Below are 64,746 nucleotides of genomic sequence, written 5' to 3'. Positions count from 1 at the left end.
ACATCGGGTTACTAAGCGCAGGGCCGGAAAGCAGAGCGGTGACGTCACCGCTGTGCTGTGTTTTCCGGCTGGCCGGCGCTCACAGTGCAGAGAAGCACAGCGCCGGGGGACAGACAGCGGAAGGTAAGTATGTAGTGTTTGTTTTTTTTTACTTTTACGCTGGTAACCAGGGTAAACATCGGGTTACTAAGCGCGGCCCTGCGCTTAGTAACCCGATGTTTACCCTGGTTACCAGCGAAGACATCGCTGAATCCGTGTCACACACACCGATTCAGCGATGTCAGCGGGACCTCAACGACCAAAAAAAGGTCCAGGCCATTCCGACACGACCAGCGATCTCACAGCAGGGGCCTGGTCGCTGGTACGTGTCACACATAGCGAGATCGCTACTGAGGTCGCTGTTGCGTCACAAAACTTGTGACTCAGCAGCGATCTCGCTAGCGATCTCGCTATGTGAGACGGGGGCTTAAGTTCGGCCATATCCACCTCTGATAACAACACCTCGTTAAGTGATGGACAAAACACCACTGGGGAGACTTCCAGGACAGACAGAAGATTGCCAGACATCTTTACAAGGTCTAAAGGTACCTTCACACGAAGCGACGCTGCAGCGATAGCGACAACGATGCCGATCGCTGCAGCGTCGCTGTTTGATCGCTGGAGAGCTGTCACACAGACCGCTCTCCAGCGACCAACCATGCCGAGGTCCCCGGGTAACCAGGGTAAACATCGGGTTGCTAAGCGCAGGGCCGCGCTTAGTAACCCGATGTTTACCCTGGTTACCAGCGTAAAAGTAAAAAAAACAAACAGTACATGCTCACCTGCGCGTCCCCCAGCGTCTGCTTCCTGACACTGACTGAGCTCCGGCCCTAACAGCAGAGCGGTGACGTCACCGCTGTGCTTTCACTTTAGGGCCGGAGCTCAGTCAGTGTCAGGAAGCAGACGCTGGGGGACGCGCAGGTGAGCATGTACTGTTTGTTTTTTTTACTTTTACGCTGGTAACCAGGGTAAACATCGGGTTACTAAGCGCGGCCCTGCGCTTAGCAACCCGATGTTTACCCTGGTTACCAGTGTAAAACATCGCTGGTATCGTTGCTTTTGCTTTCAAACACAACGATACACGGCGATCGGACGACCAAATAAAGTTCTGGACTTTATTCAGCGACCAGCGACATCACAGCAGGATCCTGATCGCTGCTGCGTGTCAAACGAAACGATATCGCTAGCGAGGACGCTGCAACGTCACGGATCGCTAGCGATATTGTTTCGTGTGAAGGTACCTTAAAGCTCTCCGTACTCAGGGAGACCAATTGAAGGTAATCAACTTATCTAGACATGAGTTATCCATGGCCGAAGTGAGACTCCTGGAGAGAGGCTTGACCTCACCCACATGTTAGTTGGATACCTTCACTGCGGTGAGGGACCTACACCTCTTCTCCAGGAAGCTCATTCTTAAAAAACTCCACTATAAAAATGACATGAGCGATACCTTTTCCACAGTGGAAGAAAGGGAAACGGTAAGAGATTTGGAGGAACTCTTACAGGAGAATGCACCATCTCAGGTAAGTAATTTCCCACACAAACTGTTCAATAAATCTCGAAAATTTCCTCCCATAAATACATGTTCAGCTATTGAGGTCTTTACCAAAGTCCTTACTACTGAAATTGAAGCCCTAGCCCAAAAACCATCTTGGACTTCCAATTTGAAAAAAGAGGAGAAACAAGCCTTGATTCACTTACAATCCTTCAAAGATGTGGTTTTTAAGCCGGCTGACAAGGGGAGCAATTTGGTAATATGGTCTGTTAAAATGTGCGAAATACAAGCATATAAACTCCTCAATGCCCCCTATTGTTACAAGAAACTATCGTACAAGCCCCTTTCCAAATACCAAGCTGAACTTTTAGATATAATAGAAAAAGCATTTGAAAAGGGAATTATCACTAAATAAATGGTAGAAACAATTCAAAATCTCCATCCAAAACTACCAACTCTATATTTGATCCCGAAACTTCACAAGGATCCATTAGATCCTCCAGGAAGACCAATAATTTCTGGTAACAGTGGCTTATGTGAAGTTATCTCAGATTTCATTGATTTCTACCTAAAGCCCATAGTATCAACTTTGCCATCTTATATCCAGGAAACTACATCGGCCCTCCAAAAACTCAATAACCTTTACTTAGAGGACCATATACTGATGGTAACTGCAGATGTAGAGGCCTTATACACTTCCATCAGACACAACGATGGCCTCAAGGCAGTTGCATGGCATCTTCAAACCATTAATTTGGATCCAGAGATGATCAATCTAATCCTTACCCTCTTTGAGTTTGTCCTGACCCACAACATCTTCACCTTCAATAAACATACCTACCTACAGACACAAGGTACCGCTATGGGGGCCTCTTGTGCCCCCTCGTACGCTAATCTTTTTTGGAGGGCAAGGGAGAGGGAAATTTTTCAGGGGGACACCATCCCGGAAATACAAGGGGTGCAGGGTTGGATGAGATAGATCGATGATGTATGGTTTGTATGGGAGGGAACAGTGGATGATCTCCATAGATTAATGGCTAAATTAAATAACAACCTCAACATTTTTCTGACGTATAAATGTGGAAGAGAATTAGAATTTCCTTGATATTAAAATAAATGTCTCCACTGATGGCATAATTAGCACTAATCTGTACAGAAAGCCCACAGCCACTAATTCTCTACTACACGCCACTTCCTCTCACCCACCAGCGACTATTAAGGGCATACCAGTAGGTCAATTTCTAAGGGCAAAGCGAATTTGCTCTGAAAATTAAAACTTTGAGGATCAAGCAGCTGATCTCACAAAAAGATTTCTAAATCGTGGATACAGTAAACGGAGCATAACAAAATGGTTATAGGAGGGCCAAAAATATCCCCAGGGAACAACTTCTTTATTCCTCTTCCAAAAAAACACAAGGAAGCAATGATCAGGCGAGATTTATCTGTACATACAATTATCATTGCAATGATATAAAATCAATTTTTTTTAAAACATTGGAATATTCTCATGACTGACCCTGTACTACAGAAAACCCTCCTCTCTCCATCTATGGTAGCAAGAAGAAGCCATAATTTACTAGAGTACATAGCCATTATGACCCGATTCCAAAATCTATACATAAGCCTCTACAACATGGTTTTTTCCCCTGCGGGATCTGTAAAGCATGCTTAAATATGAGATAAGCATACTCCTTCACTAATTCTGAGGGATCTAGGAATTTTGACATCAGAAAAAATCTCACCTGTTCTTCACATGTTCATGTAATCTAATATATATTGGACTGACTACCCGAGAAGTAAAAATCCGAGTACGTGAACACATCCACGACATTGAGAAAGCTAAAACAATCAATGACCTTTCCCTTTTAAAAACAATACCACGCCATTTTAAAATCCACCATGACTGTAATCCTAAAGGCCATCTTTTCAAAGCAATTGATCAAATCGATCTAGGCACACGTGGAGGTGATTTGGCAAAATCTTCAGCTCAACTTGAAAGAAAATGGATATATCGTCTATGTGCAATCACCCACGTGGCCTTAATGAAAGTTTCGGCTTAAATTCCTTTCTGTAATTGCATTTCCTCTATCTCGGACTTGATTTTAAGGCTGATTTTAATTATTCAATTTTTTGCCTCATTTTTAATTTCTTTCCTGGTCCCTTTATTCCCTTCATTCTTAATGATACATATGACATATATCAAGATATAAAAATCATCTTCTTTCTACTTCAGGCTTACTTACGATTTGGTGCTGTCTTCCGGTGTCGGATATCTTTGCGGCGCTGCCTTTGCTCTCTGGATGTCCTCCTGGTGATGCCTTTATGATGTTTTCATGGCTCCCTTGCGGTTGGTGGAGTCGGCTTTCCATGGACGTATGGTCTTTGCTACTAATGGAGAGTAAGAAGTAAGAAGTCATCGCACTCAATATCATCAAATGTATGGGGGGCGGCTGGAGAGAGAAAAAAAGAAAAAGGATAAAAGATAGTTCGCTATCTGTATGTACCACCTCTATAACCAGTTCACTTGCCTTTTATTTTTTGCACTCATGTCTCATTATGCCTGTAATCATATCAAGGGTACTTAATAAGATTAGTTTAATGTTTACATGTCTTTACTTCACATAGCTTTATAGAGACATTTTTGTATTGCCCCCTTCACCTCCTTTTCCTCTCTTTCTTCCCTCCACCTAGGCCCAGTTTAACGGTCCGTTATACACCCCAACCCAATCACTTATCACCTTATTTATTTATCCCCAACCCAATTACTAATCACTTTATTTATTTATCCCTTAGCAACTAATATGTCCTTACTGCACATAGTCCCAACAGGAACATATTGAATATCTTGATTGTCCCCTTTACCTTCCCCCCCCCCCCCCTTTTTGTTTCTTTCATTATAAAAAAAAGGTTACTCTATCCCAGTTTAAGGTCTGTATATTCCTCAATCTATTCATTTTTCACCTTTTTATTTATTCACCATATTGGGATATTCTACTCTCCAGTATATCTTCTTGTATTCTTATATAATCCTGGGACTCATTTGTCCCTTTCCTCACCTTTAAGGCTCCCTTAATATTGGCATCACTTATCTAATGCCTAAGGACCCTTTGGTCTGCCACACGCTATAACATCTATATTACTACTCGTTGGTTTCATACGTTCCCTCTTTTTCCACCCCAGCCATTGTCTACTGCAATTCCTTTTTAACCTTGTATATTCCCCCACTGGTATTGATTTTCAGAGTGTGTTTTGGATGGGGGGGGGGTAATGTATCTACCATACCAAATTTCATCGATTATATCAATTCGAATGATTATGGTATTAGATTTACCTTTAAACACAATAAACATCAAGTATCATTTTTAGATTTAGAGCTGATCGGGGCTGAGAGCCAAACAATAATTAGCAAAACGCATGTGAAACCTATCAGTGGAAATACTGATCTACATGCTAAAAGCAGTCATCCAACACACACTCTAAAATCAATACCAGTGGGGGAATATACAAGGTGTAAAAGGAACTGCAGTAGACAAGTTGACATGAATAGAGAGTTTATTGAATTACAAAAGAAACTAGGGAAAGTGTAAATATCCAAATCGGTCCTTAAAAAGAGCACAATAAATAGTGGACAACAATCTGTTGGGGCCAAGTTTAATGGAAAAACAAAGAAAAGAAAAAAGAAAGAATAAACCCTTAGTATGCTTACAATTTAGTCCACAATTCAATCATATAAAAAATATAATTCAGAAAAGACTGTCCATACTGTATGAAGATAATACTCTGTCAGATATATTAAAGGATGGCATAAACGTAGTTGCCAGGAAAGCACCAACTATCGGGAGTAAAATTTCTCCTGGTTTATTTGTGTCTAGACCCACATCAAAAACTTGGTTAGATGTCAAAAGACACCTCCTCACGAGGGAGGCGTTTTGGATATATAATCTGCAAACCAGACATCCAAATGGCCTCAATAAGAAAAACAAGATAAAGTATCATTATTGTTAAATAACTTTTGTAACATCACGGTTGCTATTATTACATTTTTAGATTACATCAGTAACAGCCTGCTAGTACAGTTCGTATAAGGTCAGATTTCGTTCAGGACCTTTGAGTCTAATCAGGTGATTAACTAAGCTGAAGTGATAGGCTATTGCAAACTACAAAAAGGGCGTCATGGTGAACTTTGAGCCAAGCTATGATTAAGATCCTTTTAGATCAAAATGCATCGCTTTACCCTGTTTGTCCTGTATGTTCACATCCTGTATGTGCAAGGATTCATGACAATGAAGAAGTTTTATATCGATTAATAAAGAGTTTTGAGTTTTAAGGAGCTGGAGCACAATTTTTTTCAACTTTCATTACCACTTGTCCCAGCGAAGACGGAGTTCCGTGCACCTGCGGTTGTCGGTGAGCTGGCTGAGGCTCTTGTAGCCTAACATTTTTTCATTACATTGCTTTGTAATATGCACTAATCCTGTATTATGACTTCATACACAGCGCCATTCGCCAGCACACAAATTGACTAGGAATCCATAGTACAGAATTTGGCTAGACTTTATTTCTTCTCTAGTGACACTGCAGAGGAAATGAATAGTGTTTTCTAGATTTATAAATATAAAACACATACAGTGGCTTGCGGAAGTATTCACCCCCTTTGGCTTTTTACCTATTTTGTTACATTACAAGCTGTGTTTAAATATTATTGTAATCCGATTTATGTGTGATGTATCAGCACTAAATAGTCTAATAGCGAAGTGTGAAAAAATATAGGCATAAATTACATTTATAGGATCAAATAGCTAAAAATTGGCATGTGCAGATGTATTCACCCCTTTTGCTATGAAGCTCTTAAAAAATTCTGGTGCAAGCAATTATCTTCATAAGTCACATGCTTAGTGACAGGAAATCCACTTTACTTTCTCTGAAAGGTCACAGAGGCTGCTACACCTTTAACAAAAGGCACCACTAACCAAACACCATGAACAGGAGGCACCACTAACCAAACACCATGAACAAGAGTCACCACTAACCAAACACCATGAACAGGAGGCACCACTAACCAAACACCATGAATAGGAGTCACCACTAACCAAACACGATGAACAAGAGGCACTACTAACCAAATACCATGAACAGGAGGCACCACTAACTAAACTACATGAACAAGACGCACCACTAACCAAACACCATGAACAAGAGTCACCACTAACCAAACACCATGAATAAGAGGTACCACTAACCAAACACCATGAACAAGAGGCACCACTAACCAAACACCATGAACAAGAGGCACCACTAACCAAACACCATGAATAAGAGGCACCACTAACCAAGCACCATGAACAAGAGGCACTACTAACCAAATACCATGAACAGGAGGCACCACTAACTAAACTACATGAACAAGACGCACCACTAACCAAACACCATGAACAAGAGTCACCACTAACCAAACACCATGAATAAGAGGTACCACTAACCAAACACCATGAACAAGAGGCACCACTAACCAAACACCATGAACAAGAGGCACCACTAACCAAACACCATGAATAAGAGGCACCACTAACCAAGCACCATGAACAAGAGGCATTACTAACCAAATACCATGAACAGGAGGCACCACTAACCAAACTACATGAACAAGACACACCACTAACCAAACACCATGAACAAGAGTCACCACTAACCAAACACCATGAATAAGAGGTACCACTAACCAAACACCATGAACAAGAGGCACCACTAACCAAACACCATGAACAAGAGGCACCACTAACCAAACACCATGAATAAGAGGCACCACTAAGCAAACACCATGAAGACCAAGGAGATCTCTAAACAAGTCAAGTTGTTGAGAAGTACAAGTCAGTGTTGGGTTATAATTAGTGATGAGCGAGTGTGCTCGTTACTTGAGATCTCCAAGCATTATTATGTTTGTGTCCCCGCAGCTGCATGATTTGTGGCTGTAAGACAACCTGAACACATGCAGGGATTGCCTGTTTATTAGAGAATCCCCACATGTATTCAGGCTTTCTTGCAGCTGCAAATCATGCAGCTGCGGGTACATAAACATAATCTACGAGCACATCCAAAATACTCGGACAACAACCGAGCATGCTCGCTCATCACTAGTTATAATAAAATATCCCAATCTCTGATGATCCCCAGAGCACCATCAAATGGACAGAAAATGGTACCACAACAAACCTGCCAAGAAATGGCCGCCCACTAAAACTGTCAGCCCAGGCAAGAAGGGCATTAATCAGAGAAGTAGCACAGAGACTAAAGGTAACCCTGAAGGAGCAGCAGAGTTCTGAATCAGAGACTGGAGGATCTGTCCGTATGACCACAATAAGCTGTACACTTCAGAAAGGTGGCCGTTATGGAAAAGTGGGCAGAAAAAAGCCTTTACTTACACACAAAAATTGTAAGGCTCGTTTTGAGCTTGCCAAAAGACGTTTGAGACTTAAATGAATGGATGAAGGTGCTGTGGTCAGATGAGACCAAAATTTAACTTTTTGGCCAGCAAGGTAAACGCTATGTCTGGCGCCAAACTAATACAGCTCATCGCCCCAAGAACACCATCCCCACAGTGAAATATGGTGGTGTTTTACGGCAGCATAGACAGGGAAAATGATCCGAGGGGATGATGGATGGCATGAAATTGAGGGATATTTTTGAGCAAAACCTGTTTGTCAGTGATTTGAGGCTGGCATAGAGGTTCACCTTCCAACAAGACAATGACCTAAAGCATACTGCTAAAGCAACAATCGAGTGGTTTAAGGGGAAACGTATAAATGTTTTGGAGTGGTCTAGTCAAAGCCCAGACCTGAATCCAATTGAGAATCTGTGGTCTGACTTGAAGATTATTGTTCACCAGAGGAAACCATCTAACTTGAAGGAGCTGGAGCAGTCTTGCCTTGAGGAATGGGCAAAAATCTCAATTGCCAGATGTGGAAAGCTCATAGAGACTTATCCAAAGCGACTTGCAGCTGTAATTACCACCAAAGGAGGCTCTACAAAGTACTGACTTTAGGGCGATGCATAGTTATGCACACTGAAGTTTTCAGTTATTTTGTCCTAGTGGTTATTTGCCTTAGAAAAAAAAAAACAAATGTTCACAGTTGTAGGAATATTCTTTACATGAACTGATGCAAACCCTCAAGAAAAAACAGTGAAATTACATGTTGTGAGGTAGCAAAATACGAAAAATTGCAAGGGGGGAGGTGAACACTTTTGCAAGCCAAAGTGTGTGAGTATATATATATATATATATATATATATATATATATATATATATATATATATATATATACAATATATATATATTTATGTGTGTGTGTATGTATGTATATATATATATATATATATATATATATATATACTGTATATGTATATACAGTACAGCCCAAAAGTTTGGACATTTGGACAAACCTTCTCATTCAATTGTACATTCACACTGAAGGCATCAAAACTATGAATTAACACATGTGGAATTATATACTTAACAAAAAAGTGTGAAACAACTGAAAATATGTCTTATATTCTAGGTTCTTCAAAGTAGCCACCTTTTGCTTTGATGACTGCTTTGCACACTCTTGGCATTCTCTTGATGAGCTTCAAGAGGTAGTCACCGGAAATGGTCTTCCAACAATCTTGAAGGAGTTCCCAGAGATGCTTAGCACTTGTTGGCCCTTTTGCCTTCACTCTGCAGTCCAGCTCACCCCAAACCATCTCGATTGGGTTCAGGTCTGGTGACTGTGGAGGCCAGGTCATCTGGCGTAGCTCCCCATCACTCTCCTTCTTGGTCAAATAGCCCTTACACAGCCTGGAGGTGTGTTTGGGGTCATTGTCCTGTTGAAAAATAAATGATGGTTTATTTGATGATTTCCGGTGACTACCTCTTGAAGCTCATCAAGAGAATGCGAAGAGTGTGCAAAGCAGTCATCAAATCAAAAGGTGGCTACTTTGAAGAACCTAGAATATAAGACATATTTTCAGTTGTTTCACACTTTTTGTTAAGTACGGTATATAATTCCACATGTGTTAATTCATAGTTTTGATTCCTTCAGTGTGAATGTACAATTTTCATGGTCATGAAAATACAGAAAAATCTTTGAATGAGGTGTGTCCAAACTTTTGGTCTGTACTGTATGTATATATTTATTTATTTCTTGTTTTTTGTTTTAAATGAGTCAGAAATAGTAATGTTTACAACAAACTAATATACTTCTTTTACTATAGTTGCCCAGATCTGCAGATATCGTCCGTTTTGCCAACTCCTCTTCTATCCTTGTGCTCAACAATGAACAGTGTTTCCTGTGTCAGAAAGTAAGTGGTTCTGTTTGTGAAGAGGCTGGCTGCCTGCTCATTTCGAGGGCTAATCCAGCTCCCTTTATGTGTATGCACTGGCCTCGAGAAGGGGGCTGGCTTAGGCTAGTTTCACATTTGCGTTTAAATCCGCAGCGTTTAAAACGCATACGCAAGTGGTGGAAAAAACATATAAACGCGTACAAACGCGGCGTTTTTTAGACGCATGTGGTGTCGCATGCGGATAAAAAAACGCCGCGTTTTTCCTGCGTTTGCGTTTTTGTTACGCATGAAGAGAAATTTCACAAGAGAAAAATCAAGATAACCAGACAACCGCCAATGGGACTACAGAGGGCGTGTACTATGACGAAACGCGGAACGGTATAAATGGCCCCCCAAAAGAAATTCATGAATAGCTGTTTTTTGTTCATTCTGCTTCACAAAAATCGGAATAAAAAGCGATCAAAAATGTCACGTGCCCGAAAATGTTACCAATAAAAATGTCAACTCGTCCCGCAAAAAAACAGACCCCATATGACTCTGTGGACAAAATATGGAAAAATTGTAGCTCTCAAAATGTGGTAACGTAAAAAATATTTTTTGGCATAAAAAGCGTCTTTAGTGTGTGACAGCTGCCAATCATAAAAGTCCACTAGAAAACCAACTATAAATAGAAATCAAACCCCTTTCATCAACTCCTTAGTTAGGGAAAAATAAAAAAAATGTATTTATTTCCATTTTCCCATTAGGGCTAGGGTTAGGGTTAGGGCTAGGGTTAGGGTTAGGGCTTGGATTAGGGTTAGGGTTAGGGCTAGGGTTAGGGTTAGGGCTAGGGCTAGGGTTAGGATTAGGGCTAGGGTTAGGGTTAGGGCTAGGGTTAGGGCTAGGGTTAGGGCTAGGGTTAGGGTTAGGGCTAGGGTTAGGGCTAGGGTTAGGGCTAGGGTTAGGGTTAGGGTTAAGGCTAGGGCTAGGGTTAGATCTAGGGTTAGGGTTAGGGTTTGGATCCCTTTATCACCTTGATGGTGGGGGGGGTGGCTTATCAGTGTCTAAACTTGTTTTTCTCTATTGAAACGCATGCGTTCAAAAACGCAACCAAACGCATGTGCTTAAAAACGCATGCGTTTACATAGACAGCAATGCGTTTTTTGTCGCAATCGACCGCATGCATTTCCTGGCGGCAAATAGACGCCTCTAGAAATTACTACATGTTGCATTTCCGCGCCAAGCCGCAAACGACGAAAAAACGCATGCGGCGTCAAATGCGGCAAAACGCGAGAAAACAAAAACGCATGCGTTTTAATGTTAAATATAGGAAAACAAAACGCATGCGTTTATATGCAGTACAAACGCTTCGGCAACAACCGCAAATGTGAAACCTGCCTTAGCTGTTCAAGTTCTTACCATTTCCCTGCTGTCTTTTTTTGTCAACGACAGATTCAGATTATTTTTATTTTCTGCACCATTCTCTTATTTTTTTGTAACTATTTTGTATGGAAAACCTAGAAAATGTGAACTTTTGGAATCCTGGACACATTTTTTTTAATCCTTTAGTGACTAGGTCACATTTTTTCAAACCTGACATGTGTCAGGATCATATATCTAAATGGTTAATGAATATGTAGCTAGTAAATGTAGCGTTTCTCCATTGGTTGCTCTGGCATTTCAATTACATGCTATTATCACTAGTTTATTAACTTTTGTGGACTTCCAACCAATGGAGAAACGCTACTTTTACTAGCTACATAATCATTAACCATTTAGACAAATGATCTCTGCTGGTCTAGTATGTATTCTTATTTGTGCTCATCTTGTTAACTTATATACAATTATTTTTACAATCGTCTCCATTCCTTGCATAGCCTTTATTTACTGTATTTTGCTCATCATCTGTATAACACAACAGTATCAATTAGTAATAACTCCAGAATGTTTCTTCATATCCCAGTATATTTGAGATTGTTATTTCATGACTCATTATATTTTGATGATAGTGGTAAATTTAGTTCTATATGTTTTGCGTTTATTTATAAAAAATTTCAGAAATTTGATTTTATGCAGATCGTCATACCGCACAAAGTAGTTAATAACATTTTCCTCATGTCCGCTTAACATTGGCACTATTTGTGAAATGTTCTTTTATTTTGTTAGGATGTTAGAAGCTTTAAAATTGTAGCGGTCATTTTTCATTTGTTCAAGGAAATTTGCAAAATTTGCTTTTTTAGGGACCTATTCAGTTTTGGGGACCTATATATTGAAAAAAACAAACAAAAGTGTTACCATTTTAAAATGGCACCGCTCAACATATTCAGAACTGCTATGATGTTTAGTGACATGACGGGAAAGAAAAATCTATATATATAATTGTCTAAGGTCCATTTCCGTCTGTTTGTCTGTAACGGAAATCCCGCGTCGCTAATTGGTCTCGCCCGGCCGGCCGAGACCAATCAGTGATATTGGGGCAGGATTTAAACACCGCTTCACTTTTTACTATTGATGCTGCCTATGCAGCATCAATAGTAAAAAGATATAATGTTAAAAATAATAATTAAAAAAAATTGTTGATAGTCTCACCTTCCGGCATTTCCGGCAGTCTCACGAGACCACTACATCATCACGGGTTATTGCCGCAAAGCATCACTGAGAACGAACCTGGCGGGAGCATCGCTAAAGGCCTGGGCTGGATTCGGGGGCCGCCGGAAGGTGAGTATATAACTATTTTTTATTTTAATTCTTTTTTTAACAGCGATATGGTGCCCACACTGCTATATACTACATGGCTGTGTTATATACTACGTGAGCTGTGTTATTTACTGCGTGGGCTGTGCTATATACTACGTGGGCTGTGCTATATACTACGTGGGCTGTGCTATATGCTGTGTGGACTGTGCTATATACTACGTGGGCTGTGCTATATACTACGTGAGCTGTGTTATATACTACTTGAGCTGTGTTATATACTACGTGGGCTGTGTTATATACTACGTAGCTGTGCAATATACTATGTGGCTGTGCTATTTACTACGTGGCTGTGTTATATACTACGTGGCTGTGCTATATACTACGTGGCTGTGCTATATACTACGTCGCTGTGCTATATACTACGTGGGCTGTGTTATATAGTACGTGGCTGTGTTATATGCTACGTGGCTGTGCTATATGCTATGTGGGCTGTGTTATATACTAAGTGAGCTGTGTTGTATGCTACGTGGCTGTGCTATATGCTACGTGGGCTGTTATATACTACATAGGCTGTGTTATATGCTATGTGGCTGTGCTATATTTCTCTGCTGTATCTGTGCATCATGAATCGTGGTATGTGTTAAAGGGGGGGCCCACTGAGACTCTTTCGCCCAGGGCCCTAAAAACCTGGAGCCGGCCCTGGCTTCACTGATTGGTCGCGCCCGGCCGAGCACGACCAATCAGCGACAGGCTCAGTTCGGCCGTGAATTGGCGCGGGATTTGAACCACACTGTGCTGATTGGTCGCGCCCGGCAGGCCGCGACCAATCAGGGATATTGGCATGGGATTTAAACACCGCTTCACTGATTGGTCGCGCCCAGCCGCCCTGCGACCAATCAGCGACAGGCGCAGTCTGGCCGAGAATTGGCGCGGGATTTGAACCACACTTCGCTAATTGGTCGCGCCCGGCCAGCCGAATCCTGTGTATTCATTGCATTATTCTTAAATCTTCATAAATAAACTACATACATATTCTAGAATACCCGATGCGCTAGAATCGGGTCACCATCTAGTGTTATTATCATCACCTAAATGTTGCTAACTTCTGAACCAGCCACTATGGCCGGCAGACTCTAAGGCCATTTCTTGGCCATGAATTACCATGGCAATCATCAAGACTACACAATCATGATCTGAGGATGTCGATGGGGTTAAAGAGGGAGCCCCACACTGTTAATGATCTAGATGCCGTAGTCATTATTGACAGCAACATCTAAGGGGCCATGTTACACTATTGGGCTGTGCAGCCGTCCGATTTTTTTTTTCCTTTGACTGAATTGTTCTGGGAAAAAAAATCTCAGCATGCATGATTTGCCTCCAAGTATCGGATGGCACTCGCCCATTCAACTCTATGGGTCTGTGAAAAACATTGGACCACACTCGGATAACAATTTTCCCAGACATATAATATAGAGAAGGTTGAGAAACGTTTTTTTTTCTCCACTTCTTAGAAGACAAGATCACACTCTGATCAGCATAATGAGACCGATTTTGTCAAATTAGAAAAAAATGGTGATGTGACCCTAGCCTTAATGTGCCTGTACATGCTACTCACGGTGGGATCACATATTTTTTGCTGAAGAGATCTCTGCACCTTTGTTTTCCAGATCAGCAAGTCCCAATGGTTAGACCCTTGTCAATCATAATGTTATGGCATAATTTTTAACTCCATCACGACCTTAGACGTATCCAGGTTGGGAAGTACTTCCCGACCTTGAATGTATGGATAAGTCATGGCAATTTTACGCCAGGAGCTGTCCGCTCTATTTCCACCGGGTGTTCAGCTGACATGACAACTGACACCCGGCACTCACTGCCAGGACCGGTGCCCACACTGATCCCAGCAGTTTATCCCCGATATCGATAGCAGCATTTAGAAGAGAGGGAGAGGACTCCCTCTCTCAGATTGGCGGCTTTGCGATGTCATAGCAAGGGACCTATTGTTACCATGATGACCCAATGTCATCATGACAACATCCGGATCACCAAGGCTTGCAAGCCAGTTAGATCATGGGCAGTGCATGGTCTCACTAGCTGATATAAGTGCAGCACTGACAGGTATAAAGCATAGCAATATGCTTATAATAAAAATGTCATTTATTCTTTCTTCACCTCTCAGTGGTATAAAACTCAGAGGCACATGTGGTGTCAATATGATCACTGCACCCCTAGATGAATTCAATGGGGGATGTAGTTTGTAAAATTAATTCACATATAGAGGGTTTCTGTTGTTCTGGCACCTCAGGGCCTCTGCCAATGTAGCGCCCCCCCTGTAGGGCAGCGGGGTACTCGGTACCGGGTCCTTCGATATTCTGCGGGGATGTCACGGTGGCTGACCCGGTCCGTGGCCCTAGGGGAAACGTCCGTGATAATTGGGGAAAGGTCTTTAAAGGGATAGTGTTCGTGATGCCACCTCTGGTATTCGGTCAGGGTGACCGACGCTGCTTAGGGGTCCGCTGGGGTGATGTTATGGCAGCTAGATGGTATACCTTCCCACAGGTGAAGGATATCCCCAGGGCTTCCCAGAGTGTAGATGGCGGATGGTGTGAGGTGCAGTGAATAACGAGGACATGAGGTTGCAGTCTCTTTACCTTTACTGAAGGCTTCAGTGTCCACAGTCCAGGGTACGGACCACAGGGTAGGCAGAGTCCGGCCGGTCTGAAGGCAAATCCAGAGAGTCCCCTTATCCAGGTGTAATTCAATAACCTTCCTTTAGCGCAGAGGTCCCCAACGTTTCTGACCTTGAGAGCCACATCCAGCTATGAAAGAGGGTCGTGAGCCACAACCAGCTCCTTCCTCACTCACAGTAGTGATACCGAGAGCCTCCATTACTGGTATAATGACAACCAAAGCTTTTCCACTGAAATGACACCAAGGTAGTATGCCAAGCTCCACGGTTTCCTATCTCGCCTCCATTCAGATCTGCTCTTCTGCACAGGGCTACACATAAAAGTCACCATTTAGAGATCTGCTCTTAATAGTTATTTACAACTGGTGCTAATGCACCAAGCTGGCAAGCAGCCGCGAGCCACACATCACGGGCTCGTGAGCCACATGTGGCTCCTGAGCTACAGGTTGGGGACCCCTGCTCTAGCGCCTGGGTGTTGTAGTACCTCCTTGCTGAGCTTCTCGGTAAGGTCCTCACAACTATTGGAGATGTTAAGTCTCTTTCTCTCTGTCCCCCTGATGGATAGGATAGGACAAACCCGTATGACTGATGGCCTGAGGCTTTTTACAGGGACCCTACGACGCCCCGGCCTCTACAAGTTGCCACCGTGCCTCCTGGATATAAGGTCGGGCAGCTAACGTGGAATTAACTGTCCTGCCAGTCTCTGAAGTAAAGTGTAGAGATCCTTACTCCCTCAGTATTCTGGCCACCGGGATCCTGCGCTTCAGAAGGAGGCAGCCTTTCACAGGGCAGAATTCCTTCTGGTTTCCTCTCCTTTTGCTATGACTTCGTTTCTCACTCACTGCAATACACTTCTCTTCAATGTCTTTTTCTTAGGATGCTGCCGCACGTGGGGCAGGCGCAGCTCCGTGGACCCTCGTCCTCCTCACACCGCAGTCTGGATCTGGCTGGAGCTCACTCCAGCCAGCTTCTGCCAAACTCCGTCGGGGTCTAACTGGGTGAAGCCCAGTCAACTTCTGACTCACTTCCTAACCAAACCACCAGTTTTACCTAACTGTGAGGAGTGCCCTAATAGATAGAAGCATAGCTCCCCCTGGCGGCCTGGAGTGTGAAGTGTGTTGTGTGGTTTGTGATACCTGGTAAAGAGGTCTCCTTTATTGCCTTCAGACGTAATATCACTCCCCCTGGTGGAAGAAAGACATTACTGCAGCGACCAGGACTCTGGGGCGCTGCACCAATGTGACATGGCACCCTCAAACCATTCCAGCAAAATCTGAACTCCAATATGGCACTTCTTCCCTTCTGAGCTGTGCTCTGTGCCTCAAAAGTACTTTTCTGCCACATATGGGTTATTGATGTACTCAGGAGAAATTGTACAACAAATTGTATGAAAATCCAAAATTTGGGGCTAAAAAACATTTTTATGGGGTAAATGTGATTTTCTTTTTTATTTTCACTGCTCAACGTTATAAACTTCTGCGAACACCTGGGGGTTCAAAGTGTTCACTACACATCTAAATATGTTCCTTGAGGGGTCTAGTTTCCAAAATGGCATCACTTGTGGAGGGTTTTCACGGTTTAGGCACATCAGGGGCTCTCCAAACGTGACATAGTGTTCACTAATAGTTCCAAAAAATTTTGCATTCAAAAACTCAAATGACGCTCCCTCTTTTCCGAGCACTTTCTAAGGTGGGTTTTAGAGAAGATCTGCCTGAAGCAGACATCGTGTGAGTATAACTTATTTTTTTACACTTTTATCCCTCAACAAATTTGTTTAGTTCATGATGCATAATTTAGCCGTTAGGTTGTTAGGAGCCTAGAACAGTTGGGTGAAAATCCCTTGGAAACTATAGCAGACAAAGATAGTGGTGGCCCCCTGTGAAGCGGCAATATCCAGAGCTCCATAGAGCCCATGTCCAGAGGTGCAATTTGAAGCTCCTGGACCCCAATTCCAAATCTCCAACAGTGCCCCCAACTATCATGGGCCTCTAATACTGCGGGTATTCTTATATGGACCCAATGAACCACTTGGCCCAAAAGTCGGTTGCGAATGCAGCCCCTGTCCCTTTGCAGATGCACAGGGTGCACATATTGTTTGGAGGCTATAGTGGCCATGTCGCCTCTTGTACATAGGCCGGCAGCGTGCTCAACCACAGAACACTCAAAGCTCTCACATTTCCTGCAGCTCACAGTTCTCTTTCGATATGTGTAGCACATTTCATGACGTCACAATGACAAGTGCATAACCCTGCCTTATCGTGACTTCATGTGCTGGAGGAGGAGACCAGCCCCACGGAAGGAAACAACATGTAAGTAATCAGAGAGGGGGAAATGTTACATGGAGGGCGAGCAGGCGGCCTGTCAGTGTATGGATAGACAGGGGCATGCAGCTGCTGCTCCACATATAGGCAGGATGGGAGGGAGGCAAGCTGCCTGGGTAACAATAGGAAGGCTGGGGCTGAATGCAGGTTACTGGGGATCTGCAGAAATGGAGAGGGTTGCAGATTTCTGGGATCCGGCTATACAGTAATGGTATGGATGTTCTGGGCATAGGAAGGCAGACACTGAGTTTGCTGGTCAATAAATGCAAGCATTTAGGCCGGCCAGACGTTATATAAGGGGATGTGGTACACTGGAGTACGGAGATGGAGAATTCATGGCCGCCAGCATGCTTAATAAGGCCTCATTCAGACGTCCGTGTTGTATCGGTATTTTGGTATTTTTCATGGATAGAACACGTAGCCATTAAACTCCATTCACGTGCATGAGTGTCCACGCAAAGAAAAATACAACAAAGGTCTAATTTTGATCCGAGTCATGGTCAAACTCGCTAATGAAAGTCTGCAGATCTGTTGAAAAACTGGGACAGGACACTGATCGCATCCTTCTTGCATCCGAGTGCTGTCCATTTTTCACTGACTGCTAGATTGAAAAACAGGGGTCCTCTCTCCTTCTGTATCAGTCGAGACTTTTATTGATAAGATTACTGTACTCGTTTTTTATTATGTACACCTCTCCTCACATGTAAGCGCCATGGAATAAATGGCGTTATAATTATGAATAATAATAATAGTTGTTGGAAGTAGAGGAAAAAGTTGGTGCGCACTCTTGGGTCCGTTTAAAATCCTTGCTTTATTGGAACATCAATGAAAAGACAAACAGGCGGGAGACTACGTGCGGGATGAACAGGACTACAGCCGTTTCACGCAATACTGCGCTTCTACAGGTCCCAATGGTGGACGGAAATAGGGGGGTGTGTTTTATAGTATATCTTTGGCATTATTACCTGCCCCTTTTCCGTGCGTCATGGGCGATACAGAACTCCCTATTTGTAACATTACACAGATAAAATATAAAATATAAAACATACATGGGTGCTCAATTAAAAATACGTGGTATGTATAAACCTTTTTTCAATAAAGAGCGCAAGAGCAAAAGTTAAATGCAGCCGAGAAACATTTTACATCATTATTAAGAGATCCACTTACAAGAAAACCGACATGTCAATGCGTTCATTTAGTCCCATCGGACCTGTAGCGCTCGTGCGCATTATCCACTGTGCTTCACTTCTCAGAAGGAGCCGATTTACATCGCCTCCCTGTGTTGGTGAGTGAACCCTTTGTATGCCCGCAAAGCGGAATGTCTGAACATTACCTGAGTGAAATTGGCGTACATGATTTATCAGGCGAGGGACGCCTTTTCCTGTCCGAACTGATGCAAAATGTTCTTTTATTCGGATATATAATGGGCGAATAGTTTTACCTATGTAGTAAAAGCCGCACGAACAGAATAAAACATAGACTACATAGTTGGTTTTACAAGAGATAAAATCTCTTATTTGTTGGTTGATTGGTCCTATTTGGACAGTATTTCCTGTCATATGTTGTGGGCACAGGCTACAGTGTCCACATTTGAAATTCCCTTTCGGGGTATCTTTATTAAGCCAATTGGAACGATCGGTAGTGATACGGTTCCGTACCAACATGTCTCTTATGTTTTTGCTGCGGCGGCTAGCGAAAAGGGGTCCTTCCTGTAGTCTGCTGGTAAGTTCTCCATCTTTTCCCAGGATATGCCATTTTTTTCTGATTATGGATCTGATGTGAGTATCCATTGGACCATATTTGAAACTAAAAATGAACTGCTTTTCTTTATTTGTTTGTCCTTTTTTGTTACGAACAGATTTAGCATTAGAGTCCTCCTTAGTGGCTTTATCCAAAGCTTCATCAAGCAGAGAGTTTGGATATCCGCGATTTTGAAAACGCTTATATAAATCATGTGATTGTCTTATAAAACCACTGGGGCTGCTGTTAATTCTTTTAACTCTTAAAAACTGACTGAATGGTAGGGCTTGTTTAGTGTAAAAGGGGTGGGCACTTTGAAAATGCAAGAGCGCATTTGAAGCAGTGGGCTTGCGGTAAACCTCAGTATTAATTCTACCCTCATTTATATTTATTTTTACATCTAGGAACTCTAAATTTTGGTTGCCATAGTGAGAGGTAAATTTCATGTTTAGACAATTACTGTCTGATAGAAAATTAACAAAATTACTGAAGTCCTCTGCTGTCCCATCCCAGATGACTAGGACATCATCCACGTATCTTATAAAGAGTTTTATATATCGAAGAAAGGGATTAGTGCTGGAATATACGTATTTGTCCTCAAAATATGCTAAAAAGAGGTTTGCCAGGGTACATGCGACTGATGTGCCCATGGCTGTACCTTCACGCTGTATATACCAGCGTGCGTCAAATTGGAAGGCATTATGTTTGAGGACAAATGCTAGGCTTTCGCAGATAAAATTGATGGTTTGAGAGTCCGTGGGGGTTTTTTGTAAGATTTCTCTTATTACTTTTACCCCTAGGTCCTGAGGTATCCTAGTGTACAAGCTTTCCACGTCTATTGACCCCAAGCTGAAAGTTTCTTGCCATGTAAAATCACCTATTGTTCGTAGGAGGTGGTTTGTATCTTTTATGTACGATGGTATATCTTGTAAAAGTGGGCGTAATAACCAATCAAGGTATCTAGATAGTGGCTCTGTTAAGGAGCCCACTCCCGATACAATAGGACGACCTGGCGGATTATTTAAAGATTTATGGACCTTGGGCACGTGGTACCAATGAGGTTTATTTGGTGAATCTGGGATCAATTTCTCTGCCTGTTTTTTAGACAATATACCCCTTTCTACGTATATTCTCAATAGTGTTCTTAACTCACTCTGATGTTTGAGTGTAGGATCATTTTTTATCCTCTCATAGGTGGAACTATCTGTGAGCTGTCTCTGCGCCTCAGCCAAATAATAATTTTTTGTTAATAAGACTATATTTCCCCCTTTATCTGATGCCCGTACTACTATATCTTGCCAGCCCTGGATTTCTTTGAGCGCTTTATTTTCCATATTGGTTAAATTAGAAGGCATTGTTTTGCAACTTTCACGATCCCTCCCTTTAGAAGACGCACACGACGTGGAGGTCGACGGCACCGCAGCAAAAATGCAAAGAAAAGGGAAAAGGAAGCAGGTGTCATGGAGACCAGCAACATAGAGCTCCAGTCACCGAATACAGTAATTAATTTGACTGATCACGACCTCAACACGTCCCACTATTCAGTCTTATCAAAAGGTCTTAATTTCTGTATACCTGAGCCCTTCGATGTGGTGGAGTTCAAAATTGATTTATATAAAGCAGTACGTAAAATACATTTGTTTAAGATGTTTAAAACCACTAATAAAAACACAGGCGCCGTTCCGACAGGAGAGGTACCTTGCCAGGTGGGTCCTCTTGGTTTCATGGTTTCGGGAAACCAAGATGACACACAAAATGATGCCCTCACATTGTTGAAATTAACTGACCCCGAGGTGAAATTAACCGATACACGAGATATTCCAACACAACCGTTTCTGGGAGGGGTTAAATCCACTTTCATGCCCCCAATTTCCCCGGGTAACCCTATCGATATTTTTGAAGCGCAGGTCAATAAAGACATAGAAGCATTACTATATAAAACAATGCCTTCTAATTTAACCAATATGGAAAATAAAGCGCTCAAAGAAATCCAGGGCTGGCAAGATATAGTAGTACGGGCATCAGATAAAGGGGGAAATATAGTCTTATTAACAAAAAATTATTATTTGGCTGAGGCGCAGAGACAGCTCACAGATAGTTCCACCTATGAGAGGATAAAAAATGATCCTACACTCAAACATCAGAGTGAGTTAAGAACACTATTGAGAATATACGTAGAAAGGGGTATATTGTCTAAAAAACAGGCAGAGAAATTGATCCCAGATTCACCAAATAAACCTCATTGGTACCACGTGCCCAAGGTCCATAAATCTTTAAATAATCCGCCAGGTCGTCCTATTGTATCGGGAGTGGGCTCCTTAACAGAGCCACTATCTAGATACCTTGATTGGTTATTACGCCCACTTTTACAAGATATACCATCGTACATAAAAGATACAAACCACCTCCTACGAACAATAGGTGATTTTACATGGCAAGAAACTTTCAGCTTGGGGTCAATAGACGTGGAAAGCTTGTACACTAGGATACCTCAGGACCTAGGGGTAAAAGTAATAAGAGAAATCTTACAAAAAACCCCCACGGACTCTCAAACCATCAATTTTATCTGCGAAAGCCTAGCATTTGTCCTCAAACATAATGCCTTCCAATTTGACGCACGCTGGTATATACAGCGTGAAGGTACAGCCATGGGCACATCAGTCGCATGTACCCTGGCAAACCTCTTTTTAGCATATTTTGAGGACAAATACGTATATTCCAGCACTAATCTCTTTCTTCGATATATAAAACTCTTTATAAGATACGTGGATGATGTCCTAGTCATCTGGGATGGGACAGCAGAGGACTTCAGTAATTTTGTTAATTTTCTATCAGACAGTAATTGTCTAAACATGAAATTTACCTCTCACTATGGCAACCAAAATTTAGAGTTCCTAGATGTAAAAATAAATATAAATGAGGGTAGAATTAATACTGAGGTTTACCGCAAGCCCACTGCTTCAAATGCGCTCTTGCATTTTCAAAGTGCCCACCCCTTTTACACTAAACAAGCCCTACCATTCAGTCAGTTTTTAAGAGTTAAAAGAATTAACAGCAGCCCCAGTGGTTTTATAAGACAATCACATGATTTATATAAGCGTTTTCAAAATCGCGGATATCCAAACTCTCTGCTTGATGAAGCTTTGGATAAAGCCACTAAGGAGGACTCTAATGCTAAATCTGTTCGTAACAAAAAAGGACAAACAAATAAAGAAAAGCAGTTCATTTTTAGTTTCAAATATGGTCCAATGGATACTCACATCAGATCCATAATCAGAAAAAACTGGCATATCCTGGGAAAAGATGGAGAACTTACCAGCAGACTACAGGAAGGACCCCTTTTCGCTAGCCGCCGCAGCAAAAACATAAGAGACATGTTGGTACGGAACCGTATCACTACCGATCGTTCCAATTGGCTTAATAAAGATACCCCGAAAGGGAATTTCAAATGTGGACACTGTAGCCTGTGCCCACAACATATGACAGGAAATACTGTCCAAATAGGACCAATCAACCAACAAATAAGAGATTTTATCTCTTGTAAAACCAACTATGTAGTCTATGTTTTATTCTGTTCGTGCGGCTTTTACTACATAGGTAAAACTATTCGCCCATTATATATCCGAATAAAAGAACATTTCGCATCAGTTCGGACAGGAAAAGGCGTCCCTCGCCTGATAAATCATGTACGCCAATTTCACTCAGGTAATGTTCAGACATTCCGCTTTGCGGGCATACAAAGGGTTCACTCACCAACACAGGGAGGCGATGTAAATCGGCTCCTTCTGAGAAGTGAAGCACAGTGGATAATGCGCACGAGCGCTACAGGTCCGATGGGACTAAATGAACGCATTGACATGTCGGTTTTCTTGTAAGTGGATCTCTTAATAATGATGTAAAATGTTTCTCGGCTGCATTTAACTTTTGCTCTTGCGCTCTTTATTGAAAAAAGGTTTATACATACCACGTATTTTTAATTGAGCACCCATGTATGTTTTATATTTTATATTTTATCTGTGTAATGTTACAAATAGGGAGTTCTGTATCGCCCATGACGCACGGAAAAGGGGCAGGTAATAATGCCAAAGATATACTATAAAACACACCCCCCTATTTCCGTCCACCATTGGGACCTGTAGAAGCGCAGTATTGCGTGAAACGGCTGTAGTCCTGTTCATCCCGCACGTAGTCTCCCGCCTGTTTGTCTTTTCATTGATGTTCCAATAAAGCAAGGATTTTAAACGGACCCAAGAGTGCGCACCAACTTTTTCCTCTACTTCACACATTGATTGATTTCTTCTGGATGACGCACCTATAGAGGCCGTTATATGAGAATTAAGGAGTCTCACAGCAAGGATATCTCCCACCCCACGGGGTAAGTGCACTTCAGCGGTGCGGTTTCTTTTTTCTTTTTTTTTTTCTTCTTTTGCTCTCAACATAATAGTTGTTGGGTTCGGGGTTTTGTTGCATACAAGGAAAACCAAACTTAGGTGACCGCGACAAACAAGTTGCAAAAAGTTCAGAAGCATTTGGATTTTTTGCAACTTGCTCGTTGTGGTTGCAGCACCGTCTCATAGCAAGCTATGGCCACATGACTTGTGTCACACGCAAAAGTTGTCATCGTCAAGCCCCGGAGCTAATGAGACAAGGGGCAAAGAAGGTAAATAGGTGTCCAAGTAAGATTCTGTTCCGTAATGCCGGAAATGTAGAACTTGGAACTCAGAAGGATAATGGATTTTGTCTTTATTTGTGATTGCAATCCAAAATCTAAAATTTTGGTCCAAACAATAGACCTTCATCACGAACACAGATTGTGGGAAACAAATGTAAAGACACTCGGCGCAATGGCATAGACGTGGTATCCACCACTGTAGGACGCAGAAAAGCATTTAATTTTGGACTACAGTCACAAATAATGATATAATCAATTATCCTTCTGAGTGCCAAGTTCTACACTTGTTACAGTCTTCAGGGTCTGATGGAGAAAAACGTTTCAAATTCATCAGGTGTTGTGCACCTTCTAAAAATTTGGTGCATTTTTCAGCTCCCAGTTGCGCAGAAATTCTCAACTTTTCTACTCCAGTTTTCTCTCAAAAAGGACTTGATGAATTCTCCATTTCAGACGATTTGTTCAAGTGCAGTTATGGCGAGATACAGTTTAATGACTTACCCACTTTTCATAGGAAGCAGAATAAAGCCACCAAGAAAATACTAATGTAATATAATTAAAGTAATGATGAAATGCTTGGATGTGTTTCCTAGGCCTCATGAGACTAGACTGTATGAGGACATCCCTGCAAGTCTCTGGCCGATTGTATATTCTACCGATTATAATATCACATTTATGGGACTGGAGAAGCTTCATCCGTTTGACTTCGGCAGATGGGGAAGAATCATCAACTTTCTCAGGGGTAATTATTTAGTTTACTGCGAGCAATCTCGGTTCATGGTCCAGGTCTGTGCTGTGTAAAAACGTAACGGATCTGCAATGTACGGCTGCATTCAGTGTGCCGGGCGCTGCAGAACAACTTGCTGTGCATCAGTACTAGGCAGCGGCTGCTACACACTGAATAAAGCTGCTCCGTGCACAGTCAGTTGGTGGGAATGCCAAGTGTCATATCCCCACCAATCTCATGTTTCTGACATATCCTACTATTACCGTTTTTCATCAATATGTTGTGACCGGGTGACCCCCTTTAATGTTGGATCTGTGTAGGTCTAAACTGACTCACCTGTATTGGATGGTAATAGGGGCAGAGTGTGTAAAACTAATTTCCAAAAATGATTTTTAGCCTCAAAATAAATAGATTAAAGTTAAAAAAAATGTTGTTCCCAAAGGAGGACAACACCTTTAATTTTTTGTAATTGTTTCCCTTTTAGATGAAAAGTTAATCACAGATGACACTATTGTAACTGCAAAGGAGGCAACAGAAGATGACTTACTGGTGGTACATACGAGAAGCTACTTAAATACATTAAAGGTAGTGTATTTTTTTTTAACTTAAAACACAAACATAATCTCTGATTCATCATTTGTGGAATTTTCTAGTGAGTTTTCATTTTTGTCTTGTGGTCTTTGTTGCCGGCTTTTATGACAAATTCTTCAAAATAACATATGCGGCTGAAGACAAAAAAAAAAAAAATCCTCTGCGGAAAATGTTCTTCATTTTTGTTTTTAACCTTTTTTTATTACTTTTTTAACTTCCATGAAATAACTCCAGTAGGAAATGGAGAACATTTGGGCAAAAAATTTAGTAGCTTTTCAAAAAGTCGCAAATGGAGAATACAGCTAAAACATCTGGAATCCTGTCCATAATGAACTAAAAAAACAAACAGAAAACCAAAAACAGAATCGACCCTATATTTCTTATGTTTTTGCTTTTGCTATGGGTGCTAATACAAGTGCCTCAACCATTATATCTAAAGGTACCTTCACACGAAGCGACGCTGCAGCGATAGCGACAACGATGCCGATCGCTGCAGCGTCGCTGTTTGATCGCTGGGGAGCTGTCACACAGACCGCTCTCCAGCGACCAACGATGCCGAGGTCCCCGGGTAACCAGGGTAAACATCGGGTTGCTAAGCGCAGGGCCGCGCTTAGTAACCCGATGTTTACCCTGGTTACCAGCGTAAAAGTAAAAAAAACAAACAGTACATACTCACCTGCGCGTCCCCCAGCGTCTGCTTCCTGACACTGACTGAGCTCCGGCCCTAACAGCACAGCGGTGACGTCACCGCTGTGCTTTCACTTTCACTTTAGGGCCGGCGCTCAGTAAGTGTCAGGAAGCAGACGCTGGGGGACGCGCAGGTGAGTATGTACTGTTTGTTTTTTTTACTTTTACGCTGGTAACCAGGGTAAACATCGGGTTACTAAGCGCGGCCCTGCGCTTGGTAACCCGATGTTTACCCTGGTTACCAGTGTAAAATATCGCTGGTATCGTTGCTTTTGGTGTCAAACACGATGATACACGGCGATCGGACGACCAAATAAAGTTCTGAACTTTATTCAGCGACCAGCGACATCACAGCAGGATCCTGATCGCTGCTGCGTGTCAAACTAAACGATATCGCTAGCGAGGACGCTGCAACGTCACGGATCGCTAGCGATATCGTTACAAAGTCGTTTCGTGTGAAGGTACCTTTAGGGCTCCTACAGACGTCCATAAACTCGGTCTGAGCATGAACCACAATGGACAGAGTGTCCACAATCTCCCGACTCAGTAGTCTCATCAACTATATAATTGTCTAAAGGCCCCGTCTCACATAGCGATTTACCAACGATCACGACCAGCGATACGACCTGGCCGTGATCGTTGGTAAGTCGCTGTGTGGTCGCTGGGGAGCTGTCACACAGACAGCTCTCTCCAGTGACCAACGATCAGGGGAACGACTTCGGCATCGTTGAAACTGTCTTCAACGATGCCGAAGTCCCCCTGCAGCACCCGGGTAACCAGGGTAAACATCGGGTTACTAAGCGCAGGGCCGCGCTTAGTAACCCGATGTTTACCCTGGTTACCAAAAAAACAAACAGTACATACTCACCATCTGATGTCCGTCAGGTCCCTTGCCGTCTGCTTCCCACTCTGACTGAGTGCAGCCGTACAGTGAGAGCAGAGCGCAGCAGTGACGTCACCGCTGCGCTCTGCTCTCACTGTACGGCCGGATCTCAGTCAGAGCAGGAAGCAGACGGCAAGGGACCTGACGGACATCAGATGGTGAGTATGTACTGTTTGGTTTTTTTTACATTTACGCTGGTAACCAGGGTAAACTTTGGGTTACTAAGCGCGGCCCTGCGCTTAGTAACCCGATGTTTACCCTGGTTACCAGTGAAGACATCGCTGGATCGGTGTCACACACACCGATTCAGCGATGTCAGCGGGACCTCAACGACCAAAAAATGGTCCAGGCCATTCCGACACGACCAGCGATCTCACAGCAGGGGCCTGATCGCTGGTACGTGTCACACATAGCGAGATCGCTACTGAGGTCGCTGTTGCGTCACAAAACTTGTGACTCAGCAGCGATCTCGCTAGCGATCTCGCTATGTGAGACGGGGCCTTAAGGGTCACTTCTGTCTTTCTGTCTGTCTGTCTGTCTTTCTGTCTGTCACGGAAATCCCAAGTCGCTGATTGGTTGTGGCCATTATGCCGCGACCAATCAGCAACGGGCACAGTCCGGCGGCGAAATGGCCGCTCCTTACTCCCCTCAGTCAGTGCCCGCTCCATACTCCCCTCCAGTCAGCGCTCACACAGGGTTAATGGCAGCGTTAACGGACCGCGTTATGGCGTGGTGTAACGCAGTCCATTAATGCTGCTATTAACCCTGTGTGACCAACTTTTTACTATTGATGCTGCCTATGCAACATCAATAGTAATAAGATCTAATGTTAAAAATAATAATAATAAAAAAAATAGTTATGTACTCACCCTCCGTGGGCCCCTCGGATCCAGAACAGGCCTTTCCTGCTCCTCGCGTCGCTCCGGTGACTGCTCCATGCATTGCGATTGCAGCGCCCCCACCGTCGCAGGGCCGAGGGGTACCCTGTACCGGGCCTCTCTGTCTCTGTTCTGGGGTTGTCACGGTGGCTAGACCCGGCCCGTGACCCTGCTGAGGGGTGCCCAATGAAAGGTGTGGATGGGGGGTGATGGTGCTGTGCAGGACGCAATCAATCACAAGGACACAGGGGTGCAGTCTCTTTACCTCTTTACTGAAGGTCTCAAAGGCCTCAATCCGGAATATGGTTAACCGGGCTGCGCAAGTCCGGCCGGTCCGATGGCACCTCCAGAGTTCCCTTTGCAGGTGGAAATCAGTGTCTACCTGCTAGCGCTTGTGTGTTGCGGTCCTCCCCTGCTGTGCTTACGGGATAGTCCCCACAACTGTTGTGTCTGTTTCTCGTGTTCCCTCACAACTCGATCGGATGATGTTCTTCTCCTCCGTCCCTTCCTGATGTTCTGGTTAGGACGCACCCGTATGACGGGTAGGCTCGGAGCTCTTCCGGGACCCTAGAGTCTCCCCTCTCCTAGTGTGCCCCCTATGTCTGCTTAGGTGATGTAGGTGAGACAGCCCGCCTGTAACTGACTGTCCTGCCGTAGGTTTGAAGTATGGCCTGGAGTTCTATACTTCCTTGGCGTTCCGGCCACCGGTAAATTGCGCCTCAGTAGAATGTTGCCTCGGTCTAACAGCACGACTCCCACTGGTATTTCTCCTTCTTGGTTTGATCTCGTTTCTCACTCAGCACAATAAATCTCGCTTCTTATCCTTTCTTGGGGCACCGCCGCAATGTCGTGCAGGCACGGTCCCGTAACGTTCTCTCTGGTTGCCAGGCCTCTGTCAGGGTCTCACTCCTGACAGGGGCCCTACCGAATCTTCCCCTGCAACACCCTCTGCCACAAGGTGTTGCCTGGTTCCAACTCAGTCAGCTTTCTGTTCTAACTTCCTGCCTGACCCCCAGTTTTACCAAAGTGTGAGGAGTGGCCTAATGAATAGAACCCTTAGCTCCCCCTGGAGGCCCGACTGTGAAATGTATTGGTGTATGTGATACCTGGTCAGATGAATCCCTTCAGTGCCATCAGACGTACCATAGCCCCCCATAGTGGCGGAGCAACAGTACTGCAACGACCAGGACTCTGGGGCGCTGCACGATCTCGCGAGATGATGACGTAGCGGTCTCACGAGACCGCTGCGTCATCATCTCGCGAGACCGCAATGCACTCTTGGGACCGGAGCGTCGCGAGGAGCATCGGTAAACGCCTCGCCTGGATCCGAGGGGCCGACGGAGGGTGAGTATATAACTATTTTTTATTTTAATTCTTTTTTTTTAACAGGGATATGATGCCCACATTGCTATATACTACGTGGGCTGTGCAATATACTGCGTGGGCTGTGCAATATACTGCGTGGGCTGTGCAATATACTACGTGGGCTGTGCAATATACTACGTGGCTGTGCTATATACTACGTGGGCTGTGCTATATACTACGTGGCTGTGTTATACACTATGTGGGCTGTTATATACTATGTGGCTGTGCTATATACTACGTGGGCTGTGCTATATACTAGATGGGTTGTTATATACTACGTGGGCTGTGTTATACACTACGTGGGCTGTTATATACTACGTGGCTGTGCTATATACTATGTGGGCTGTGCTACAGTATATACTAGGTGGGTTGTTATACACTACTTGGGCTGTGTTATACACTACGTGGGCTGTGTTGTATACTGCGTGCGTGGGCTGTTATATACTACGTGAGCTGTGTTATATGCTACGTGGGCTGTTATATACTACGTGGCTGTGCTACATACTCCGTGGGCTGTGCTATATACTATGTGGCTGTGCAATATACTATGTGGCTGTGCAATATACTCCGTGGGCTGTGCTATATACTACATGGCTGTGCAATATACTACGTGGCTGTGCAATATACTACGTGGCTGTGCTATGTACTACGTGGCTGTGCTATTTACTACGTGGGCTGTTATATACAACATGGCTGTGCTATTTACTATGTGGCTGTGCTATTTACTATGTGGGCTGTTATATACTACGTGACTGTGCTATACTCCGTGGTCTGTGCTATGTACTACGTGGCTGTGCTATTTACTGCGTGGGCTGTTATATACAACGTGGCCTTGCTATATAGTACGTGGCCGGCCGCGAACAATCAGCGACAGTCGCAGTGCGGCCCAAAATTGGCGCAGGATTTGAACCACGCTTCGTTAATTTGTCGCGGCCGGCCGAATCCTGTGTATTCAATGTATTATTTTAAAATCTTCATACATAAAATACATACATATTCTAGAATACCCGATGCGTTAGAATCGGGCTACCATCTAGTCTACTATATAATTGTCTGTCTGTAATGGAAATCCCGCGTCTCTGATTGGTCGCACCAGCCGCCCAGCGACCAATCAGCGACAGGCGCAGTCACAGTGTGTCAGTCACAGTGCCACAAAGTTCACTCACATTTACTGAACAAGTTCTGTCAGTCACAGTGCCACATAGTTCACTCACATTTACTGAACAAGTTCTGTCAGTCACAGTGCCACGTAGTTCACTCACATTTACTGAACAAGTTCTGTCAGTCCCAGTGCCACGTAGTTCACTCACATTTACTGAACAAGTTCTGTCAGCCCCAGTGCCACGTAGTTCACTCACGTTTACTGAACAAGTTCTGTCAGTCACAGTGCCACGTAGTTCACTCACGTTTACTGAACAAGTTCTGTCAGTCACAGTGCCATGTAGTTCAGTCACGTTTTCTGAATAAGTTCTGTCAGTCACAGTGCCACATAGTTCAGTCACGTTTACTGAACAAGTTCTGTCAGTCCACATATTCCAGAATGCCCGAAGCGTTAGATTTGGGCCACCATCTAGTACGTGCATAAGAGCTGAAGAGGGCACAGGACTCAGCAGAGGTCTTGTATCCCTTGGTTCTAGTGATTGGGGGGAGGGAGCATCCTTTTTGTAAAAAAAAAAGTTACCCGCTAACTGTATGTGACCCTGTTCGTCATTTCTATAAGAGTATGTCCAGACTCACGCTTCTGACTATCACGCTTCAAGTACGAACTGCGTAGTCCAGACTGGTCCTTGGTCTCCTGACCCAAACTCCACAGCCTTTTTGGAATATATGAGACTTGGATTTGGGTCAGGAGATCCATAACCACTCCAGATCATGAATGTGGAGTACATTATGATGACCTAAGGTTTTCTTTAAAAATTTTCTTTAGCTAGAATCCTGTAATAAATAAGTGAACTCCTCACTGCAATATTTGTCTTCCAGTGGTCATATGTAGTTGCCAACATAACTGAGATTCTACCGCTGGCTCTCCTTCCCAACTTTCTAGTTCAAAGAAGACTATTAAAGCCAATCAGGACTCAGACAGGAGGCACCATAATGGTATGTAGAAGGAATATATTGTGTGTATCATAATGTGGTAATATCTAGACTGGAATGACTGGTGTTTGGCCTGCGTTGTAAGGGTCATTATAATGGCTAAAAGTCATCTAGGGACCTCAACCAGAAATAGAAACTTTTCAAGAGATGTAATTCATCACTCTGGTTATAATTCCAAAACCAACCCTGATTAGGGCTTGTGCAGTCGACTGAATTTTCACTCGACAAAATATCAGATCACACTCGGACCAATGTTACAGAATTCTATGGGGCTGTGCACATGTCTGATTTTTTTTTTTCCAGACAAAATTGCAGAATGCACCATTGGCATCCATAAATCGGATTGCACTCGGCCATGCAAGTCAATGAGTTTGTCAAAAAAATTCAGACTGGACATTGATGTTGACACGAAATACATCTGACAGAATGGAGGAGATGGAAACATTTTTTTTTCTGTGTTCGAGAAAATCGGTGTGTGATTAGCATTTATAACCAAGATAAATTGAAATGTAAATCATAAAGGGTTGTTTTAAAAAAGGCAGGTTATTCACCATCTATAGATCGGGCATAACTTGCCGATTGATGGGTGCTTAACCACTTAGACCCCCATGGAGCCTGAGATGGAAGTTCGGGAACCGCAATATCTGGACTCTGGAGCTCTGTCCTGAATACAGCGTGGGTGGGCATCCACAACCTTTTCTCCGTTCATTGTCTATTTGACTGATGGAAATAGCTAAGTTCTGTTTTTCCCAGCAGTCCTACAGACAATGAACGGAGTGAAGGCCCACCTACGCTCCATTCAAAACAGAGCTGCAAAGCCCCAATCTTGAGGTTCCAGAGACAGTCGATTTTGAGTATTTAAAAATAATTCTTTCCAGAAAGGCAAAAAAACTAAATAGTTATCAAATCGAACTATTAAGAGAGACATTTGTAATAGGAATTGGATTGTAATCTGAATGAAATCAGTGTCCATAGGATTAGAGATGACCATTTATATTTGTAGAAATCGCCAGAGTCATAGGCTTCAAATAGAGCAGTCATGTGCTTGCTTCGTTCCAACTTGAGAATCAGAGTTCCTGTTCTTGTGATTGTGGGGTCCCTATATTAGAACCCCCAGCAGTCAGACACTTATCGCCTAACCTGTGAATAGCTGATAGGTTGTGTTTATAGGAAAAACCTTGAAAGTACAAATACAACCTTAGACTTCTCTAATGACAGATATACGGTCAGCATCAAGTCCATGGAGTAGAACAGTAGGCATCAGCTGAGAATGATATAATGTCTATTTCTATCATCGGCTTGAACCAAAAGTTATCTATTTTTCTTTTAGGCTGGAAAACTGGCTATTGAAAGAGGATGGGCAATCAACATTGGCAAGTATAAGATTCATTCTCTGTTACCTGGCTCATGAATAGTAAGGATATGTGCACACGTTCAGTAATTGGCAGCACTTTGGATGCAGCACTTGTCCATTGTGTCCAAAGCGCTGCCGGCTATTGAACGCAGGTGAATCCGTGACGATTCACTGCGTCCAATACATTGTACGGGTGAAATAGACATGCTGCGATCTGGAAAGACGCGCCGCATGTCCGTCTCCTTAGGTGAGTGGCGGATGGATGCATAGTGGACATGGGATTTCTTAAAATCAGGGCTGTGGAGTCCGTAAGCCAAACCTCCGACTCCTCAATTTCCATGACACCGACTCCACTAAAAGGGGCTCTGACTCCTTGACTCTGACTCCACAGCTCTGCTTAACATCCCATCCATTATGCTGTAACATCTGGATGCTGCAGGTTGGACGCTGCGCAAGTACGCAGCATTCAACCTGTAGCGTTTACTCACCGTGTGTGTGCACATATCCTCAGATGTCAAAAGATGTCTCCATAAGGAAGAATAATAAAGACCGAGTGACATGGTTCTCATATCCTACATGTTCTTCAGTCTGTCTTCACTAGGACGCTAATCTGTTGTTGTGTACACGTCTCAGCATGCATGTTGTTTTACTAAAATAAGCATTGGATTAGAACATGTACTTCTATGTCACTTACCATCAAAGATTTAAGATCTAAAGCCCCCGTCTCACTAAGCGAGATCGCTAGCGAGATCGCTGCTGAGTCACAAGTTTTGTGACGCAACAGCGACCTCAGTAGCGATCTCGCTATGTGTGACACGTAGCAGCGACCAGGCCCCTGCTGTGAGATCGCTGGTCGTGTCGGAATGGCCTGGACCTTTTTTTGATCGTTGAGGTCCCGCTGGGTAGCACACATCGCTGTGTTTGACACCTTACCAATGACCTCGTTGACGACTCAGACACTGAATCGTCATAATAGCTCCCATGTGACATCGTTGTACAGGTCGCTACAGGTCGCTGGTGAGATGTCAAACAGTGAGATCGCAGCAGCGATCGTTGGGAAGATCTCACTGTTTGACATCTCACCAGCGACCACATAGCGACGCAGCAACGATCCCTGACAGGTCGTATCGTTGTCGGGATCGCTTTAGCGTCGCTAAGTGTGACGGGGCCTTTAGTCCGTGTCTGCAATCACTCTGTCTGGGATAATTTAGTGAATCCTGCTTTGAGCAGGGGGATGGACCAGATGACCTAGGAGGTCCCGTCCAACTCTACCATTCTATGATTCTGTGATTCTATGACTCCTTGTAATGATTATTGAAGGGTCGTGCCTGCTGTGTACAATAGAGATTAGCATTTAGGGTACTTTATATGACAATGTTCTTCAACTTCTATTGAAGATAAAGGAGTTGTTTGATTTAGAAAAACTATTTCATATACAATGTTAGGGACTTCCAAGTTTCATCAGAAAATGATCCATTGTTTCCTGTTCTTGCCCTTTTTGTTTTATCCTCCCCTTCTTTCAAGAGCCATAACTTCTTTTTTCTTTTATTTTCCATCCAAAAAGCCATATTCACTTTACCATATAATGTACTGTAAAAAAAATACTTTTAGAATTAAATTTTTAAATGTACGGCAAAAAATAGCCAAACAACATTATTCTGCAGATCGGTATGATTACAGCAATATCAAACCTATACATATAATATATACTGCTTAGTATACACTCACCGGCCACTTTATTAGGTACACCATGCTAGTAACAGGTGGGACCCCTTTTGCCTTCAGAACTGCCTCAATTCTTCGTGGCATAGATTCAACAAGGTGCTGGAAGCATTCCTCAGAGATTTTGGTCCATATTGACATGATGGCATCACACAGTTGCCGCAGATTTGTCGGCTGCACATCCCAAAGATGCTCCATACAAGGCAGGATGGATCCATGCTTTCATGTTGTTTACGCCAAATTCTGACCCTACCATCCGAATGTCGCAGCAGAAATCGAGACTCATCAGACCAAGCAACGTTTTTCCAATCTTCTACTGTCCAATTTCGATGAGCTTGTGCAAATTGTAGCCTCAGTTTCCTGTTCTTAGCTGAAAGGAGTGGTACCCGATGTGGTCTTCTGCTGCTGTAGCCCATCTGCCTCAAAGTTCGACGCACTGTGCGTTCAGAGATGCTCTTAGGCCTACCTTGGTTGTAACGGGTGGCGATTTGAGTCACTGTTGCCTTTCTATCAGCTCGAACCAGTCTGCCCATTCTCCTCTGACCTCTGGCATCAACAAGGCATTTCCGCCCACAGAACTGCCGCTCACTGGATTTTTTTTCTTTTTCGGGCCATTCTCTGTAAACCCTAGAGATGGTTGTGCGTGAAAATCCCAGTAGATCAGCAGTTTCTGAAATACTCAGACCAGCCCTTCTGGCACCAACAACCATGCCACCTTCAAAGGCACTCAAATCACCTTTCTTCCCCATACTGATGCTCGGTTTGAACTGCAGGAGATTGTCTTGACCATGTCTACATGCCTAAATGCACTGAGTTGCCGCCATGTGATTGGCTGATTAGAAATTAAGTGTTAACAAGAAGTTGGACAGGTGTACCTAATAAAGTGGCCAGTGAGTGTATATTGCTCTTGTATAAAAAGAAAAACTACGGTTTTGATCACTATTTCCTGAGAACTTTTCCATCGATAGCGCTTTATTTTTACTATTTATAGTTTTTATTGGTACAGTTTTAGGCCGGTTTCACACGTCAGTGTCTCCAGTACGTGAGGTGACAGTTTCCTCACGTACCGGAGACACTGACACACGTAGACCCATTAAAATCAATGCATCTGTGCAGATGTCATTGATAGTGTTCGTGGGAGCGCACGTATTACACGGACCCATTAAAGTCAATGGGTCCGTGTAAAACACTGACCGCACACGGACATTCTCTGTCTGCAGTCCATTTGCGTGCAGGAGACAGCGCTACAGTAAGCGCTGTCCCCCCCACATGGTGCTGAAGCCGCGATTCATATTTTCTCTGCAGCAGCGTTTGCTGCAGAGAAGATATGAATAATAGTGTTTAAATGAAAGATCTATGTGTCCACCGCCCCCCCACCCCCTGTGCGCCCCCCCGCTGTTCAGAAAATACTTACCCGCCTCCCTCGCTGCTTCCTGGTCTGGCCGCGGCTTCTCTACTGTATGCGGTCACGTGGGGCCGCCGAATACAGTCAGGAATAGGCGGCTCCACCTCCAATAGGGGTGGAGCCGCCTATTCATGAGTGTAAATGAGTGGCCCCACGTGACCGCATACACTAGAAGCCGCGGCCAGACCAGGAAGCAGCGAGGGAGGCGGGTAAGTATTTTCTGAACAGCGGGGGGGCGCACAGGGGGTGGGGGGGCGGCGGACACATAGATCTTTCATTTAAACACTATTATTCATATCTTCTATGCAGCAAAAGCTGCTGCACAGAAGATATGAATGGCGGCTTCAGCACGATCCAGGGGATAGCGCTAAACTTTAGCGCTGTCTCCTGCACGCTCCGTGTGGTACCCACTCGCCACACGGGCAGCACACGTGTGCCGCACGTATGGCCTACGTGAGCTCACGGGCACATGGACACGGATAACTCCGGTACCGATTTTTTCCGGTACCGGAATTATCTGGACGTGTGAGACTGCCCTTAGTATACATACAACTTTTTGATCAGTTTTTATTTAAATTTTTATTTGCCTTGCATCGAATGAGAATCCTGGTGTTTTTTGTTTTCTTTTTTCTTGGGATTGCCTGTGAGGCTGCCAGAGGAAGCCGAGTAAAGGTACCTTCACACTGAACAACTTATCAACAATAACGATAGCGATCCGTGACGTTGCAGCGTCCTGGATGGCGATATCGTTGTGTTTGACAAGCAGCAGCGATCAGGATCCTGCTGTGACATCGTTGGTCGGAGCTAGAAGACCAGCACCTTATTTCGTCGCTGGATCACCCGCTGACATCGCTGAATCGGTGTGTGTGACACGGATTCAGCAATGTCTTCACTGGTAACCCGGGTAAACATCGGGTTACTAAGCGCAGGGCCGCGCTTAGTAACCCGATGTTTACCCTGGTTACCATTGTAAATGTAAAAAAACCAAACACTACATACTCACCTTTTGATGTCTGTCGCGTCCCCCGGCGTCTGCTTCCCTGCACTGTGTCAGCGCCGGCTGGCAGTAAAGCACAGCACAGCGGTGACGTCACCGCTGTGCTCTGCTGCCGGCGCTTACACAGTGCAGGGAAGCGGACGCCGGGGGACGCGACAGACACCGGAATGTAAGTATGTAGTGTTTTTTTTTACATTTACAATGGTAACCAGGGTAAACATCGGGTTACTAAGCGCGGCCCTGCGCTTAGTAACCCGATGTTTACCCTGGTTACCCGGGGACTTCGGCATCGTTGGTCGCTGGAGAGCTGTCTGTGTGACAGCTCTCCAGCGACCACACAACGACGAAACAGCGACGCTGCAGCGATCGGCATCGTTGTCTATATCGCTGCAGCGTCGCTTAATGTGACGGTACCTTAAAACAACCAGGTATTTTTTTTTTTTTTTTGCAGTCTCATTGACAATAAATAGAGCTGAGACAGCTGCGCTCTATTCAGAGCAGAGCGCCCAGTTTTTGTGGTGCTGGACCCCTAGGTTCTATTCACACATTGCGTTTTTTCAGTGTTTTTTTAATGCAAATTTTCTAATGCATTTTACAGTAGCAGCAAAGTCTATGAGATTTCATACACACACCTTGTTTTTTTTATCCTCAGTATTTTGTGCAATACCTTGGTTTTTGCCAAATGCATCATGTCGCTTCATTCAGCGTTTTTCACCCATTGATATCAAGGTGTGGTGCAAAAAATGTAAAAAAATGCAGGTATCAGTCTGCTGCTAATTTGTGCCAAAACCCGATGAAGTAGAATCAGATTATGTTTTATGCACTAAACTTTATCAGCATGCGCAAGAGACAAAAACGCAGGAAAAAAGCGTAATAAAAAACACAACAAAAACTAAACAAAACCTGATTTTTTTTTAAGCAAGTTTCTTACTGCCAAGAAACTAGGTTTTGCCTGTCGAAAAAAGCGCATAAAAAACACAGTGTGTGTGAACATAGCCCTATTTTTATGGATCACTGCGGGTCCCAATGGTCAGCCTTTTAGCGATCAATAAATTATCCCATATCCTATCGATAAAGGATAATTTTCAATCCTGGTTATAACCCTTTAAATAAATATAAACCTATACAATTCAGCTAAACATCCATCAGGTCCCTGTTATAGAGAATATATTAAATACAGTGTTACAAAACCTAAAGAATGACTATAAGTCTCCACCTTACAAAAATACCTCTTTAATATTAAATTATCCTCCTCTGTGTTGATTACCTTGCAGCGTTTAGCATCATCTGCAAGTGTTGAAATTCTGCACTATATGCCTTTTACAAGGTCATTGATAAATGTATTAAAAAAGGGCCCAATACTGACCCATGTGGTATCCTACTGTTAACTGTAAGCCAATGTTGATGCTGGGCTATATATATTGTGTCCTTAGAGAGTGCCTGTAGCTTTAGAAAACCTCTGGCATGTCAGAGTGACATGTCGAAAAACAAAACTCAAAATACGATGACAGAATGGCTATTTTCCTTACATTCCCATCTCACCAAAAATGTAAAAGATATCAATACTTTTTTTTTTTACAGTGAACTCCTTTTGCAGCCAGCTGGGAACTGCACATCGTAGCTCCTATAGTAGAGAACAGTGGGTCTCGGACCCCTACCAATCTGATATTGATAATGATCAGTAATGACCGATCCAAGGATAGGACAACAATATGTCCCCAAAAGTGGCAAACCCCTTTAACTTAAGTTTCATATGACGTTATTTTTAAGGTGGAGGCTATCATCATTGTTCCGGTGACAAAGGAGCAGGATTTTGTGCATATGCTGACATAACGTTATCTATCAAGGTATAGTACAAGAGGTATTATTACTTTATTATAAACCATGATACACAAGGTGTTGTATAAATGATAGTTAGCCCCCATGTACAGTACAGACCAAAAGTTTAGACACACCTTCTCATTCAACAATTTTTCTGTATTTTCATGACTATGAAAATTGCACAAGGTGTGTCCAAAGTTTTGGTCTGTACTATACATACGAGAAAACATGGAGGAACTCTCCACTTTCAGTGGTACCTGACAAGCCTCTAATTTGCATTTGGGCCAATGAGGACTAGAGTGTACCGTGATACGAGATCACCTGAAGCAGCGGATGGATGAAACCTAGACAGTGGAAACCAATCAAATTTCTGTCTACATTTCAGGTTCAGGAAAAAAAGGACTCTGCATTAGTTCCATTAGGCAGCACCCCTGTTCTTACTTGCACAAGTTTATATGCACATAATTGTGTTTATAGTCCAATCATTAAAATGAACGTGAAGCATCCAACATCATTAAAGGACTTGTAGTTCTGCTGAAAGCATCACAGCACTGTTTGGTTGAGTGTGCACTTCACTAGTTGACACTTTTCTTAGGAAATCCGCAGGTTCTGCCTTCATCTCATCTATGGATCTTCAGGGGTGCATTTAGAAATGCGATTTGGGTGCATCGATGCATCATTTAGAGTTGTGCAAAAAGATTTGAAGGAACGTTAGTCCAGTGACCATGTTGGTAGTCCATGGCCAGGGAACCTCCTCTTACCTGCTAGCAGGATCCTTCAAACATTTACTCATTTGTCGGGTGATTGCTGGCACATTTACACGAGCTGAGAACTGGGAATGAGCGTTCCTGGGACTATCTACTGGTCTAAGCAAACCATTGGTCCAAGTTTCCCTGTAGAGTAACCACATTTTTTTCCGCTGCTTTTTTCTGTGCAGAAAATCCAATGTTTTTAACATTTCAGTCAAAATGGATGTGAACTCATGATAACTCATGCCTACTGTGTGTTTATTGAACTGTTCATTGTTTTGTGTTGTTTTTTTGGGGGGGCTGCATTTTTCCCGCTGGGCTTCCGTGAGGAACGTAAAAGTATGAATGTAAAAAAATGCATTTTTAAGTGCAGACTGACAGCTTTTTACCCCCCAAAATAAGCACATTCAAATGCTGCTTCATATCTGGACCAAAAACACATAAATCATAGTTCAGTCTACAGATAATTCTCTGGTTTGGATGTTTTGCGTTACTTTGCATATTCTTTCCCATTGAGTGTTGCCTTGTAAATAAGTCTCCATGTGTACTCGGGTCTCTTCAGTAAGAGATGGTTCCACGTCTGAGCTCTGTCTAGGTATCTCAAACAGCCAATCAGTACTTTGCGCTGTACTGATGAGAGCTACAAACCCAGAAATGGTGCAGTTTTATACATGGGTCTCTGGTTTGGCTGATATTAGCTATTTTTTTCTTTGAGGGATCAAAATATGTCTCTACTAGTGACAAGCAAATGTGCTGGGATAAAGTGATATCTGACCATGCTCATGTGCTAACCAAGTGTCTTTGGCCTGCTCGAAAAATAAGTTCGGGTCCCTGCAGACCTGTTTTTGACAATGCTGTGCAGCAAAAACAATGAATACAACACAGTGCTAAATGTGGTGTCCATTCATTCTTTGGATTAGGCCCCCTTCACATGTCCATATAATACCGATTCCGGAAAAATGGTACTGGTGTGATCAGTGTGCCATCAGTGTCATCCTTGTGTCATCAGTGAGCCATGCGTTTTTTCTCCTTCGCTTCATTGGGGGACATCTGTGTCCCCCAATTAATGGCCCGGAGAAAAGGATTTGACGGTGAGTACACAAAAATCCCTATTTTTTCCGGTATGGCTAAAAAAAAAATCAATGCCCACGCTTCTCCTATACTTTGCAATGTCAAACACATACAGGTTATTGGTCCTTGTCATCCGTGCTGCTAGTAAAAAACATACATGTCTCCTCTTGGTTTTCTCAGACACAGGGTCCATGTAAACGGACATGTCAAGATCATCATAGATTACGACGGGTATGTGTGGTATCCGTGATAAAAACTGATGCCACACGTACCTGAAATATGGACATATAAATGGGGCCTTAGCATTGGTCCCAAGGTTCAGACCTCTAATGATCGTAGAGTGATGGTATATCAAGGTCTTCATAGCAGGTAGGAGTTTAGGGTGTCAGCGCTGTATGTATGTAACCTGAAAACAGATATCAATAATAAACTTTACATATTTCTTTTTATAGTTCTTGTTTGAGCGACTTGAAGGAATTTCCAAGGCTACCATAATAGACCTGGACGCCCATCAGGTACCAAACTACACATCTCTGTTCATTTCATCAGATCAATGATCTATGATCAGGGATCGCTGTAGATTCTGTTTCGGTATCTCAATAATTAGCTGCCGTTTATCGTTTCTCTATTATATCACATGGCTATCATAGAACAGGGGAATTCGCTACATGAACCAGAATAGAAACCCACTAAAAAGATGACATTACATGGACAGCCAGTCATCTATAGAGAAAATGATCGTCAGATCACAGCTTTCCCCTGTAGATTCAGCGTCATGCTGGGGTTAAAGCAGCTCTCGCATTTAGGCTATGTGCATATGTTGCAGAATTGCCGCGGAAATTTCTCCGGCAATTCTGCAACTCCCTGCCGTGGGAAATACGCATGCAGAATTGACATGCATATTCCCGCTAAAGACTAGCGTTTTGCAAGTGTAAGTAGCTTGCAGAATGCTAGCGTTTTCCAAGCGATCTGTAGCGTCGCTTGGAAAACTGATTGACAGGTTGCTCACACTTGTCAAGCATAATATTTGACAAGTGTGACAAACTTTTTACTATTGATGCTGCCTATGCAGCATCAATAGTAAAAAGATATAATGTTAAAAATAATTAAAAAAATAAAAACTCATGATATTCTAACCCTCTGGTGTCCCCCGCAGCCTTCCCGCTCCTCGTGATGCTCCCGGCAGCTCCCGTTCCCAGTAATGCCTCACGACAATGACCTCAGATGACGTAGCATCACGCGAGACCGCTACGTCATCACCTGTCATTGTCGCAAGGCATTACTGGGAACTGGAGGAGCGGGAAGGCTACGGGGGCCACCGGAAGGTGAAAATAGCGCAATTTTTTTATTTTAATTCTTTTTTTAAACAGGTATATGGTTCCCAAGGCATGGAGGAGAGTCTCCTCTCCTTCAACCCTGGGTACCAACTGCACATGATCCGCTTACTTCCCGCATGGTGGGCATAGCCCCATGCGGGAATAAAGTGGATCAATGCTTTCCTATGTGTGCGGAATCCCCGCGATTCCGCACAAAAAATGAACATGCTGCGTTTTTTTCCGGAATGCGATTCTTCCACGGGAAAAAGCGCAGCATGTGCACAAAAAATGCGGAATGCATTAAAAATGATGGGATGCTTATGTAAGCGGGGTTTTTTTTGCGTTTTTCTGGTGGAAAACGGCCGAAAAAATGCTAAAAAAATGCTAAAAATTCTGAACGTGTGCACATAGCCTTAAGGGATTGTCTGTGATGACACAATTCCTGAAGATTTACGTTTTAGATCAATGTTTTAAAACATATAATATTTAAGTAAATTCTGTTTTCAGATCATATTATATTAGAATAAAACTGAAAAATAACAAGGAATAAAGTTATGAAATTTGAATAACCAGCTGTATAAGTAAAAAATGCTCCGTTTTTCCTTAATTACTATTAATTCAGAACATACAGTACAGACCAAAAGTTTGGACACCTTCTCATACAAAGATTTTTCTGTATTTTCATGACTATGAAAATTGTACATTCACACTGAAGGCAGCTAAGCTATGAATTAACACATGTGGAAGTACAGTGGGGCAAAAAAGTATTTAGTCAGTCAGCAATAGTGCAAGTTCCACCACTTAAAAAGATGAGAGGCGTCTGTAATTTACATCATAGGTAGACCTCAACTATGGGAGACAAACTGAGAAAAAAAAATCCAGAAAATCACATTGTCTGTTTTTTTAACATTTAATTTGCATATTATGGTGGAAAATAAGTATTTGGTCAGAAACAAAATTTCATCTCAATACTTTGTAATATATCCTTTGTTGGCAATGACAGAGGTCAAACGTTTTCTGTAAGTCTTCACAAGGTTGCCACACACTGTTGTTGGTATGTTGGCCCATTCCTCCATGCAGATCTCCTCTAGAGCAGTGATGTTTTTGGCTTTTCGCTTGGCAACACGGACTTTCAACTCCCTCCAAAGGTTTTCTATAGGGTTGAGATCTGGAGACTGGCTAGGCCACTCCAGGACCTTGAAATGCTTCTTACGAAGCCACTCCTTCGTTGCCCTGGCGGTGTGCTTTGGATCATTGTCATGTTGAAAGACCCAGCCACGTTTCATCTTCAATGCCCTTGCTGATGGAAGGAGGTTTGCACTCAAAATCTCACGATACATGGCCCCATTCATTCTTTCATGTACCCGGATCAGTCATCCTGGCCCCTTTGCAGAGAAACAGCCCCAAAGCATGATGTTTCCACCACCATACTTTACAGTAGGTATGGTGTTTGATGGATGCAACTCAGTATTCTTTTTCCTCCAAACACGACAAGTTGTGTTTCTACCAAACAGTTCCAGTTTGGTTTCATCAGACCATAGGACATTCTCCCAAAACTCCTCTGGATCATACAAATGCTCTCTAGCAAACTTCAGACGGGCCCGGACATGTACTGGCTTAAGCAGTGGGACACATCTGGCACTGCAGGATCTGAGTCCATGGTGGCGTAGTGTGTTACTTATGGTAGGCCTTGTTACATTGGTCCCAGCTCTCTGCAGTTCATTCACTAGGTCCCCCCGCGTGGTTTGGGATTTTTGCTCACCGTTCTTGTGATCATTCTGACCCCACGGGGTGGGATTTTGCGTGGAGCCCCAGATCGAGGGAGATTATCAGTGGTCTTGTATGTCTTCCATTTTCTAATTATTGCTCCCACTGTTGATTTCTTCACTCCAAGCTGGTTGGATATTGCAGATTCAGTCTTCCCAGCCTGGTGCAGGGCTACAATTTTGTTTCTGGTGTCCTTTGACAGCTCTTTGGTCTTCACCATAGTGGAGTTTGGAGTCAGACTGTTTGAGGGTGTGCACAGGTGTCTTTTTATACTGATAACACGTTTAAACAGGTGCCATTACTACAGGTAATGAGTGGAGGAAAGAGGAAACTCTTAAAGAAGAAGTTACAGGTCTGTGAGAGCCAGAAATCTTGATTGTTTGTTTCTGACCAAATACTTATTTTCCACCATAATATGCAAATAAAATGTTAAAAAAACAGACAATGTGATTTTCTGGATTTTTTTTACTCAGTTTGTGTCCCATAGTTGAGGTCTACCTATGATGTAAATTCTCATCTTTTTAAGTGGTGGAACTTGCACTATTGCTGACTGACTAAATACTTTTTTGCCCCACTGTATATACTTAGCAAAAAAGTGTGAAACAACTGAAAATATGTCTTATATTCTAGGTTTTTCAAAGTAGCCATCTTTTGCTTCGATTACTGCTTTGCACACTCTTGGCATTCTCTTGATGAGCTTCAAGAAGTAGTCACGGGGAATGGTCTTCCGAGAATCTTGAAGGAGTTCCCAGAGATGCTTAGCACTTGTTGGCCCTTTTACCTTCACTCTGCGGTCCAGCTCACCCCATCTCGATTGGGTTCAGGTCTGGTGACTGTGGAGGCCAGGTCATCTGGCGTAGCACCCCATCACTCTCCTTCTTGGTCAAATAGCCCTTACACAGCCTGGAGGTGTGTTTGGGGTCATTGTCCTGTTGAAAAATAAATGATGGTCCAACTAAACGCAAACCGGATGGAATAGCATGCCGCTGCAAGATGCTGTGGTAGCCATGCTGGTTCAGTATGCCTTCAATTTTGAATAAATCCCCAACAGTGTCACCAGCAAAGCACCCCCACACCATCACACCTCCTCCTCCATGCTTCACGGTGGGAACCAGGCATGTAGAGTCCATCCGTTCACCTTTTCTGCGTCGCACAAAGACATGGTCGTTGGAACCAAAGATCTCAAATTTTGACTCATCAGACCAAAGCACAGATTTCCACTGGTCTAATGTCCATTCCTTGTGTTCTTTAGCCCAAACAAGTCTCTTCTGCTTGCTACCTGTCCTTAGCAGTGGTTTCCTAGCAGCTATTTTACCATGAGGCCTGCTGCACAAAGTCTCCTCTTAACAGTTGTTGTAGAGATGTGTCTGCTGCTAGAACTCTGTGTGGCATTGACGTGGTCTCCAATCTGAGCTGCTGTTAACCTGCGATTTCTGAGGCTGGTGACTCGGATAAACTTATCCTCAGAAGGAGAGGTGACTCTTGGTCTTCCTTTCCTGGGGCGGTCCTCATGGGAGCCAGTTTCTTTGTAACACTTGATGGTTTTTGAAACTGCACTTGGGGACACTTTCAAAGTTTTTCCAATTTTTCGGACTGACTGACCTTCATTTCTTAAAGTAAGGATGGAGACTCGTTTTTCTTTACTTAGCTGCTTTTTTCTTGCCATAATACAAATTCTAACAGTCTGTTCAGTAGGACTATCAGCTGTGTATCCACCAGACTTCTGCACAACACAACTGATGGTCCCAACCCCATTTATAAGGCAAGAAATCCCACTTATTAAACCTGACAGGGCACAACTGTGAAGTGAAAACCATTCCCGGTGACTACCTCTTGAAGCTCATCAAGAGAATGCCAAGAGTGTGCAAAGCAGTCGTCAAAGCAAAAGGTGGCTACTTTGACGAACCTAGACATATTTTCAGTTGTTTCACACTTTTTTGTTAAGTATATAATTCCACATGTGTTAATTCATAGTTTTGATGCCTTCAGTGTGAATGTACAATTTTCATAGTCATGAAAATACAGAAAAATCTTTGAATGAGAAGGTGTCCAAACTTTTGGTCTGTACTGTATATATAATATATACAGTATGTGGAATTAATGGCGCTATATAAGTGAGCAAAATAAATATATAATATATATAAATATATATGTGTGTGTGTGTACCATTATATATTTTTCTTTTTATTAGGGTAATGGGTTTGCAAGAGATTTCATGGATGATAAGCGGGTGTACATCATGGACATGTACAATCAGCATGCATATCCTGGAGATACATTTGCAAAACGTATGTAAATTGCATTTAACAAGATAACCTTTGTATCAGCGTTAGAGCCTGGGGACGTCATTATTAGTGATAAAGAAGTGTCAGATCATAATAATCTTTATTTTTTATTTAGTGCTATCTTATTCCGCAGTTTTACAGTTTGCACACATCACTGTCCCCATTGGGACTCACAATCTAATTCCCTATCAGTATGTCTTTGCAGTGTGGGAGAAAACCGGAGAACCCGGAGGAAACCCATGCAAATACGGGGAGAACATACAAACTCCTTGCAGATGTTGTCCTTGGTGAGATTTGAACTCAAGACTACAGCACTGCAATGCTAACCACTGAGCCATCGTGCTGGCTCTAGTATGTCAGTGTAGCAACATTGTTCTACAAATAACCGTATGCTGCATAGTGTAAATGGGAGTTTTTTTTAACCTATTATAAAAGGATTTTGTCACCACTTTTTTTCCTCCTAATCTGATAGCAGCATAATGTAGAGATGGAAACCCTGGTTTCAGCAGTATTTTATTTATTAGGCGACTTGCTGTCATTTTTATATAATCACTGTGTTATCAGCAAGATATTATCACTAGAGGTCTAGAAAATTTTTGCTGCCATGTAGTCTTACCACATACCCACTACTGATTTGCAGCTTTCTGCCTATGCACAGTGTACACAGAAAGCAGCCAATCAGCAGTGGGGGTGGAGTTATACAGAGCTCAGCATTCAGAGAATTGCTAGATCTGCAGCAGATGAAACAGTGATTTCATCAAAACTGCATTAAAGGGAACCTGTCAGCAGCAGTGTGCACAGTAACCTACACACAGTGTCAGGTCGGCGCCGTTATACTGATTACAATGTTATCTTGGTTGATGAAATCCGTCTTGTGGTTGTTGTGTAATCTTTATCTTCAGTTTTGAGTTAATGATATGCTCATGCTCTAGGGCGGCCTGTGGGGGTCTTCATGTGGTGCTTTGATTACATATTCATCTGTATGGCTTCTGATCCCTCACTGACCTGCCCCCTAGTTTACATAATGAATATTATATATACTGTAAAAAAAATCACCTGCAGCAGGAATTTACGGTACAGGTTAAAGGGAATCTGTTGCCAGCTTTTTGCTGCCTCATCTGAGAGCAGCTTATTATATGCAAAGAGACCATCAATCCAACAATGTATCACTTAGTTTACTGGGTGCAGCAGTACTGACAAAATCAGAGTTTATAAATGTAGCAATGCAGAGGAGCTGAGAAACCTAACCCCACACACACCAGTCTCTGCATTTAGATATTCTATAGACAGTGAGCTGATTATCACTGGAGGGGGCAGAGTTGGATTAGCAAGCAAATGCTGCTGTAATCTGGACAATGATAATCACCAGGTGATAAAACCTTCAGTATAAGCAAACAACAGCACCCAGCCTGACATGTGACATATCCTGAAATCTGTGTTTAACCTCTACATTATGCTGTCCTCAGATTACATAGCAGAAACCTTCCGACAGATACCCTTTAAATAATTGTATATTTTTATACAACATACTTTTTTAAAAAAATGTATTTATTTTTAATTGTGGAAAAATATTTTGAAACTTTTTTTTTCCCCATAGGGGGACCTCAACCTGTGATCAATTTCTATAGATTCTAATACAACCATATACAGAAAATCATGGTCTCCTATGATGAACAGTTTGTGCACAGGAAAATCAAAATGGCAGCCACTATGGCCTTCATCAGGCACCAAGCTGCCATTGCATTTTATGGGCACATTGCTGGGGGGGAAGTGTCCATGGAAGCCCAGATCAGAAGCCTGCACAGGATCGCGCAGCAGCAGCGATCAATGCTAGTGCAGGTCACTGCTGTAAGAAGCAGATGCTTGCTGTGTAACACAGCCGGCATCTACATTGTATGGCGCAGGATCAGCTCATGATCCCGCTCCATGAAGTAATAGTACGACATGGGGCAGGAAGAGATTTAAATAGCAATTGTTTATATATCTGTGGTTTAGATGGTGACATATATTAATTCGTTTTGCTTTTTGTTTTGTCCTTTCTTAAAATATTTAGAAGCAATAAAAAGGAGAATAGAGCTAGACTGGGGCACAGAAGATGAAGAATATTTGGAAAAAGTAGAAACTCATGTGAAAGGGGCTCTGAATGAGGTCACCCCAGATGTGATCATCTACAATGCTGGGACCGATATACTGGACGGAGATCCACTCGGTGGGCTCTCAGTTTCCCCCCAAGTGAGTAGCAAATGTTTCACCCCGTGGCTTCATAAACGTGTGATTTTCCACCATTGTAATAGGGCACGTTTGGAAAAGTTTGACTTTGTTGTCCATAGCAACTAATCACAGTGCAGCTTTCATTTTTCAAGAGCAGAATAAAAAATATAAGCTGTGCTGTGATTGGTTGCTATGAGCAACCAAAACTCTTTTCTTGAACAGGATCATAAATTCCCCCCTTAATGTTCCTAAAAATGATTCAGCGGCAATCTGCAATGTACCGAACTAAGGAACCAATGATCGTTCTTTTTACATGGAGTTTTACCAGGTGTTTTTCATCTACACAGTGTTTTAAACTGATTAAAACGACTAAAGGGGCTGTCTCATGGTTAAATATTAGTTTTCTAAGGCCGGGGTCACACAAAACGTATAAAAAATTGGTCCGTTTTACACGGACGAGAATCGCACAAATGTTTCATAAACAGTGATCTGTGTACAGTGCCAGGATGCGATTTCCTCACATCAAACTATCCGTATGACATCTGTATGGCATCCGTACGGCGAGATTTTCTCGCCGGCTTGCAAAATGGACATAGAATGGGTCCATGGGCTCAAATATTCGTGAAAACCTATTTACAGTCTATATATATATATATATATATATATATATATATATATATATAGTATATATACAATATATATATATATATATACATATATGTCAGTGAGACACACACATATATATATATAATACAGCGCTAGATAGCTTAAAAGCCGGTAATTCAATTGCCGGCTTTTGCTATCTCCTTCCCAAACCCGACAGGATATGGGACATGCTTTACATACAGTAAACCATCTCATATCCCTTTTTTTTGTTTACATATTCCTCACTACTAATGTTAGAAGTGTGTGTATAAAATTTAGTGGCTGTAGCTGTTAAAATAAAGGGTTAAATTATGGAAAAAATTGCTGTGGGCTCCCGCGCAATTTTCTCCGCCAGAGTGGGAAAGCCAGTGACTGAGGGCAGATATTAATAGCCTAGAGAGGGACCATGGTTATTGCCCCCTCCTGGCTAAAAACCTCTGCTTCCAGCCACCCCAGAAAAGGCGAATCTGTAAGATGCACCTATTCTGGCATTTAGCCTCTCTCTTCCCACTCCCGAATAGCGGTGGGATATAGGGTAATAAAGGGTTAATGTCACCTTGCTATTGTAAGGTGACATTAAGCCAGGTTAATAATGGAGAGTCGTCAATAAGACACCTATCCATTATTAATCCAATAGTAGTAAATGGTTAAGAAAACACACACACATTATTAAAAAGTGTTTTAATGAAATAAAGACACAGGGTGTTGTAATAGTTTATTATACTCTCAATCCAATTGAAGACCCTTGTCACCTGAAACAAAGTTAAAATAAAACAAACAAACAAACAATAAAACAATATCCCATACCGTTCGTCGTTCAGTCTTGTCCCACGCTGCAAATCCATCTGAAGGGGTTAAATAATTTTACAGCCAGGAGCTCTGCTAATGCAGCTGTGCTGCTGCCTGTAAAAACTAGAGAATGAATTACTAACATTAGTAATGAGGAATATGTAAAAAAAGAAGGGATATGAAATGGCTTACTGTATGTAAACCATGTCTCATATCCTGTCGGGTTTGGGAAGGAGAAATGAAAAGCCGGCAATTGAATTACCCGGCTTTTCTGCTATCTAGCGCTGTATTAAATATAAATATGTATTGTGTGTCTCAAATATATATATATATATATATATATATATATATATATATATATATATATATATATATATATATATTCTATACTACTATACTATGTGTAGAAATATATGACCCCGAGGCTACAGGGTCTAGGAGAGGGGAATAAGACAAGAAACAGGGCGCAGATCTAAGTGCAGATTATTTAGTACAACTAAATTTTTAAAAAGCCTAAAATGCTCACCTTTGGTGTGGCTTGTATCATAGCGTATTGACCTTTGTGGCCTGAATGAGAAGCCTTGTCTCCCTGATATGCAGCTGTAGTCTGGATACAACGGATCTCTCAGCCAGGAGACCGTGGAATGAAATTCAAAGGAAAAAAAAAAAGGTTCATCCAGTCTGTTCAGCGCTCCCAGGCACCAGGCAGAGGTATTACAAATTCGGTAATTTATTTAAAACAAAAAACAATATATAGAACAACGCATTTCGGCTATATGCTTATTAAAAATAGCCTTCCTCGGGTATGATCATACCTGGATAATAGGAGCTGCCCCATTGGACCGAGTGCTATGCGATTTTTTATCGTATTGCACTCGGCCGTATTATTATTCCCTTATTTAGAGCATTGTTCATAGTTTTCATGAATAAAAACTCCAAAGGTGTTTTTTTTCTTTTTGTGGCTTACTTTCTTTTTGTACATTACGTTCGCCACCCCTGTTTATAGGAACACACAAAAGGAACTCGTGCAAAACAGATCCGTGGCAGAAATAATGCAAACGAAAGCAGAGGGACCTCATTGATTATTATGGGGTCCATCTGGGTTTTATTTCGTGTCTGTTTTTAGAACAGAATAAAAAGGAAATCAAGCAGAACTTATTCTTCTGTTCCAACAACTGACACATAAGGCCTCATTCACACGTCTGATTTTCGCATGTGAGTGCTACCTGTCTATTCACCCTTTATATTCTATGGGAATTTTTTTCCTCCGAAGTGGTCAGCGAAAAATATCATAGAAGTCTGATTTTAATCCGAGGGTCAGATCAAAATCAGCAATGCAAGTCAATGGGTCCATGAAAAATTTGGGCCACACTCAGATGACATCCGAGTGCGGTCAGATTTTCATGGATTGTCAGAATGGGGAAGATATAGAATTTTTTAAAAATTTCTCCACATACTAAAAAATCAGAGTCTGATCAAAATAATCAATCTGACTTTCTTGTACAACAAAAAAATCAAATGTCTGAATGAGGCCTAATGGAGCCCATACAGAACCCATAATAATCAATGGATCTGTCAGTTTACGTTTCCATCAGTTCTGGATCTGTGTTGCATATGAATTCTATTTGTTTATTCCTTTAAAACAGAACCATCAGACAGAATGTGCAAAACAAAATGTGAACTTCGCCTTATACCTACAAATCATAGAGTTCATACTACATAAAAAATTCTTATTCCCATAAACAAATGAGCTTTGTTATTTTATATATATAAAAATCATTTTTGTATTTTTTTTTATGATTAGGGAATTATAAAGAGAGATGAAATTGTGTTCAGCATTGCCAGGAGCCGTTCCATCCCAATACTGATGGTCACCTCCGGAGGATTCCAAACGAGGACAGCGCGGATAATTGCAGATTCCATAATCAATCTGCACAACCTCGGCCTTATTTCCAATTCTCAGCCAAGTGAACCCAGGATATGAGCAATGCTATAGAAAAATGTGACTAATTCTGTGTGGCAATAATTTACATTTTGTTTAAAAAAAATTTAATATATGAATCTAAAATACTGTGTATTTATTTCAATGGGGAAAAAATGGAAAATTCTAAGATCCCTTTAATTTATTTGTTTAATTTTTGTTATTAATGGAGAAATCCACCTGAAAAGCATAAACTATTTGAGATTTCCAGTTTGACTATCTCTGACGGGGGATTGGGCAGGACACTAAGCACTGCAGTCCCTTAACTTGCCCCTTCAGTGATAGTTTCCTATGTCACACTCTTACTTATCAGAAAGGGGCTTTAATGGGAATTTTCCCTATAGATCATGTGCACATGGAGTCTTTTTGCTAAGATTTCATAGCGGAAATTCACAGGTTTTGATAAGCTTTGAGATTTGGAGAAGGATTTAGAGAATTTCTGCTCAGTTTCTTCTCCAAAAACTCCTGTAAATACTTACAATACAATAGTATTCTCTCCTTTATGTGCAGATATTCTTAAGATGGTTTTCCCATTATAGGCATTTATGGCACTTGTAGGATAAGACATCAATACCTGATAAATGTGATCCCTCTTCAAGGACACTTACCTTTTGAGGTGAACTAGTAACGTATTACTTGTGGACTTTGTAGCACCTAATCCAGAGTTTAAAAAAGTAACAGCAATGTAGATGATACTTAATATGCTGATTAGACTGCGGTTATCATTCACAAGTAAATTGACATGCAGTGCAATATTCTTATCAGCATATCATCAATTCTTTTTGTAGAATTCCTTGTGGATTTCAATCTAGCAATGCACAGTGTGATGTCCATTGAAATTCTGTAACAATAATTGCGGCAAAACCCACATTTAAGACATGCAACAAATTTGTTGCAAAAATAGTGGTGGATTTGATTGCACCAAATATACACATTTTTAGTGGCAAAATTGCAACATTTTGCCGTAGTGAGAAAAAAAATAAGATCTTTATAATCTAGTTTACATGTTGCATTTTTTATACTTGGGTTTTTCTCTATTGACTTGTGGTTCAGCTTTGTTTAAAAAAAAAACAGTATGTCAACTCTTCCAGCATATGTATTATAGATTTTTAAAGAAAATTAGCAACAAAAAAAAAAAAATATAACAAAAACCTATAAAAGATGCACTTAATTTGCACTGCGGTTTTTCTGCACCAGACAGCATTTTTCTTTTTATTGCTCGATATGAGAGTTATAGAAAGAGTCTAAGGATAATGACCACTTGAGACAAGCAAAAAGATTTCCAGGACCCCTGTCTGGCATGCATGGCTACTGCAAACTTCCATCACCGGCACTCGAATGCTGGCATCCTGGACGCTTCTGGCGTTTACAAGGACGACAATGTTACATAATTGTGGCACAACACACGTCATGAAATCACAGTGGTCTTGTAAATGGCAGCATTCGAGTGTTAGAAGAGGAAATTCACAGGACCGTGCCGCGGAGTATCGGACAAGGGTTCTGCAAATCTTACTCATCTTTAGTGGGCCCCTTTGTATTGAACTGTATGGAGTACACTATATTTCTACTAGTTGAGGGTCCCCATTTATTAGATTTGTTGGCTTACCCTAAAGATATGTCATAAATTCTTAAAATAGCAATTTCCCTGTAAATATCTTGGTACACTTAAAGGAAGCATTAATGGGTTTTGACACTAAAATGTGTAATGTCTCCATTATCACTTATCTTATTACTTGTCAGCAGCTGCATCTTTTGGAGAATTTATTTTTGCCTGAAAGTGCCAAATGTTCCTTCTAGCAATAGTTGCTTGTGTGTCCTTATACACTACCTATTTAATAAAGTAGACAGCTCGATGGCGGGTAGGTTCTATTACAACGTTAGATTGTCACAGACCCTGAAGTTTTCTTTCTGATCTTTGGAGCAGTTACGGAGCTGACGCTGGCTGGGAGGTAGCACAGGAATAGTCTTGTGGGGTCTTTACACTATGCAGCTGGTTTAGTTGTATTTGTTCCTATTTGTGATAGATCACAAAAAGAATTTGTGGAACATCGGTGACCACTTTACTGGAACAGGGACGGATAAGCAATCTCCACCATGATCCCTACAAATAGTAGAATAGATAGAATAGATCTCCGCTTCTCAGCCACTTGTGATAGAAACGTCAAAAATCTTCTGTCAAATTTTTAGACTTTAAGCAATTATTCCAAATTCTTTACCACCAGCAAAATGATCACCGCAAGCATGTGTTACTGACACTTCTCCGGTTGTAATTTTGTATTTGTCAAGTGTAAATTTATTGTTGGTGATTTCGCTAATGGTGTTTGTTAATAAATTATTACACTTTATTAATTCCTGGAATCTGTGGTCTTGTTTCTGAGAGCGCGTCCAGTCTATAATGTCTACGAATGGGATGCAGAGTCAGATCTGCCACGAGGTGAGATCAGCTCTCACTTTCTCTTGATGACTTCTACGTCCTAAGGTGGCGGGGACAGTGACGCCAGCGCTGATTGGGCACCAGGCTTGTGACATAACAACCTCACGCGAGTTCTGACACTGCTGAAATGGCGCCGACACAGCAGGTGAGTTTAGGTGTTTTTATTTTAACGGGGGCAAACATTCAGATTGAGAAGTGGTTGTCTTAGTAGTGGACAATCCCTTTTTAGGATGTGGAGCTTGGAAGCAGCGTTTTGCTACAAAATCCCATCAGAGTCCCTCCATCAGGATACAAAGGCATTGATGGGATAAGTAGTCAAAACTAGTAGGACCTATTAACAGTATTTTATAGTACATAACCTGTATTTTTTGAGTTTTTAGGCTTGAATAAATGCTAAGTTTTACTTTTAAAAGAAAGCCTCTATTTCCGCTGGATCGTTTCTCCCTTCATCTTTGTACACGTGCTGCTGCTCTGACTGGATCCGTGCATGGCTTCTGACAACTTCACTCTACTAATTGGTGAGCTGAGCTACAGCACTGTTTAATCTTTAACCCCTTTACCCCCAAGGGTGGTTTGCACGTTAATGACCGGGCCAATTTTTACTTTTCTGACCACTGTCCCTTTATGAGGTTATAACTCGGGAACGCTTCAACGGATCGCGGTGATTCTGACTTTGTTTTCTTGTGACATATTGTACTTCATGATGGTGGTAAAAGTTCTTTGATATGACTTGCGTTTATTTGTGAAAAAAATGGAAATTTTGCAACTTTTAATTTTCATGCCCTTAAATCACACAGATACAGTATGTCGCACAAAATACTTAATAAGTAACATTTCCCACATGTCTACTATACATCAGCACAATTTTGTAACCAAATTTTTTTTTGTGAGAGAGTTATAAGGGTTAAAAGTTGACCAGCGATTTCTCATTTTCACAACACCATTTTTTTTTTAGGGACCACATCACATTTGAAGTCACTTTGAGGGGTCTATATGATAGAAAATACCCAAAAGTGACACCATTCTAAAAACTGCACCCCTCAAGGTGCTCAAAACCTAGAAGGGAGAGGGGCATTTGGATTTGAGAGCGCAGAGTTTGCTGGATTTCATTTGTAGGGTGAGGAGCCTTTTCACTTTTCCAGAGTCTTTGTGTGACCAGTAACGTGGAAGCCCCCTATATTTCTGTTAACAGATGACAGACCTGAGTGGGGACTTCCTTTTTTTGTAGATTGAGTCCAAGCTTTTAATGGGAACATTTTACATAACGTTTGGGATCACATTTATCCGGTGCTCTACTCTGAGCACTTACTTTGTGAATTTCATCTATATCTCTGAGTATTGATTTACAGCTGTCAGGTCTGCACTGACACACAAGCTTGTTAGACCATGCGCTGAGCATAATGTAACAAGCTTGCTAGCCTGGTGACCCGGGTCGCCATGGCAATGATCAGGCCCTCACAGGGGCGCCGATCAGAGCGGAGAGAGAGTCTCCCTACCTTTCCCTGCCCCCTATATGTTGAGATTGATATCATTCACAGCATTTAGGGGGTTAAACTGCCGAGGGCAGTGGGGGCGCCGCTCCTGGCAGTGAGAGCTGGGGGTCAGTTTTCATGTTAGCTGAACACCTGGCAGCGAAGGTGCGAAATCGCCATGACATGCCCCGTACATCCAAGGTCAGAAAGGGGATAAAGCTGTGAATTTATGTTTTTTTAATTTAATATTTATCACTTTGCCTTCAATGTGTCAAATCACAGACAACTTGGCCTTGTCCTGGTCCAAAAACTGGTGTGGATTACATACCCACTCAAAAGTAGGCGTCCTGTACAGGTTCTTGTATTCTCGGGGGCAGGACATGAACATTCCTACTGTAGACACCGAGATGTGGGGAAGTATGCTTGATGAGAAGCGGAAAACTTACATTAACCATTGAGATCACTAGAAATGTGGAGAATTTGTGTAATTCTGTGATAGAGTAGACTGGACGGTCACATCCTGTGATAGATATTATGGGTTGCTGCTGAACCTGGAGCCGCAGAAATATCACCCAGTTCCCAGAATATTCTCAGTGCTATGTACAGTACATGTCATGATAATTCTCTGCCATGTGACACCATACTGCGCTATTCTGTGCTGTGTATCACCAGCAGAGTCCTGCGACTATAGTATTCCCCCCCGTGTAGTCAGGGACATTACTGCCCTGCCAAGTTATTGGGCGACTGATGTAACTTTATTCTGCTTGTGATATGACAGATATACAATAGATTAGTGACTGACGGACATTAGGCCTCATGGGGAGATGGAACTGAGTGATAATGTCAGAGTTAGAGGCTGCAGGAAGATGCATAAACCCATGGTTCTAGTAACAATGTAACCTCAGTCAGTTATAGATGCGAGTCAGCTGTGTATCCAACCCACTGCCGCCTTGTAGGACGCGCTCTCCGCTCCTGAGCCCGCTCCATGCACTCACAACCAACATCTGCTGTACATATAAAGCTAAATAAATTCCTCATAGCGCACGTAGTAACAGAAAACCCGGAGTTCTAGTAACAACACATCCTCATTCTCAGGAGGAAGCAATAACAACGTATAGGGAGGGCTGTAGGAAGGAGCCGGTGAGTTTACGTGTTACATCGTAACTGTGCAGACTACTAGAGGCTCAAAACCTACTTATTCAGAAATTCATGTTTTATGTCACTGTGGACATCAGTGAATTCTCACAGGTGTGTGTAACGGGGTCTACCGTGCTGGAATAACTCTTTCACTACCACCCCGTGTTTCAGGAGGTCCACTCTGCTTTGGCTGGAGTCTGAATGAAGGACGCTGGCTGGAATAGCTTGGTTACATGGGCGCATATAAAAGATCACAGCTTCTCCAAGTATTTCCAGTGTGACAACACTTTACTCACAGGACACAGAATATATCACACAGATACAAAGGGCAGGACAATTGAAAAGCGGCAGGCCAGACATACATTACAATAGCCGCAGGTGGCCAGAGCCTGCCGATATTTACTGTGGGAATTACAAAGGTGGGGGAGGTCAGAAGGGGGATATCTTGTCCCCTCTGCCCAGGGGCGCAGCCTGAGGGCTGATGCATTAGGGACATGCATCTCACATGGAACCTATTATACATACATAAAACTACACAACATATTCTGGGTGCTGGGGGGTTCCGTAACAGTGTGTAATGTAGAGGATAAGTAATAGTATATGAACGTCCTGACACTGTGCAGTGTTACCACCTTTCTATATGTCACATACTGGTGATAAATACAGAAATACACGAGATACAGGATGATGATGTTCAATAATTAATTATTTTATTTTTTTTCTCCTATCAGTATGTTTTGAGTTGTGGGAGGAAACCGGAGTACCCGGGGAAAACCCACACAGACACGGGGAGAACAAACAAACTCTGTGCAGATGGTGTCCCAGATTTCCACCCAGGAGCACCGCGCTGCTCGCCAACAGTGCTAATCACTGCGCCACCGTGCCGTCCTGTAGTCTGATGGTCCTACATCTCCAAGCAGCATGCCAGCCAGGTGAGTTATGGGGCAGCAATAGAGAATGCAGGACACTATGGTCTCTGATATGTAACAGAGTAGATGGAAGAACTCGGGGTGGGATTCCAACAGACCCCGCCTGTTTCTTCAGACCACACCCAGGTCCGCGCCTCCCTGACCCAGTAGTCAGGTATTGGGGGGGAGGGGACTACGTTATATTTCCATTGCCATTATTTCTGCGGCTTTCAATGCTCTTCCACCTGTTGCTGATATAGGAGAAGCCACAGAACAGCTGCTGGTCCTCCGGGGTTATAGGTGGTTCCTGAGCTTCAATGCCAGACATCACTTGGTCCAATTCCATTTGTTTGCTGGTTTCCAAAATTGGGATCTATAGAAGAAAGACAAATCAGTCTGGTTACTTCATTAGGTATTTAATTATATCCGTCCCCTCCTGAGGGCACCTGTACAGATTGTGGATGAGCCGTGGTAACCGTGCGCAGATTACCGCTAATCGCCATGATGCATCGTTACCTGCAGCTTGAGAACAAGTCAACTACTGGTGCTGCCTGGCAATCTGCGGTATCCACATCTGCTACAACTGCACCATAAAGCCGTGTTCACACGTTGCAACCACATTGGGTTCTTTTGTCCCAGTATCAACAAAAATTCATACTTTTGTTTTGGTTTTCCCACTAAAATGTCGAGAGCATTATGGCGTTTTTGCAACAAAAAAAATCCACAGTGTGAACGCAGCTTAATAGATCCGAGTTATTCACTAAGTGGCCTTCTGAAGAACTGGGGACAATAATTACACTTTTGAGAAATATGTAAAAGCCTGTCCATCCTGCCCCATACTGTAATTCCTCCCATTTACCAGCAGGGGAGGATAAACACATTCTGGCCTACACTATGTAGGATTGTTGCTCATTATTTGAGTATTTCTTACACATATTATCACATTACACAGACGAGGAGGTGACATTATAATAAAATAACGCTGTGCACTTACAGGTGTCATTGTAAATGGTGGACGTGACCTTCCTGCCTCTAATTCCTCCCAGTTTATGGTCGAGAAGAATGGATGTCCTTTTAAATTGCTGCAAACATCCTGCCTCTTCTCTGGTGATTTACACAAGAGCTGCAAATAAATAAGAAACATTATTATATCACAAGTAATAATATAAATAATCTCAGAAACACAGCAGTTACAGAATTATTTTCTCATTTTCTTATAGAAAGATGGATTTATTAAAACAACCATTGCTAGAAACAAATACAATAGGACAGAATAGTGCAAGATAGGATATTAAAGGACAGGATAGGATAGGATAGTACAGGACAGTATAGTACAGGATAGGCCATCAGTAGTCGATCAGTCAGGGACCGATACCCAATAATCCTGATGATTAGCTGTGTGGAGAGGTTTTGGTGAGCGCCGCAGCCTCTTTATTGTATAAATTGGCCTGTAGATGAGAACGCTATACATATAGGAGAGGCTGTCCCGGGGCTCCAGCATTGTCCCAATTCTTCTATTGGATATAGCTGAAATACCCAACAGTGGTGATGAAATGTGCGGTATATTATCAAAACTCATGACTGGTCTATCCTTCCTATGTCTCCAGGTATAAGTGTCTATTTACTCACTCTCTCTATGACGTTCCTGAGCTGAGAATCCATGGTGTACGGATAGCAAGGTTTGTCACATTTCACTGAATAGGCAAGTCTTCGTAAACACTGACCAGAGTAAAACGGGTAATATCCTGTGGCCATTTGGAAGACTATGACCCCAAAAGCGAACAGGTCGACCGTGTAATTAAAGGGCTGTAGACGATAAATCTGTGGAAACATAAGATTAGAAGAGTAAGTTAGTTTATTGTCCATCCTGGGAGAGAGAAAACAACCGTGGTCCATGTTTACTGGTAGTGTTTTTCCACACCTAAGCCCCCATACATAGAGTATTACATGTCGGCCAAAAGATCATTTGGTTGATAGCTACCTCTGAAGTTGAGAAGCCCCAGTACACATTAGACTGTTTATTTTTTATGCTTTTCTTATACAGCGCTATCTTATTCCACAGCGCTTTACATACATTATTATCACTGTCCCCATTGGAGCTCACAATCTAAATTCCCTATCAGTATGTCTTTGGAGTGTGAGAAGAAATTAGAGAACTCAGAGGAAGCCCACACAAACACGGGGAGAGCATAAAAAACTCATTGCAGATGTTGTCCTTAGTGGGATTTGAACCCAGGACACCAGCGCTGCAGTACTAACCACTGAGCCACCGTTCTTCTCTAGGCTGATCCTTCCGATATTGGCCAGTTCGGCTGACTTTAGTCTAATATGTTTGGGGGCCCTTACACAGTCTATCTATTAGTTAGCGTTAGTTAATGTGGGCCGCTGTGGTGATAGATCTGTGATTCCACAAGCTCCACATTAAGTGAGAATTGCAGGTGGATAATAAAGTATGAGATATTAGTAGTCACATAGTCACCTCAGGAGCCAAATAGCCAGGAGTGCCGCAAAATTCACTGATCTTCTGAGAGCCAAATACATTCATAGCAGCAAGGCCGAAATCAGCAATCTTAGCGTGTCCATCGCCGTCCAGAAGAATGTTGTCTGGTTTTAAATCCCTTTAAAAAGAAAGAAAAATAGTTCTGTGAATCAGACATAGATGAGCTGTAGTGCTTGGGTTACTGTGGGGGCTTCACAGGACCACTCACTAAACACTGGGGGCAGACTCACTAATCCTATCTTGTGTAGACATATAATACCAGGCCGTCTGAAAATGCGCCAAATTCATCACAGTGACTGTTTGACAAATTAGGAGCATCTTCAGAGACTTTTGTCTGATGTTACACCACTATTGTTTTCATTACTTACAGCCAATAATTTTAACAAAAATCTGGCTACAGTTTAGTTGCTCGTTGTGACATTGTAAGCCACATGGATTCCTATCAAACTATTCCCATTTCCATAAAAGCCTTGACCCCTCTTCGAGTGAGCCCCAAAAAGTGTCCAAAACACTTCATGAATGTGGTACACGTCATGTTCACCAGATGTTTGGCACAAATAACACCACAATTCTGGCACATTTAACTTTTTCCCATAGTAAATCTTTCCCTATGTATGCAAAAAGAAATGACTTATTACCGGTGAATAATCCCCCGACTGTGGAGAAACTCTATTCCACTCAAGATTTCTGCTGCAAGGAACCTAATAAGGAAGAAAAAAAATCCTATCAGCATTAATTGTTCTACTGAACCACTAATAACTATGAGGGGAGACAGCGGCCACAGAAATCACAGAGCGGCTGTTCTCTTACCTGGTCGTGCAGACATCCAGGGGGCCTCTGGAATTGATAAATGCAGTCAAATCGCCACCACTCAGATATTCCATGGCATAAAATGCATAGTCCTGTGCGAGAGGAGGGAAGATGATTGTAAATAATGCAGATTTTATCCATCCTAATAACATTTACTATGGTTCTGGGACCTCTACTGTGTGTCCAGAAGACATGTCTCCTTGTCTGCACACACTGGAGAGGTGTCCAGGGTGAAAACTAAGTCAAAATCCTCTAATGATAGCCACCAGTAATGGTGCCCAGGGCATACAGGCACACAGAGCATGCAGCAGGGCTATTCATTTGCACAGGCAAAGATTGAATTTGCAATCTAATGGAAGCAACTGGACATGATGGGGAGAAAGGAATTTTTAGAAGGTGAGGAGTCTCTTACCGCTGTCTGGAAGGTCCCATAGGCATGTGTGAAGAATCTGCTGTCTTCAGTGATTTCCAGGACCTCTCTCTCTAAGCGGAGGTTGTGTTTAGCATACTCCAACAATTTCCTCTTCTTGACCATCTTGACCGCCAGCTGATGTCCGCTGGGTTGATGTGTCGCCAGCATCACCCTGCCAAAACCGCCTTCTCCAAGCATCCTGGTAAAGATGAAACTCTCCAGGGAAAGACAGGCAGTCACTTGCTCTGAAGGGCTGGTGGTCTGAGCACCGATTACACCTAGAAAAGAAAATAGATATAAGAACCAACAATTAATCTTACAGTCACACTCACATATAATGCTACAATAAATTGGCATTTTTTTAAAAAGCTATCATAAACTTTGAACCATGATGAACATGGTTACCACCATGTTCTAGCTGGAGAGCCCCAAGTATAGAAGGTGGAGAGCTCTGATGTACACGGTAAGATGTACAGGATACGATTATGTCATTAGGTTACATTTTGTAAAATAAATGAACACTGTATATAAAACATGGATGTGGCCTGTGACTAAATGACAATAGATTTTACCTTCTGGAGCTTGATCGATGGATTTGTCAGTCTCACGTCTTCTCTTTGTGGTGGTCTCAGTGTCAGATGTCCTCTTTCTCTTAAGGTGTTCTCTACAGCTTTGATTTTCAACTCTCTCATGATGTAGGTGAGAGCTCCTGATTTTAGCTGATCCGCTAAACCTTTTATCAGAGGTAACATCCTTTCCACTCTCAGATTCCACCATTCTTCCTCTCTTATTTGGGGTTCTATCTTCCTTATCAGGAGATGAGTTCCCTCTTTTTGTCCCCTTTTTAAGGGTCTTAATCTCTGGTGGATATCCAGAAGATGTTGTACAGGGATCATCTGTTTTCTCAACAGGTACGTCCTGTACAATGTCCTGAGAAGTTTCCACAATTTTTCCTCTCTTATTTGGGGTTTCATCTTCCTTCTCAGGAGATGAGTTCCCTCTTTTTGTCCCCTTTTTAAGGGTCTTCCTCTCTGGTGGATATCCAGAAGATGGTGTACAGGGATCATCTGTTTTCTCAACAGGTACGTCCTGTACAATGTCCTGAGAAGTTTCTCCTCGCTGAGAAAAACTCTCTTCCGTGCATCTCTTTTTAGCACTCTTCTTATTCTTTTCACTACACTTCCTTTTTCGTCCCATGATAAGTTAATATCGAAAATAACGAATTTGCTAAGTGCGCAAAAGTTGTCTTCACTCTCCAACAGTTGAAGGTAAAGTAGGAAAAGTGACAACGGAATCCTTAACCTAACAGTCACCTGGTATTGTGACATCATCGCCATTGTGACATCATCGGTCTGAGTGTAAGCGATGATGTCATCAACTGCTGCAGGACTATGTTTGACATAATAACATGACCCAGTATATGAAAAGTTTTGTTTTGCAATGTAACATATTTTTATTTCTTAAGATTTTACTGATGGGCCTTAAATGTTTTGCATCTAGCTATTCAAAAAACTGTGAGCACCTAGGAATAATACAAGAACTGATGCAACAACAAATATAAAGTTTAATAAATAAATGTATCTTATGCACTAAATATGAAAATTTGCTGGACATGATCTCATTAAAAACAACATATGCACAAAGACATATTAAAATAACAATCGGAGATGGAGGAACACAGCAGTGTTACAGAATATAGTAAGGAGGGCACCAAATCCCCTAAATATAGCAGGAGAAATAATAAATTGTAACATTAGGGTGCACATAAAGATTGCAGATAGAAGAGGAAACGTGGCTTCCCAAGTACATACAGTATAAGAGAAATATTTCTGTGCTCCAGTATATGACACCATAACACAGGTGAAGACAAGTCAATCCTGGTGGATTCAGACCCAAATTACCCACGAGGTGAATATTTCTCTGTCTTCCCCTTCACCCTCCTATTCATCAAACTAACGTGGATTTACCAATTTGGTATTATGTCCCAGGACTCATCTAAAAATAAAGTATACCCCTTTATGGCATCATGTTCCTTACTGGCAGAGGTCCCTTTCAGTAGGAGAATGTGCCGTGCTACACATCAAACATCACTCAGGTCTCCAAAATACTCAAAATATTAAGTAGGTGCTTTCCATGTTATGGCTGATAGGTGCAAATCTGCAGTGATGCACGTCAATGAAAATAACAAAAAATGCTTATATTTCACATTGTGCCCCCCACACCTCCATCCCACAGCCCTATGTTGTGTAGAGGCCACAGTGACATTTCATCTACATACTGTGCACACAAGTATATAAAATCTCCACATTGTCCAGTGTCTTGTCTTTTATACCCGGTGTCATTTTGTCCACAGTGATATTAGTCATTATTATGGGGGACTTCAACTACCCTAAAATAGATTGGGGAACAGAAACCTGCAGTTCCAGCAAAGGTAATCGGTTTTTGACAACTATGAGAGACAATTACCTTTCACACCTGGTTCAGGCCCCAACAAGGAGGGGGGCACTGCTAGACCTAATATTAACCAACAGGCCAGACCGCATATCGAATATAAGGGTTGGGGGTCACTTGGGGAATAGTGATCACAAAATAATAAGTTTTCATGTATCCTTTAATAAGATGTGTAGTAGAGGGGTTACAATGACACTAAACTTCAGGAGGGCAAATTTCCAATGGATGAGAGAGGATCTTGGTGCAATTAACTGGGACGATATCCAGAGACATAAAAATACACAAAGAAAATGGGAGATGTTTATTAGCATCCTGGATAGGACCTGTGCCCAGTATATACCGTATGTGAATAAACATACTAGAAATAGGAGGAAACCAATATGGCTAAATAGAGCTGTAAGGGGCGCAATAAGTGACAAAAAGAAAGCATTTAGAGAATTAAAGGAAGTAGGTAGTGAGGAGGCATTAAATAAATACAAAAAATTAAATAAATTCTGTAAAAAGCTAATCAAGGCAGCAAAATTTGAGACAGAGAGACTCATTGCCAGAGAGAGTAAAAATAATCCCAAAATATTTTATAACTACATAAATAGTAAGATACTAAAAAATGATAATGTTGGCCCCCTTAAAAATAGTCTGGGTGAAATGGTGGATGAGGATGAGGAAAAAGCCAATATGCTAATGCCTTTTTTTAATCAGTATTTACAAAAGAAAATCCCATGGCAGACAATATGATCAGTGATAACAAAAATTCCCCATTAAGTGTCACCTGCCTAACCCAGCAGGAAGTACGGCGGCGTCTAAAAATCACAAAAATTGACAAATCTCCGGGCCCGGATGGGATACACCCCCGAGTACTGCAGGAATTAAGTACAGTCATTGATAGAACATTAATTTTAATCTTTAAAGAGTCCATAATAACAGGGTCTGTACCACAGGACTGGCGTGTAGCAAATGTGGTGCCAATATTCAAAAAAGGGGACAAAAACTGAACTCGGTAATTATAGGCCAGTAAGCTTAACCTCTACTGTGGGTAAAATCCTGGAGGGCATTCTAAGAGATGCTATACTGGAGTATCTGAAGAGGAATAACCTCATGACCCAGTATCAGCACGGGTTTACTAGGGACCGTTCATGTTAGACTAATTTGATCAGCTTCTATGAAGAGGTAAGTTCCGGACTGGACCAAGGGAACCCAGTAGATGTAGTGTATATGGACTTTTCAAAAGCTTTTGATGCAGTGCCACACAAAAGGTTGATACATAAAATGAGAATAATGGGGATAGGGGAAAATATGTGAAAGTGGGTTGAGAGCTGGCTCAGGGTTAGGAAACAAAGGG

At 42.4% G+C, this 64,746-nt stretch overlaps 2 protein-coding genes across 6 annotated transcripts; one reads left to right on the top strand and one right to left on the bottom strand.

The window, feature by feature from the left end:
- Window positions 1-4,013: 4,013 nt before the first annotated feature.
- Window positions 4,014-53,632, top strand: LOC143787344 (histone deacetylase 11-like). 5 transcript variants are annotated; one of them, XR_013218336.1, is made up of 12 exons: window positions 5,493-5,941; window positions 9,782-9,868; window positions 24,539-24,687; window positions 25,157-25,257; window positions 31,057-31,173; window positions 32,501-32,543; window positions 38,419-38,495; window positions 40,742-40,804; window positions 45,564-45,660; window positions 47,711-47,889; window positions 49,903-50,000; window positions 51,107-53,632. XR_013218336.1 is itself a non-coding variant. In XM_077276003.1 (11 exons), exons 2-11 carry the CDS (start codon window positions 9,843-9,845, stop codon window positions 51,284-51,286), a joined length of 1,032 nt encoding a protein of 343 aa, XP_077132118.1. In that variant the 5' UTR covers window positions 4,014-4,030; window positions 9,782-9,842; the 3' UTR covers window positions 51,287-53,632. The 5 variants fall into 5 exon arrangements, 3 of the variants coding, with proteins under 3 accessions (XP_077132118.1, XP_077132117.1, XP_077132119.1); XM_077276003.1 differs by lacking the exons at window positions 5,493-5,941; window positions 49,903-50,000 and adding an exon at window positions 4,014-4,030; XM_077276002.1 differs by lacking the exon at window positions 49,903-50,000 and having other exon boundaries at window positions 5,513-5,941.
- A 3,460-nt stretch (window positions 53,633-57,092) lies between these two features.
- On the bottom strand, window positions 57,093-60,625 carry LOC143787498 (protein kinase C theta type-like). Its single transcript, XM_077276287.1, has 6 exons — window positions 60,545-60,625; window positions 60,373-60,435; window positions 59,714-59,852; window positions 58,864-59,055; window positions 58,229-58,357; window positions 57,093-57,607 (listed from the first exon to the last, which is right to left on the bottom strand). Exons 1-6 carry the CDS (start codon window positions 60,616-60,618, stop codon window positions 57,428-57,430), a joined length of 777 nt encoding a protein of 258 aa, XP_077132402.1. The 5' UTR covers window positions 60,619-60,625; the 3' UTR covers window positions 57,093-57,427.
- Window positions 60,626-64,746: the final 4,121 nt, after the last annotated feature.

Source organism: Ranitomeya variabilis, chromosome 8 (assembly GCF_051348905.1).
Source record: "Ranitomeya variabilis isolate aRanVar5 chromosome 8, aRanVar5.hap1, whole genome shotgun sequence".
Lineage (NCBI taxonomy): Eukaryota > Metazoa > Chordata > Amphibia > Anura > Dendrobatidae > Ranitomeya > Ranitomeya variabilis.
This window is presented reverse-complemented; position numbering and strand designations above follow the sequence as displayed.

Bases quoted from the DNA above. Each gene is read 5' to 3' on its own strand.
- LOC143787344 (XM_077276003.1), top strand. From the start codon at position 9,843: ATGAACAGTGTTTCCTGTGTCAGAAA. The intron at 25,258-31,056 runs GTAGTGTATTTT...TTTGTCTTCCAG, and splicing joins GCTACTTAAATACATTAAAG to TGGTCATATGTAGTTGCCAA. The intron at 47,890-51,106 runs GTGAGTAGCAAA...TTTTATGATTAG, and splicing joins GGCTCTCAGTTTCCCCCCAA to GGAATTATAAAGAGAGATGA.
- LOC143787498 (XM_077276287.1), bottom strand. From the start codon at position 60,618: ATGGAATATCTGAGTGGTGGCGATTTGACTGCATTTATCAATTCCAGA. The intron at 60,436-60,544 runs GTAAGAGAACAG...CTTCCTTATTAG, and splicing joins CTGGATGTCTGCACGACCAG to GTTCCTTGCAGCAGAAATCT. The intron at 57,608-58,228 runs GTAAGTGCACAG...TTTCTTCTATAG, and splicing joins CACCATTTACAATGACACCT to ATCCCAATTTTGGAAACCAG.